Below are 59,779 nucleotides of genomic sequence, written 5' to 3'. Positions count from 1 at the left end.
TGGATCTCATTTGGAAAAACAGCGCCTGGGTCACTTCTGATTTGGAGAAGTTGCGTTATTGGATTTAAATTATTTGTTACAATCATTTTCCAAAACTTGTCAAAACTTTTATTTTAACGTTCGTTTCACATTAAATGAAGAATTGGATCTCGTTTAAATTGGTGATATTTTTACTTATGAAAGAGTAGTTGATTAAGTCAGAAAAAAATCAAATTTTTTTTGGCTTGGATTCCATATTAGATGCCAAAAAATATCAGTAAAATATTAATCTTTATAGAGTTTAAACAAAAAATCAATTTGTGTTAATTTTGGTTTATAGTTTTTTTTGTTCATTAATTTGATTTTGTTATATTGACTTATTTTTTTCTGCTTTTCTACATAAAAAAATTACTAAAATCACAATTGCTATAATAATTAAAGCAGTGACAATCCCAAAAATCAAAAAAATTTTCTTTGTAAACTTACTTTCGCTCTTTGGTGTGGGTTTTTCTGGATAATCAATAGGTTCTGGTTTATATTGCCCGACTGGTTCTGGATCAAATTCATGAGAATTTTCTGGAGGATATCCATGAGGTGCATCTCCATCTATTATTGGTCATTAATCTTAATCAATTTCTTAAAGATAAATAAAAATAATGTTTTCTTCTGAACATTGAATATTATTAAAAGATTTTCGACAATTTAATGTGTATGGATTTTTTGTTATCTTAAAGTGCGTTGCAGGTGGATATAACCATTCATCTTTATTATTAAAAAAATCTTTTACTGTTTTCATATTCATTTTTGCTTTTATTTTAATGATATAATTAGGATTTTCATTATAAATTGAATCTAAACTTGATGACACCAAAGTAAATGTTCTTGTAACATAAAAAAAAATAATATTTTTGCGAATTAATATAGAGGAAATAATATAATTTTCATTGAAAACAGAATGATTTGACTCGATTTGTTATAAAAAAAATTATATCACCATAAATAAAAATTAAAATATTATTTTATCTATATCATATATATTTTTTTTTAATAAATTCGATAAATAAATAATTTTCCATATCATACATAATATAAATATATAAAAAAACAATAGTATCACACTTTTTTATTTCAGACTTTGAGATTCAGGAAATTGATGTTGGTTATAAATTAATGTTTATCTCATTATAAATAGGATGTATCAAGATATGATCAAATTAACTTTTTATCACATATATATGTATTTACTTTATCAAAATATTAATATTTTTATATCAACTATTACCATTCTGGAGATCATATATTGAAAAAGAAAACAAAGATAACAAAAAATGCCAAATATAAAAGTGTCAAATTTATTCACAACCTGATGCCTTCTCAACACCAAAAAGAATTTGTATCATTTATTAAATGGAAAAAAAAAAAAAAAATATTTGATATTAATGGTAAATACGTTTCTCATGAATATTGAATGTTTAATAATTTTTTTTGGAATTAATATAAAATTAATGAAACAGCACTTCATTGGGCAACACGCAAAGGTCATTCTGAAGTTACAAAAGTTCTTCTTTTACAAGAAGGAATTGATATTAATGCTAAAGGTATTTATTTGTATTATTTAAAATTTATTTTTATAATTTAATATTTCAAAATAATATTTGGAAATTATTTAAATTATTTAAAACAGCACTTATTTTATCATCCGAAAAAGGTTATACAGAAATAGTTAAATTACTTCTTGAACAAGAAGGAATTGATATTAATGCTAAAGATATTTATTTGTTTTATTTAAAATTTATTTTAATAATTTGTTATTTCAAAATAATATTTGGAACAGCACTTATTTATGCATCTTCTTATGGTCATACAGAAATAGTTAAATTACTTCTTGAACAAGAAGGAATTGATATTAATGCTAAAGATATTTATTTGTTTTATTTAAAATTTATTTTAATAATTTTATATTTCAAAATAATATTTGGAAATTATTTAAATTATTTAGAACAGCACTTATTTATGCATCTTCAGAAGGTCATACAGAAATAGTTAAATTACTTCTTGAACAAGAAGGAATTGATATTAATGCTAAAGATATTTATTTGTTTTATTTGAAATTTATTTTAATAATTTTGGATTTCAAAATAATATTTGGAAATTATTGAAATTATTTTTTACAGCATTTATTTGGGCATCTTCAGAAGGTCATACAGAAATAGTTAAATTACTTCTTGAGCAAGAAGGAATTGATATTAATGCTAAAGATATTTATTTGTTTTATTTAATATTTATTTTAATAATTTGTTATTTCAAGATAATATTTGGAAATTATTTAAATTATTTTATACAGCACTTATTTGGGCATCTAAAAAAGGACATACAGAAATAGTTAAATTACTTCTTGAACAAGAGAATATTGATATCGATGCTAAAAATATTTCTTTGTTTTATTTAAAGTATTTTTAAATAATATGATATTTCATATAAACATTTGGAATTCCTTTCAAATATATAAAACAGCGCTTATAATAGCATCAGAAAAGAAAAATGCAGAAATTATTCAGTTGTTTGTGAACAAAATTCAACATCATAAATGTGATGACATAATAAAACTCAAAGATTCTCAAGGATAAAAGAGGAAATATTTCAATATTGAAATAAACATTTCCTAAATTCAGTTTGTTTTAATACATTATTATTAACGCATGAAACTTGATTAATATTATTATTATATGAATCAAAATTTGATAAATAGAATATTTTATATCATATTTCATTTCATGATTTTCATATAATTTGATGATAATTTTTGTGAAAAATATTATGAAAAAAAATTATAGAATATCATTCATTTAATAACACTGTAAATTATTGACTGTTCGGAGTATTCTTTACTCTCATCAATATTTATGTCATTTTCATTATTATTTTATTATCTTCAATAGTTTTGGTCTCTATTGAATTAGTTAAATCTGAATTTATTTGTATAAATGATTGTAATCTTCATAATGCTTATGTTTGAACATGTAAAACACATAATAAAGATCCCGTACCACCAAACGAATTACATGTAATGGCACTCAACTTAGAATACTAACTAATTCTAACATAACGAATGACATATGAGACTGATAGCTAATATTCATACAAAACATTATATGTTTAATTCAATAATGGCACCAAAAAATTATCTAATTTAATCATTTCATTATTATAAATTTTGGATTTGGCAACTCAAAAATTTAAAGGCCAATTCATAATTTCGAAATTACATCATTACTTGAAATTATAGTAATCATAATTAAAGGAATTAAAACATATTTCCCTGTGAATATTAACAGATGTATTTGAAATAAGTCGATCATTATACACTCAAAAATTACATAAACTATTGAATTAAAAATCAAAAAAAAAATTCAAAATATCTTAATATATAATATATTCAAACAAATTGAAATAATGTTTTTAAATATTACATATCTAGTATTATATACACATATCATATTTAAACCTTACATTGAGGAAATATTTAACAGGCACCATTAACGTTAAAAAACGTTTTTTGACACACCACATTTTTTCTTTACAGAAATCTCAAATTATCAACATTAATCAAAATGTTTATTCGATATCGAATTACTAGTAATATATTATATCCAACCAAAATAATGTCGATGATAATTTCCAATGTTGTTCTTTATTAATATTAATACTTAATGAATAATTAATTTCGAATTCTTGAAATAAATTTTTATATATCTTTATATATTCTTTACAATGTAAATTATATAAATGTTGTTGTTTAATGGTTGATAATAAAATATTTTTATATTTAGAAAAAATTGATTTATTAAATGTTTTTCCATTATTATATATATTTTATTTTCTGTAGATGCATAATTATCTTCTATGAAATGATCAGATTGGAGAATCTTATGAACACACTTTTATTGCCTAATAACATTTTATCAAATCATTTTTTAAGCCTGAAAATAAACAAATAAATACCAATATGTCATGAATTGAATGCAACACCTAATTTTTGAACAACATCAGGAAAATTAAACTAACGATATATTGCTTGTATATCATATATTTTTAAGGAATTTTTTCATAAATTCTTTTACATTAGTATAAATTCCAATTCAGAATATCCATCAGAAATTTCTTATCCTTTTACGTATTTAAAAGACACAATTTCGGATTTAATTTCATTTATTATCTCCAAATATATCACAAAAAATTAAATAAAATTTCATTACAATTAATCACCAAAAACTGAAATTTGATTTTAATTAAACAAATGATTTTTTGCATTTCTTTTTAACATTAAATTTTTAATCACAACAAAATATAAATATTTTCTAAAAATTAGTTTTTAGATCATATAACTGCAAATATTGTTGCAATCAAAACCATTATGAGTGCGCATGACGTTATATTTCTCATCCTTATTCCAGCACTTCCACTTCCACCACCTCCTTCTTCTTCCTTTGGAAGAAAAGTAAGTATGTCGTCATATTCCAATGAATATTTGATGTTACTTGGGATTCCTGAAACGTCAATGAATTGCTTATCCTTTTTATTAGTTAACAATAATTTTAATTCGAAGTCTTCAACGTTTTCCCAATTTCCTGTAAAGTTAAATCCTAATGTTGCGTTTCTTACATATCCGTTTTCATAATAAAAGTAAACTTCTGTTGAATTATAATATAGTGATTGAGCAAATACATCATATGATAGATAAATTTTTTGAGATTTTGGATGTGTAACTCCTTCTGGGAGTATCATTTCGATGACATGAGGCCAAAATAGACTCGCTGGAATCATTAATGAAATTCCTTCAAGTGTTGACTCATTATCAAGTACAATATTATTTTCATTAAATATAATTGATTTAACAGAATTGGCATCATATATCTTATTAGATGAATGCATTTCTGGTTTTTGTAATACTTCTAAGTTATCCATAATAAGATTATTTGCTGTCAATTCACCATATGGCTATTCAATCTTCTCCGATAAATACGCGTATTTTCTTAAATAGGTCATAAAACGTTGTGATAAAATTTCGCGTTATAAAATTGATTCTGAATATGATTCAGTTTCGGTTTGTTGCAATTCTTCAAATCCTCCGCACTACAACCGAATATCTCTTATCTATATAAAATTTGATAGAACCTCGAACAGGTTACACACGTGTAACAAAAATTTAAAACAACATGAATTTATTGTCAAAACCGCGAGCGATAGGAAATATTTTGAAAAAAATATTTTTTCGGGATTTGCTATAGGTAAGCATATTCCCAAACGCTCATACCAGATATCCCATGGAACGATTCTTCTTCATGAAAAGTCCGATGTGCAACTAATTTTGACATGTTTGCAACACTTCTTTTTCGCCCAAAATGGTTTCTTGTTTGGGACAAAAAACCTTTTGTCATAGGAAGTAGTGGCTCTCGAGGGTTCAAATTGTTGACGCTTTTTTGTGTCATGATTCCAGATTTCAATTTGATCTGGAAAACTGGTGATAACCTCAACTCTCGAATCGAAATTCTGTGCTTTGGGTCAACGCATAACATTCTTTGAAGTTTGGAATTGAATTCAAATGATACACTTGGTATCGATTTGATGACCGTGGAATCAATTTCATGTATCATACCCGAGACTGTGTTGGCAATGAATGGTAATTCGCCTGTACTCATTTCAAAAAACGTTACACCCAATGACCAGATGTCGGTTTTGAAAGGATCTGTCGCTTTGTGCCGTAATACTTCCGGGGCTGTGTATGGAAGCGAACAGGCAACAAATTTTGATGATCTAATTTTTGGGAAATGAATTGATAATCCAAAATCTGCAAGCTTTACTCTGCCATGCTTGTCAACAAGAATGTTCGATGGCTTGATGTCTCTGTGAGCTAATCCATATGAGTGGCAAGCTTCTATTGCCAAAATAATTTCTTGACAATATTGATACAATCGAGGAGCACCAATAGATTTTTCTTTAATAAAGTCACTTAAGCTACCGTGATGACAGTACTCAAGAACGATATAAAGGCATCTTTTTGATGTGAAATAGTCGTAAATTTTGATTATGTTTGGATGATTCATAGTTGTCAGAGCATGTATTTCAGCTTGAAATGAATCTGGGAGAATCGGACTTTCTTCTGCTGAGATATCGATGATTTTAACGGCGAATTCTTCCATGCACTGTATACTCATGATTTTGTATATTGACGCAAAGCCACCATTTCCAATTGGCTGTAGGCTGTCGTATCCATGTTGGTATAATGCTTTTCGAGCTTCGTTAAGTATGTTTTCCTGGTGCTCATCATCCATTCAAGAAATTGAATTCGTCAGATATTTTTCTGAGCTTTTCAATTGTGTTAATTAAGATTTTTCTTCATGGTGACATAAACCGTCAAATATTGAGTTGTATTGAATTCAAATCTGGAGGATCAATTCAAAAAGAAGAATCAAAAATTTCAGCAAATTATTATCAAAAGGATAATATTAATCAATTTGGAACGATTTTTTTTCCGTTTTCTGAAAACACACAATAAGTTTGTTTTAATGTGCTAAATGATAACTTCTAATCATTCCTAATTTCTCATGATAAATGGAAAAATGCTATATTTTTTACTTCCATTTAATCACACAATCAAACCATATGATGATATCTCTGTGTTTTTACATAGATATTTAAAAATTTTGTTTTCTTTTCTTCCAAATTAAAGAATTGCAATTGTATTGTTTACGAATTTAGACTAAAATTGAATTACCAGCGGCATTTTACAACGAAAACGTTCCTTGAGGATTTGAATAGATTAGCGAACCTTCATCTGAATTCCACACAAATGTTTAACAAGCAACGACGAGTTTTTCAGTGCAATACGGACCAAAACGTTGCACAGATTGTTTTTAATCTCTTGAAGCTTGAGAGAATTCACTTGATAAAAGTCGAATTTTAGATTTCATTTTGAAACTATAATGCCTTTATAAAGTATTTATTATTGCTATTCATTATTATCAACGATAATTGAATTTAATGATTCATAATAAAAATCAAATATAACATCGGAGAATTCATCAAAAAGCATTAGATAAAAGAATTTTGAAATCAAATTTGGAAATAAAGAGATAATATTAGTTGCCCATTCAATTGTGTATGTAGTAAATTTTTGACAGTCTGTTTTCAAAATTTTTGAGCGTGTTTTTTGACTTGAAATTAATCGTTGCATCTGTAATCAATTTTTCAATGTCTTTTCGATCAAAAATATTTTCGAGACAGATCATCGTTTTCATCAGATTGGTTATGATATGATTTCTTGCTGAGATGAGATATTGAAATCACGATAAAACAATTTCTCTGATCGATATATCTAAACGAATGACAATATTTAAATTTCAAACACCCCCAATGAAAATGGAAATTCAAAATCAATGACGTTCGAATTGAATGGAATACTTCTCCGTACCGTTTGTTTTCAAATATTAGGGTCAAACCTTTTGAAATAAAATTGACATTTTTTCTTAGCATTCATAAAAAGGACAAACAAATAATTAATCGATAATAAATCATTTATTATCAAGTATCACATGATAAATACATGATACTATTATCATTCATTTCGATATTATGAACGAAAATATGTAAAGATTATCATGAAGAAGAAAAAATTCATTTGCTTTTTTGAATCGAATTCTGAAAGTTTATTGAACTGTCAGTTCGTTCGGTTAAAAATTTTCAATCAATGTGATTCAATTTTTCTATCAAAAAATGTGTAAAGGAAAACGTTTTGTCAAAAAGTGAGATGAGCAGGATCAAGGGGCTGAAGCATTCCCCAATCAAAACAATCAAAATCTATGATACAAACGGATGCATCAAGTGCATGTATCACCTTGATAATCATGGGAAGCTGATTGTTTCTGAGCATCTCATGCATAATAATCCTATTATCGAACCAATTCTGCCAATAAATCAGATTCCAAGGTTTCCAATGCAAATGCAACCTTATAGTATCCCCATTGTTCCAAAACAAACAGTTAATAACAAATCAGAAATTATCAAAGAAAATAAGGAAAACGATTTCTTATTTACTGACTTCAATATCAATTTTGATAATTTATCGACAATCAACGAAAGCGAATTCAACTTTTATAATTTTTGATTCTAAACAATGATTCATGAAATTATACTATGTAGATCTTTTTATCCTTGTGTATATAGCAGAAATTTAACATGAAAGCATGTTAAACGCTTTATATTTTGATTTGAGTTGTCATTACATTTATGGAAATTAATTTCCATCCAATTTAGTTCTGTACCTATTATCTATATTTTCTGTACACTTAATGTTTTATGATAGCATTCATCTAATAATAAAGTTAACATAATTTTAATTAATAATAATTATAATTATTTTAAATTATGATAATAAACTGAAAACTAATGAATGTGTATACATTAATAAGATGTAATCTTTGATACAAATAAATGGGACAGTTTGGTTTTCAGTTTTTTGGTGCTGTACAGATGATTACATTTGAACACCGTTATTGATTCATTCAAAAATTGAATTTTCCGACGGTTGCAGTTCCAATGCAGTCAAAGTTCAGCAAATTGAAGGTTCCGATTCATTGGATTATAGCAATCGTGGCTCTAGTCCTTGCTGTTTTATTTGTTGTGCTTTCGGAGACAATTGGAAATAATGAAGAATATCCAACAGATACATCATCTATTATCTTAATTAAAGATAAGGAAAATTATGAGAAAACACTTTCTGAATTGGTTAATAATTGTACCTCAACTCTGAAAATCATGTCAAGATTATTAAAGTTCCCTGCTGGTAACAATTTCGCAAATGCTATAAACTCTGCAATTAAAAAAGGTGTTAGTGTCCAAATTATTTCAACAAACTTTTCCAACCTTACACCAATTGAAGGAAACTATCAAAAAGAGCTCTATTCCGGCTCAATTTTAACCGATCTAATGATATGCGATAACAAAAATTTCATTATGGCTTCATCTATATATGACACAGACTTTATTGAAAAGAATGATGTCATTGGTATATACGTTAAGGACACAGAACTTATTAATGTCGATGCCAAACGATTCTTCGAAATTATTTGGGAATCACTTAACACGGATGGCATAAAAGAACTTTCCTCACTTCGGATGAGCTATGATTTACTTGCTCGAACCATGAGTACGTCACCATGTCAAATTGGAAAATCGAGTCTTTACTTTTCACAATCACCCTATAGCTATTATCCACTGAATAGAGATCTTACCAGCACCAGGCTTGGCGCGGAAATTAAATTAGCTTCCACGCAAATGCTTATTTCCACATCAACGATTAAACTTAATCCATCGTATGAGTCGACGACAAACATTATAGCGAGGGCCATCAAAGGTGCGCAAGTCAATGTTCTTCTTTCGAATAATTCCGAAATTAATAATTCGTTAATCTCATCTTCTTATATCGCAGGCGTTCCTGGCATAAATGTCAGAGTTAGCAACAAAAATGTGAACCTCCCCGACTACATCGTCATTGACGGTTCGACTGTCATATTCGCATCAACTCCAGTATCAAACGATATATTGACAAGGAACCCAGGCTTGATGCTCACGGCGTACAAAACAACAATCGCAAGCGAACTCATTGACATGTTTAACGAAGAGTGGAATAACTCATTGCCTTTTAAAGACTTTGCCGATATTCCTTTCCCGCCCGATAAGAATTGATTATAAATAAATATTTTCGTTCGTATTTATTGAAAGCGTTTTTTTTTCCGAAATATGAAATTTCGAGGTGTTACAATTTCTGATTTAAGAAATTTGATTAATTTTCGTATTGAAATTCTTACTCAATATATATAGAAAAATATAAGATTTAGGGATTGGTTCAAAACTAAATCGTTTTGATCTGCTTAAATGTATCACAAGATTTTAAAAAATTCGAAACTTTGTTATAAAAAAATTGAGACCGTTAATTAATAAAAAGTTTTATAATGTGCTCATTATTAGAAATAAAATGTGCGTATTGTCCTAGTAGGGTTTATAATGGTTAAAATAATGCTTTATGTCAACACTCTTTACTCAGCCCATTTGCAATTTGTGATCGATTCTTCTGAACTTGTCTTGCAAAATAGACCTGTTCTATGTTGTAACATGTGGACACGATCCATGTCAACATCATCTAAGTCGTATTTAGTCTTCATTTCATTTAAAGCGCTTAATTGGATTTCGACAAATCCATGAGAAGGAAAGTTACCTTGCCTATGAAACAAGCCACCATCGATTGAAGTTATTCCTAAAAGTCTTCCAAAGATGTATTTGTCGACTTTGAAAATATTATGTGTGACCCATTTTACACCAATCAAATTCCACATTTCTGGATCATTTTCAACAATCGTTAAAGCATTGAAGAGCTTGTGTGGGAAACGGCAATTAGAGTTGTTCTTTCTTTGGAAAAATTTTGTTACCATTTCATCAAAAGTATTAATATCTTTAACCCAATATGTGGTCGGGAGGAACCCAAGTTTTTGTGATGAAAAAGTAATGTTTGGATCATTCTTTGCTGCAATAAATGCATCATTTGAACAAGGAAAGTCTCCGTTAAGAGCTGGTGGTAAAACTTTTTGTTGTTGATTCCTTTCTTTACGTTGCTTTTTTGGAGGGGGTGGAATTGCGAAAGGAGTCGGTTGAACAAATTGTAAATATTTCGGATCATAAATTTGATTAGCGTTTTCCAGGATTGAAGTTTCTCCATTTGGAGATATTGCATTCCAATTGTTTGGCAATGGTTGATTTGCTTGTTCAGTCATCCTTTGCTTGTTTGTTCTTTTTTTGTACAAACGTTTTTTGCCGCGTTTTTTCTCAAGCGGTTTTCATTCAAAATTTCAAGAATTTTTTAGTGGGAACATGTTTACAATAAGAAATACTTCTGGAATATTCCTATTTTTTTTGAGAATACAGAAAGTACAGCTACCGTTAATTAACAGCGCATAAAAACGAATTTTTAACATATGAAAGTACTTTATTAAATTGAATCTAAATGATTATTTGCAACATGACTTTTTCTCCTCTGTGTTATTTTTTAAGTCTGGTGAGACTGTTTGGAATTTGTGTTGGTTTTTGTGATAAATATCAGCTGCTAATTCTGCAAACAATTGTTTAATACCTTCACCACTTTTCGCTGAAGTTAAAAAAACTCTGTATTTGCTGTCTGATGCCCATTGTTTAGCTTCTTCAATTGAAATTTCAAAATCATCAGCTAAATCGGCTTTATTTGCAGCAATAAATATTACAGTATCTTCTCCAGCTATATCAATGAATTGCCTAATCTGTTGTTGGAGACTATCAAATGATTCTCGATTTGTGAAAGAAAAAACAATAACAGCTGCTGATGCATTTTGAAAATAAATGGGTGACAATGATTTAAACTTTTCTTGACCAGCTGTGTCCCATAATTGCATGCATATTGTTTCTCCTTCAACTTGTTCCTCATAAACTTGATTTGATGGACCTAGCGTTCCTGGCTCATATGGATTAAAAGTATTAGAAATCAAGCGGGTTAGAATTGATGTTTTTCCTACTGATTCATTTCCTATTATTACTACTTTAAATGTGCTTTTTTGTTCTTCTTGGAATTCCATTCGGGAGTTATTAAGCCGATAAAAATCAATTCAATTTTCTTTGGTTTACCAGGAAACATTTTCTGTTGTAACGTTCGCTTAAGGGTTATCAAAAAGTGACTTTGAAATTTCAAAATAACGACCGTTTGTTACATTTGAAAACAAAGTCAACTTCGAAGTTGAAATTTGGGTTTAATAATAATATTTAACAGTAAAGATTACATCAAAAAGAATTTTAACAATAGCGTAATATTAATAAGGAACGTATGGAGGCCTTCCTGTTACAGCTACTTGAAAAGTAAGCTTGATTCTTGGTGGACTTGACATTTTCCTTACGGGAACAATAGTAAACCAATCACTTATCACTTCTCCTTCTAGATAATTAGAAATTGGGAGGTTAAGAATTCCGATAAGATCTTTTTCAGAAATTGCATCGTTATCATACAATTCAATTTGGACAACATCAGTTTCAGGATCAACAATGGGAAGTTGGAATTTCTCATCCCAAAAAGGATTTGCATTGTTATCAATAACAGATGTAGAATACTCTTTTTTCGATGATGTCATCTTGATTATGCATAGTGGGTCACTTTGCGACACCAAGTCCATGCTAGGCACGTTTTCAGCTTCAATAATGGTGATATAAAAGTTCATTAAATGCCACTTTTAAAACTGTTTGACAAAAAGTGTGAAAATTGAGAATAACGATCAATAAACACTGAAACCTTATTGAGAATAACGATCAATAAATCTGATTTATGTTAAAAATAACAAAATTCCTTCATAAATAGATACTCATTAGCACTTGTTTATGGATAAGTTCTTCGACTTAGTTTATTTCATAAAAAAGGGCAATCAAACTGTTTACACACTTTCCAGCGGTTATTGGTACGATTTTCACTTTTTGAAACGAAACCGATCAGGTAAAATTTAGAAAAAGCGAATATTCACAAAATTCAATACTAAGTATAATGAGTAGTTTATTCGTTCAAGATGAACCAAAAGCAAACAGCAACAACAAGTCAGAAATCTCAAAACGAATGGGAAACACTTACAACGCTCAAAAACATAATCTTTGGTTTGAATATAGATAATTTTGCTCAATCATCAAATTTTATTATCAGCAAGTTTTGTAAAGAATATCCAATATCTTATGATATCATTATAATCCGAATGATATATACATCTCTTCTGATTAATAGTAATAATTTCGATATATATTTGAGATTATTACAAGAAATTGAAAAATATGAAGAAAATAATAAAATCAACATAAAAATAATAAATTTATTTGCTCAATTTTTACTCAAAGAAAACACACAAGAATCATTTTATTTACTTAATTACATGATTAAGTATAATTTACTTGAATCAAAATTCATCAAAAATACATTTAATCCATTTTTTGTTCATATTAATCAAGATAAATCAGATGAATATAAATATTTATTTTATCAAGAAAATATTGCTTATGAAGAACTTTCACAAAATGATTTTGCACTTCATAAGCAATATATTGAAGAAGGACATAATCCAAATGAAATTGCTAAAATAATTCGAAATGATGAAATAGAAAAACTTCAAGAAATATCATCACAAACAAATTTTGATTTTAACCAAATAATTGAACCATCACTTTATGAAAGATGTGATTTTGTTAATCATAAAAATGTTACATTAATTGATTATGCAACATTTTTTTCTGCAATAAAATGTTTTAAATATTTACTTATGAATGGTGCAAATATTAATAATACAGGTAAATATGCAATTGCAGGTGGAAATGAAGAAATTATTCATTTATGTGAACAAAATCATTCATCATTTAAATATGCATATGAAACAGCAATTAAGTATCATCGAAATGATATCTTTAAATATATTTATGAAAATAAAATTGAAGAAATTAATCAATTATACGAATTAGGAGAAAAATGTGTTTCATATTTTAATTATGAAATTTTTACATATTTAGAAAAAGAAGGAATGAAAATTAATGAAAATATCATTAATGAAGCAGCAAAAATTGGAAATATTTTTCTTGTAAAATATTTCCATAAAAATAATAAACTTCCAGGAAATATTTTAGTTTTTGCTTCAGAATCAGGAAATATTGAACTTGTTACATACATTTTAAAGCAAAAAGGAATTGATATTAATGCCAAAGATATTTATTTGTTTTCTTTAATATTTATTTTAATAAATTTATATTTCAAAACAATATTTGGAAATTATTTAAATTAATTAAAACAGCACTTATTTTAGCATCTAAATATGGTCATACAGAAATAGTTAAATTACTTCTTGAACAAGAAGGAATTGATATTAATGCTAAAGATATTTATTTGTTTTATTTAATATTTATTTTAATAATTTGATATTTCAAAATAATATTTGGAAATTATTTAAATTATTTGGAACAGCACTTATTTTGACATCTAGAGATGGTCACACAGAAATGGTTAAATTACTTCTTGAACAAGAAGGAATTGATATTAATGCCAAAGATATTTATTTGTTTTCTTTAATATTTATTTTAATAATTTTTTATTTCAAAATAATATTTGCAAATTATTTAAATTAATTAAAACAGCACTTATTTTAGCATCTGATAAAGGTCATACAGAAATAGTTAAATTACTTCTTGAACAAGAAGGAATTGATATTAATGCTAAAGATATTTATTTGTTTTATTTTGTATTTATTTTAATAATTTTATATTTCAAAATAATATTTGGAACAGCACTTATTTATGTATCTTGGAATGGTCATATAGAAATAGTTAAATTACTTCTTGAACAAGAAGGAATTGATATTAATGCTAAAGATATTTATTTGTTTTATTTAATATTTATTTTAATAATTTTCTATTTCAAAATAATATTTGGAAATTATTTCAAATATTTAATACAGCACTTATGAAAGCATCTAGAAATGGTCGTACAGAAACAGTTAAATTACTTCTTGATCAAAAAAGAATTGATATTAATGCTAAAGATATATATTTGTTTTAATTAAAATTTATTTTAATAATTTTGGATTTCAAAATAATATTTGGAAATTAATTAAATTATTTAATACAGCATTTATTTGGGCATCTTCAGAAGGTCATACAGAAATAGTTAAATTACTTCTTGAACAAGAAGGAATTGATATTAATGCTAAAGATATTTATTTGTTTTATTTTGTATTTATTTTAATAATTTTGGTTTTAAAAATAATATTTGGAACAGCACTTATTTATGCATCTTGGAGTGGTCATACAGAAATAGTTAAATTACTTCTTGAACAAGAAGGAATTGATATTAATGCCAAAGATATTTATTTGTTTTATTTAAAATTTATTTTAATAATTTTTTATTTCAAAATAATATTTGGAAATTATTTAAATTATTTAATACAGCAATTATTAGAGCATCTTCAGAAGGTCATACAGAAATAGTTAAATTACTTCTTGAACAAGAAGGAATTGATATTAATGCTAAAGATATTTATTTGTTTTATTTGAAATTTATTTTAATAATTTGGAAATTCAAAATAATATTTGGAACAGCACTTATTTATGCATCTTGGAATGGTCATACAGAAATAGTTAAATTACTTCTTGAACAAGAAGGAATTGATATTAATGCTAAAGATATTTATTTGTATTATTTAATATTTATTTTAATAATTTTCTATTTCAAAATAATATTTGGAAATTATTTAAATTATTCGTAACAGCACTTATTTATGCATCTTGGAATGGTCATATAGAAATAGTTAAATTACTTCTTGAACAAGAAGGAATTGATATTAATGCTAAAGATATTTATTTGTTTTATTTGAAATTTATTTTAACAATTTGGGAATTCAAAATAATATTTGGAAATTATTTAAATTATTTGGAACAGCACTTATTTTAGCATCCTCAAGTGGTCATACAGAAATAGTTAAATTACTTCTTGAACAAGAAGGAATCGACATACTTTTGGAATAGGGGAAAAAATTTGTAACTTTTTCCAAATTTGTTGCACTGTTTACCAATTTTTCATAAGGGCTGTCCTTAATAATCTTTTTTTTTCCAAAAGTGTTTAGATATATCGAAGTCAGCAAATGTCGCGATTGTTATTCGAATGATACAGTAACTTTACTTTAGGTTGGAACGGTTTGATCGAATTTTGAATAAAAATTACCCTTAAAGAGCTCCAACCTAAAATGCAGTGACAGTATCCCATAATTTACTATTATCACATCTTGCATCATCAAAATTATATAAATTTTATGATTATCATAGGGATAGATGCACTTTTTTACACACCAAATATTTTTTTTAATAAAAAATTTCATGGTTAAAATTATTTATATAAAAAATTATGAAGATGAAATCATTTTAATAAATTATGATATCATAAAACCATTAAAAACAATATATATATATATATATATATATATATATAATTTATATCGGAGTAACAATTTTATTTTATAATTTCACATCTAGTTAACCCGAAAAAACGTTGACATTCATGTTTTTCTATATTTGCGGTTGTTTAAGAGGCAAAAGAAGACAACTTGCATTTGATCTATATTTTTCATCAATTTATATGAATAAAATTAAATGTTTCATCAACAAGCAAACCGCAATCTAATTACATTAATATGTTAATGTATTGATGTAAATTTATAAGTATAGCATTATATATAGCATGCTATATATAAATTTGTGTATATCAAATATAAAGATATATAACATATCTGTGTATAACTTCACCATATTTGAATATGTGGAATAAATGATTATGTCATACATAAAATGTTACATATGATTATGTTATACTATTTGATAATATATATGATTTTTTTTTAAATGTTTATAATGGATCTTTTGATCAAAAGAAGGCCGGGCAACAACTTTTCACCCCATATTTTTATGTTATGCATTTTGTTATATATAATAATATTTCTTCATCTAACGACCTATACATAATAATAATAATAATAATAATAATAATAATAATAATAATAATAATAATAATAATAATAATAATAATAATAATAATAATAATAATAATAATAATAATAATAATACATAATAATAATAATAATACATAATAATAATATATAATAATACATAATACATAATAATAATAATAATAATAATAATAATAATAATAATAATAATAATAATAATAATAATAATACATACATACACATACATATATATATAATAATAATACATAATAATACATACATACATACACACACACATACAATAATAATAATAATAATAATAATAATAATACATAATAATAATAATAAATAATAATAATAATAATACATAATAATAATAATAATAATAATAATATATAATAATAATAATAATAATAATAATAATAATAATAATAATATATAATATATAATAATAATAATAATACATAATAATAATAATAATAATATATAATAATAATATATATATAATAATAATAATAATAATAATAATAATACATACATACATATATAATAATAATAATAATAATAATAATAATAATACATATACATATATACACATATATATACATATAATAATAATAATAATAATAATAATAATAATAATAATAATAATAATAATAATAATAATAATAATAATAATAATAATAATAATAATAATAATAATAATAATAATAATAATAATAAATTAAGGGCATATGATAAATTAATAAAAAATCTATCGTCATTCAATTTTTCACGATAAACAATTCTTTTTTTCTACCTTTTATCCCATATATATATTTATTTTCTTGTTTTACACATTTGATTAATATTATTTTCCATTGATAGATTAAATTATCAAGTAATTTTTACCTTTTCATTACTCTGGTGTGTGTTTGTAATTGGAGTACGTTTATAAATGCCGATAAGACGGTTGTTATGAATTTTTGATGCAAATTTTGGCCCGAAAATGATAAATAAGTTTATCCGGACAATAATTTATAATTTTTTATTGATACATACACAAAAATGTCAATAAAAAATTAAGTAAGTCATAAAGGATCATAATTTTTTATATATATTATTTTTTCGAATTTAATTTCATCTTTATAATTTTTCTAATAATAATATTATTAAAAAAATATATGGGAAAAAGTGCATTTGCCCCAACATTATAATTAAAATGATCAAAAAGAAAGAAGAATATTTAACTTTGAAAAGTATTTTAAAATATATCCTTTCAAATCCTTTATGTTGTAAACACAACCGAAACAGGATAATCAACAAAAAAATTAAATATATAATTTAAATCAAATAAATTTGAATTGCAAACTTTCCTTATTATGTTACGTACATGGTGATATTTTCTGGAAATAAGAATCGTTTAGCTCTGCAAGATTTAGACTTGTTTCAAATATTTTTAAAATTGATTTTTTATTGTTATGCCTTCAAGAATTTGGCTTTGTGGATAATTTTTGATAAATACTGAGAAAAATGATTTTTATATTTTATTTAATTAGAATAATATAAAATTTCTTTAATAATTTATTCTGTATACCGAAGCAAACGAAAAGGGAATTATATTCCTTTCTTTGGAAACTTTTTCTCGATTTCATCCGCAATGAGATAAAATTTTTTGGATATTTCATGGTCAGGTTCACGTACAACAATTGGATAACCCTCATCACCTGACAGCGATATCGTTTGATCGATTGGAATTGATGCAAGAAGTGGAATATTTTGGGATTTTAATATGTTATCGAATTCTGGAGATTTGAAAATTTCTGTTTTTGTTTTGCAAAAACCACACTGAAAACCAGAGAAGTTCTTAACGCAGCCGAGAATTGGGATTTTATATCGTTTGTACAAATCAATTGATTTTCTTAAATCATTTGTTGACATTGTTTGAGGCGTGGAAACAAGCATAGCACAATCAATGTTCATTAGTTGATGCAATTTTATGTGGACATCTCCTGTACCAGGAGGTGTATCGACAATTAAATAATCAAGTTTCCATAAACATGTATTTACAAGATCCTCTAATACATTTGAAATGTATGCTGTCTTATAAATAAGTGGCATGTCGTTTGGAAAACAATTTCCTGTTGAAACAATTTTAACATCAAATGCACTTGCAGGGAAAAAATCTCGTCCTTCATTTAAATAAAGTCTTTGATCTAATGTGCCTGACATAACTGGAATTGAGGGGCCACTTAAATCAGCATCTAAAATACCAACAGAATATCCTTTTCGGGCAAGAGAAATTGAGGTATTTAAAGCAACTGTAGATTTACCAACACCACCTTTACAGCAGCCAACGAGGATTACACGGCCTATTTTCTTTGAAATTTCTTCTTTTGTTTTAAGTGAGAATGTTCTTGTAATGCAGCTCAGCATTGACCAAAAAGTGAAATCAATGAAGTTTAAACATTTTAAAAAGTGGGTATATCGTTTTTAACAAATTCAATTGTATTCAAAGAATAGAATCAGTTTAAAAAATTGTATGAAAATTAGAATTCTAAAAATATTATAAGATCAGACAATTTATATGCAAATTGCACAACAAAATCAAATTCACTTCGTGTTAATGCAAAAGGAAGTTGTTTTGATAATTTAAAAGCAAAAAATTTTTTATGAAAACAAAAAATTTTAATGACCCAATCCAAACAAATATTGATTCCTCATAAGAAGTCCCAAACAATTTTTGTATGATCATATAGAAATGTTAAAAAAATTTCATTAAATCGAATAGATATCTATCTCATAAAACAACAATAAGAAATAAACTGTTTTTAACGTACAAAAAGTGTGGAGTCTTTTTTTACATCTTTAATTGTTGATCTTATAAAATTAAATGGATAAAGAAGAAATCGTTGGACTTTTAGTTGCTGGAGAATCTTCTGTAGGGAAATGTTGCATGCTTTATCGATTTTGTAAAGGAATATTTGCCAAAAAGCGTGTAATTGGTGGTGATTTTATGGTTCATCATGGAAAAATCGATGAAATTAATGTAAAATTACTCATCTGGAGTAGTGATTTTTTTAAGTTTAGAAAAGCTCCAAATTATTTCTTTGAAAAAATTAAAGGAGTTATTATAATTTTCGATCTTATAAATAGGGGTTCCTTTAATCAAATTAAAAAATGGAAGAATTTAATTACAAAATCGATTTCATATCCTATTGATATTGTTCTTGTTGGCAATAAATGTGATTTAGATCATAAAATAACAAGAGAAGAAGCAGATGAAAAAGCTAAAGAATTAGGTATTCCTTACTTTGAAACATCAGCAAAAACAGATGTAAATGTTAAAGAAATGTTCATGAAAATTACTCGTATGATTCTCATAAGAAAAGGAAAAATAAATAATCCATCAACTTTTGGAAATCATATTCATGTTAAACGTGATGATGGAAACAAAAAATGTTCATTTCAATTTCTTAAAACACTACAAAACATTATTTTTAAAATTAGTGAAAATAATGTTATTGATTCAGTTGAATCTATTATGAATATTCATATAATATTTAATAACAAATATCCATATTCATTTAAATTGGTTATTTCTCAGTTAATTTATTCATATTGTGTTTCGCATTCAAATAATTATGAAATTTGCTTTCAATTTATGAATATAATCGAACAAAAATATAAAATTAAAATGTTTGAAGTTTTTTCCAGATATCTTTTAGGATTAGATACCAAAGAAAGTGATTATCTTCTAGCAAAAATGATTGAACAAGAATTAATCGAAACAAATTCTATAAAAAATAAAAAAAGTTTAAATTTTGCACACATGAAAACAATAAAAGAAATTTTAACATCAAAGCTTCCTTTCAAAGAGCAAATAACCCAAAATTATGAAATACTTTCAAAGAATGATTTGGAACTTCATAAGAAATATGTTAAAGAAGGAGTTAATCCAAATGAAATTGCGAGAATAATTCGAAATGATGACATAGAAAAACTTCAAGAAATATCATCACAAAATGATTTTGATTTTAATCAAAAAATTGAACCATCACTTTATGAAAGATGTTCTTTTATTAACAAAGAAGATGTTACATTAATTGATTATGCAGCATTTTTTTCATCAGTTAAATGTTTTAAACATTTATTATTAAACAAATCAGGTATAAATAACACTGGAAAATATGCAATTGCAGGTGGACACTTAGAGATAATTCATATCTGTGAACAAAATCATTCATCATTTGAAGATGCATATGAAATAGCAATTGAATTTCATCGAAATGATATTTTTCATTACTTTTATGCCAACAAAGCTAATAAAATAAAATATTTATCAGAATTAGGAAAGATATGTGTATTATATCATAATTACGAGATTTTATCATTTTTGGAAAAAGAAGGAATGAAAACGAAATATGTTATTAATTATTCAGCAAAAATAGGGAATTTATTCCTTGTAAAGTATTATCTTGAAGGAAATCCAATTCCAAAAGATCTTCTAGTATATTCAACAATATCTAAAAACATTGAGCTTATTAAATACATTCTTAAGCAAAATGAAATTGATGTTAATGCAAAAGGTTTTTGTTTATTGACATTAATGATTATTTTAATATTATGATATTTTAATGAAAAATTTGGAATTTATTTAAATCATTTTTAACACCACTTATGTGGGCATCACAAAATAACTGCATAGAAATCGTTTGCTTACTTATTAAACAAAAAGATATAAATCTTAATGCTCGAGATATTTGCTTTTTTTATGAGGGATTTATTTTAATTATTTAATATTTGTTCTGAAAAAAATATGTTTAGTTGAATTATTCTTTACACCACTAATGATAGCAACTAGAAGTTCAAATAAGGAAATTGTGAAAATTTTAATTAATACAAAAGGAGTGGATATAAATGCGAAAGACAATATTTTCAAATAATTTTTGGTGTTTATTTGTAAAATTGCAATTTCCTATGTGATATTTGAAGTATTATCAAAATATTTTGGACATCTCTTATATATTCATCTTATTGTGGTAATATTGAAATAGTTAAATTACTTCTTGAACAAGAAGGAATTGATATTAATGCTAAAGATGTGTATTCATTTTATTTAGAATTCATTTTAATAATTTGATATTTTAAAATAATATTTGGAAATTATTGAAATTATTGAAAACAGCACTAATGTATGCAATAGAAAATGATCACTTAGATATAGCGAAATTACTTCTTGAACAAAAAGGAATTGAGTTTAATGTAAAAGATATTTGTATAATTTATTTCATATTTATTTAAGTGTTTTAATATTTCAAAATAATATTTGGAAATTATTTAAATTATTTAGAGAAACACTAAACCTTGCAAAGCAAACAATTTTAAATGATTCAAGTATGAAGGAGCACACAACTCCAAATAATATGCTTTTAAAGTTCGCTCTTTTGGGTGTTTTTTGTGGAATTTGTACTTTTCTTTGGTATCACAAAAGAAAATAATTTAACATCAACCCCACCCAGAAGATCACCTTAAAACTGAAAGTATCTTCAAATTGTTATTCAGAAATAGTTAAATTACTTTGCAAACAAAAAGGAATTTTAATATTAAGCATTTTTTTATTTTAATGAACAGAGTTGAGATTCCAACTCTTTGTATGTAGGAAAAACAATATTGAATCATTGTAAAGTATTCAGAAATTCTATGAGCCCTTTCAAAACTCGAAATGAAACTTTACAACAGACTCTCTTTCAAAAAGTTGTTTGTTTAAATTTGACTCATCTCAATGTTTTTTCATTTTTTGTCTTTTCTTGAATTTTGTGAAAAATGAAACATTGTAAATGTGTTAGAACAAAATATTCCTCAAGTAATGACATGTTAATAAATATATTAAGAAAAAAATTGTATGAAATTATATATTAAATCTCAAATTATTAAACATAACATAGAAACAATTAAATTCTGATGAATTTAATATTTAAAGTTTGAAGCTGTTCATTATATAGCCTCATACATTGCAAGAAATTTCCTGACCTTTTTATTTGGCTTTTTTATTTTGCCTCAAAAAAATTCAAATTCAAAATTATGGAAAATGACAATTTTGATTTTTGCTCACAATGAGTAACTCCTTTTCTCGGAATCGAGAAAGGTCAATGTCTCTTCCTGATGCATGTCATTTTAACCAGCAAATCGCATATCTTTCTAAACAGAGACAATATGATCAAGCATATCAAGTATTTCAAAAAATGATAGAAAATCGCATTACTCCAGATGTTGTTACATACAATACAATGATTAATTTGTTTGTCAAAACTCAGCAACTATCAGAAGCTTTTTCATTATTCAAAATAATGAAACAACAAAATATTGATCCAACAATCATTACATACACAAGTTTAATTGATGGCTGTGGCAAATGTGGCGATTTTTCCATGGCCATTTCTCTTTATGACCAAGTCAAAAAAGAAAAAATTGATTTAAATGCTCATTTTTTTAATGCCATTATAAATGCGGCCTTTTTAAATGGTCAAACAGAATTCATTGACAACATTCTTTTTGACATGAAGCAATCGCATGTCCAACCAAATGTTGTTACATTTAATACATTAATATCAGGATATTCTCGTCATAAAAGTTTTCCGAAGATGCTTGACATTGTTAAGCAAATGAAATCCTTAAACATAGATCTTTCACAAACTGCGCAACTCTCATTATTAAATTCGTCATCTTTTCTTGAGAATGAAGAAGATGTCAACATCTACTGTTCTATTTTTGAAGCCGCTAAGTTAACACCAACGGCACAACAAACAACTCAATGCATTGTTGAGCTTGTTAAGCTTAAGCGTCTTTTGATTGCGCATAAACTTCTTTTGAATTTTATCGGCAGCGGTTATGACATCGGCATTGAGTCATTTAAACGTATCGCTGAACTTTCGGGCGAATTTGGGGAATTTGAAATCCTTAAATGGCTTGACGAATATTCCCGTAAGCATTCCATTAACATCAAAAACAATATTACATTAGCTTTGTTTAATGCATATGCACAATTTGGAAATATCGCAAAAGTTAAAGCTTTATATTCTCAGATATCATCTGATTTCTCATTGGTACCTGTCTCACATAAGATAAATGCTATCCAATGTTTATTATCTTGTTCTGATCAAAAATTAGGATTTACAATAACTGACAAAGTAATCTGCGATAATCGCCTTACTTCTTCTGACGTTGATCGCTTATTCCAAATTCTATTTGATAAAGGTTATTATTCCGAGCTCATCAATTTCTATGTTAAATTACGAAGTAAATCTTTAATTCAAATTGGTCACCGCGCATCAGATTTTATTATTCGTTCATCCATTAAGACCAAACTTGACATTGATATCATATCGCATCTTCGTCCATCACCAGATTGTTTGATCTTGTTAATCATAAACTTACCCTTTGAAGCTGCTAGACGTATTCCATGGGCCCAAATGATTGAAAGTTGTCATACTCCACCACCAAGTTCCACCTTATTTGAACTCATGAATGTGTTATTAACGAAAGGATTAGATAACTATGCATGGATCACCTTTCATCACTATGTAAAACTTGGGGTTCCACCTAGTGAGAACAGCATCGAGCTCGCTCTCCGAACACAGCTCAACAAGTGCTACTACGAGAACATGATCTTCATCTTTGATGCTGTTCGCGAATACGATATAAAACCGTCGTCAGAATTTTGGTCGTTATTACTTCTATCGGCTTTGGAGAACGGTAACTTGGCTGAAGCGATTTCGATTAAGATGGAAATCGATGCGAATCGAGTCGAATTGTCGAAAAAGGCATTAACGACTTATAATAGTATAATTGAGTCAATAAAAAATGTGTGTCCACAAATAGAAAGTGGAACATTCGAAAGACAGAAGAAAAGAACAAGATTTAGATCTAACACACCGCCGAAAATTAAAATGGACCAATGGAGCGTGATGGAAGAGATCTCGTATAGAAGCGTGCTAATGGTGTTGGATGGAGATGACGTGTGAACTAATGTAATGTGTATGAATTTATGGTTTTTATGTGAAAATAATTTAATAAAAATTAAAAAATGTTTTTATAATATGAAATTCAATATTTTATTGGTTAAATATAAATGTTTAATAATTTATTTGGCATTTGTTACGTTATGTAAGGAGAAACTAATGAACACTTTACTAACATCTTCAGGTTTTACAGAAAGATAAAATTTATTAAATGGTGAAATAGATGTTTATTAAAGAACATTTGTAATAACTAATGGATATTTTTTCGTGTCCTTGTTCATCAAAAATCATTGGAAAATTTTAAAAATTGAATTATATGTGAACATGAAAATTGTCCTCTTCAAAATCTTTTGCAAAAGGATCTTCTTCAATGATATTTTGGGTAAATTCTATAAGAATTTCATTATCTTTTATTGTTTGTTCAGAGGATTTATTCGTATCTTCAGATTTTCCTTTTTTATTTTTTAGAATATGAATAAAGATAACAATGATGACACCAATTATAATGAGTGAAATAATAATTGCTTTTTTCATCTTTGCTATCTTTTGCTACTAAAAAGAATATAAAAATCGGAATAATATGTAAAATATTTAGTGTAAATATTAACTGTATATTCATAATATATAATAAATGTTTCAATATATGTAAAGATTGAATTTATATTTGCAAAAGAAATTGTATTTGATAAATACGATTTATTAATGATTAATGATTTTGTGAATGATAAAATATATGATAAAATAAAAAAATGTGTGAAACTTAAAAATGAATTATAATTCGAAAATGTATTTGACCTAGTGTATGAATTACTTTGTGAAAATGTATTTGAATTGGAGAATGGATTTGATCTTGTGAATGAATTACTTTGTGAAAATGTGTTTGATTTTGTAAATATGCTTGATTTGGTATATGAATTTGATTTAGTGTATGAATTACTTTGTGAAAATGTGTTTGATTTTGTAAATATGCTTGATTTGGTATATGAATTTGATTTAGTGTATGAATTACTTTGTGAAAATGTGTTTGATTCAGTAAAAATGAGTGTTGGAAATGTAATCTCAGGGCATTCTTCAATTATTATACCTTTTGAAAAATTTAAAGTACCAAATTTTTCACCTTTATATTGTGATGATGTCATAACACATGTTGCAGGAACATAGTCAAAACATTCAAATAACATTTCTGGCTCATTTTCACCTAAGTAATAAATGCATTGAAGTTTACTACATGAACCAAAGGCACTAGATTTAATTGTGGTTATAGATTCTGGAATTATAATACATTGCAATTCACGACAACCAAAAAATGAACTTGAGCCAATTGAAGTTACAGAATTTGGAATTTTAACATTTCTTAAAGAATAACAATATTGAAATGTATAATCTTCTATTGTAGATACTGAATTTGATATATCAACGCTTGATAATCCAGTACAATATTCTAATGGACGTCCATTAGGAAAATTTCCCATCTAACCTTATTTTTCACTTAAAGTTTGTAATAAAAATTTTTCGCTTTGACTATGACGATAAACCAGATTCTCAAATCAATGATAAACATTATGGAAAAATCGAATAAACTCATGAAATGGATACGCAAAAACCAAATTTAGATAAGTTTTGGTTGAAATGTCAATTACACCAGTTAATTTTAGAAAGCAATATTTTTATATGAATTCCAAGCACATTTATATATTAATGAGTTTATTTCAGTTAAAATGAAACATCATTTACTTAAACATTTTCTCATTACTTTGTATTTCGTGTTGAATTGTTATTATTTAAAATGATGCTTTTTATTAAAATGTTTTTTAATGTTAGAGAACAGAAACAGTTTCAATTCAGTTGCAAAGAGATTGCAAAACTGCATTATTCGCAACCTTAACGCGTAAGTCCTCTCTGATATAAAGGATTCCCTCCTTAAGAAGATCCATCAACTCGTTAACGTCTTTTTGGTTGATGTAAACCGTTTTTTCCTTTGAATTGCAGATTCGATTCAATGCTTTACTCGGCGTTTTGATCTTGTCGACTTTGGAGTTTATCTCGTCGACTTCGGCTTGGACAGCTGTATCAAAAGGGATTTCCATTCGGAGCCTCTCGAAAATTGAATCGATTGGACCGCCTTGAAGAGAAATCTGAGATTTGATTTTCTTAAGTTCAGAGGATGTGAACGCTTTCAAGTTAATAAGCTCTTGGACTTGGTTAGAATCAAACTCATTAATTTCGATTTCGCGGTAAAAGTCAGGAATGTTTTCCATGTGAAGTAATGTATCTCCAACATCAGCAATTATTGGAACTGTATCATGGTATATAGAACGACGCGAGAGCCTATCGGCAACTGCTTTGAAGTGGTGCGGACAAAGATCGCGGAATTTATTTAAAGAATTAATGAAAATTATTGGTTTTTTGGTAAAGTTAATTTGCTCAATGGTATCAAAGAAGCGGTCAACAGTTGACATCCTTTTTGCTGAAATTCTTGTGAGGTTATTGTAAAGATTTGATCCTAATAATGATTCGTTATAGGACCTAAAGGAATCAATAATGCCCATACGAATAAGACCGTAAATATCATTTTCAGTTTCAGCAGTTGAAAAATCAAGTGCAATCACAAGAGTTCCATTTGCTCTGTATTTGAGTGTTAAGTTTTTAATGGCAGATGTTTTACCTGTTTGTGCTGGGCCTGAAAGCAGATAGACGTGGCGTGATGGTTGAGTGTTAATGTAAGTTTCTATTTCTGATCCAAGTGAAGATGGCATGATATAAGGAAGAGGTCCAGAATATCGGACAAATGTTTTTCTAAAGAACACAAACCAAATAACAATGGCTAGTACAGAAAGTGAAATCAGTGCGATTACCACTTTCTTTGATTTGCCTGATTGTGCTTGCTGATTTTCTACCATTTGCTTTTTAACGGTCGAAAAATGGCATTCACTTTTGTATACATTACAAAAATAAACGGTCGAATTCAATCAAGAATTTGATAAAATATGTAGAAGTTGTTTTGCTTGTAAGAAACGCTTTCTCACATCATCATTTTCATTACTTAATGCAATTGATTTGAAAGGTATAAGTTTTCCTACATCATGAATGGATGAGAAAGAAATAACTTGTTTTGTTTTCCAAAAAATAATTAATTTTTTTCTATCATTAAAATTTACTTGAATATCTCTTCCATCCATTCTAAACAAAATAGCTGAGTTATCTCTGATCCAATATTTTACATGAGGCATTGGTTCATTTTGATTAAAAGGAGTTTTTGGATTTTCAAACATTGTTTTCTTTGATTTCATAGCAACAGCACATTTTTTAAGAATTTTAATTTTATTTTCTTCTGGACATTTTTTATCGTTTGTTTCATAAACGATTGGGATTTGATTAAGATAAGTTTGATAATATTGAACAAATGTTTCATTTGGATCCATTATCATTCTTGAACAATCATTAAATATAGCACCAATACAACCATTTATCAAAAGATATATAATTCCATATTTATCAGAATGATCACAAAATCTGGAAACAAAATATGTTGGAATAGAAATTATTGAATTTTTTGTTGCAATTTTGTTTTCTCTTTGAATAGAATTATTTGATATATTAGAAAGACTTTTTTTAATTTTCGTTTGTTTTTGTGTTATAAATGGATAATCAAGTAATTCATATGCAGTAGGACGAATTTCTGGTTTAATTTGTAATATGTCAGTAATGAATTTTTTAGCATTATTAGAGATATAAATATCATTTGGAAATGTATATTCACATTTTTTAATATGATTATATGTTTCTTTTATATGTTTCGAATAAAATGGCAATTTGCCTGTTAACATTAAATATGTTGATACACCTATTGCCCATATATCAACTTCATAACTAACACCATTCTTTGATTCAAGAAGTTCTGGGCTTAAATAATTCGGCGTTCCACAAATAGTAAACTTCTTTTCATCATCATATGTTAGTTTTGCACTTAATCCAAAGTCTGCAATTTTTACCTTCATATCTTTATCAAGTAAAAAGTTTTCAAGCTTAAGATCTCGATGAATGATACGATTTGAATGTAAATACATTACTCCTTGAATGATGTCTTTTAAAAAATTTGATGTCTCTGCTTCACTTAATCTATGTTTTGTAGAAAGAATGTTTTTTAAAGATCCATTTTCACAAAGCTCTAAAACAAGATAAGTAAAATGGGAATCTTCAAAAAAATCATATGCTTTCACAATATTTGGATGATCTAATGACATTTGAATTTCAACCTCTGTTTTATGTTTTTGCATTGTCTTTGGCTTTATTAATCGATGTTTTGATGTAATTTTTATTGCATAATCTTTTTTTGTATCAACATTTGTAGCTCTGAAAACTTTGGCAAATCCACCATGACCGAGTTCTTCTTTTCGCATATACATAATAGGAAGTTTATTTGGTATATTTTTAATAATTACTGTAGGAATTTCTGATTCTTCCATAAATTTACTCCTTAACGTACATTATTCAAAAAATCTTTTCACCGAAAAACGTTTATAATTGGGAAATTTCTAATGAAACATACCCAGTAATTGTAAATGAGTAAGAAAGATTTCTGATAAGTTTTTTAAAGATATTTATGCTTTTCCAGGACATTTAATCAGTACATTTTTTTAACAATTTTTAACTATTCCTATCATTAGAAACTATGTTTTCTTCATCCAATGTTCAGTTTCTTAATTTTTTTTTTAATCTGATTGAATCTTGACTAAAATTTTTTTCTATTATAATCTTTAATCCATTTTCAATATCTTTCTGTCTGTGCGCTTTTCCAAGTTGATATCACATTAACGATATAAAATGAAGAATATAATGTTGTGTTCAAAGCATATGCTGGAGATGAAGGTTGAGGAAAATTTAACTTCTCTAACCAACTGTAAGTGTTACAAAAATAAACCTACATTGATTCATATCACAAAACCCAATGTTTTTAAACATCATGATGTCTTTTCCTATGCACAAACACTAGATTCAATATGGTACCCTTATCCAGCAGATTCAACAAATGATGAACTTAATACAGAATTTCGATGATTCTTTGGTTTTATTGAAGTTAGCTGACTATACAAAACGTATGATGGAAAACATTATTTACTGAGTAAAATAATCTTGAAGAGAAAATTGACGTAATAATTATTGAAAGTAGTCTCAAAAGAATATTCTTTCAATTGAAACAACATTAAGAAAGATGCAAAATGATTGGGAAGAAATTAATTTCGATAATGAACCTTATAAAAATATTGGTACCAATAATTATTAAACTATTATAATTAGAATAATTATTATCTATATTATTATCAAAAAAATGATTTGGAGGGAAATTATAAATTAATGTTTATCTAATTATAAATAGGATGTATTAAGATATGACCAAATTAACTTTTTATCATATATATGTATTTACTTTATCAAAATATTAATATTTTTATATCAACTATTACCATTCTGGAGATCATATATTGAAAAAGAAAACAAAGATAACAAAAAATGCCAAATATAAAAGTGTCAAATTTATTCACAACCTGATGCCTTCTCAACACCAAAAAGAATTTGTATCATTTATTAAATGGCAAATCGAACAAAAAATATTTGATATTAATGGTAAATACGTTTCTCATGAATATTGAATGTTTAATAATTTTTTTTGGAATTAATATACAATTAATGAAACAGCACTTCATTGGGCAACACGCAAAGGTCATTCTGAAGTTACAAAAGTTCTTCTTGAACAAGAAGGAATTGATATTAATGCTAAAGATATTTATTTGTTTTATTTAAAATTTATTTTAATAATTTGATATTTCAAAATAATATTTGGAAATTATTTAAATTATTTGATACAGCACTTATATATGCATCTGATGAAGGTCATACAGAAATAGTTCAGTTACTTCTTGAACAAAAAGGAATTGATATTAATGCTAAAGATATTTATTTGTTTCATATAAAATTTATATTTCAAAATAATATTTGGAAATTATTTAAATTATTTTTTACAGCACTTATGTTAGCATCTGGAAATGGTCATACAGAAATAGTTAAATTACTTCTTGAACAAGAAGGAATTGATATTAATGCTAAAATTATTTATTTTTTTTATTTAAAATTTATTTTAATAATTTTTTATTTCAAAATAATATTTGGAAATTATTTAAATTATTTTATACAGCACTTATGATTGCATCTTCAGAAGGTCATACAGAAATAGTTAAATTACTTCTTGAACAAGAAGGAATTGATATTAATGCTAAAAATATTTATTTGTATTGTTTGATATTTATTTTAATAATTTATTATTTCAAGATAATATTTGGAAATTATTTAAAATATTTAATACAGCACTTATGAAAGCATCTAGAAATGGTCGTACAGAAACAGTTAAATTACTTCTTGAACAAAAAGGAATTGATATTAATGCTATAAATATTTATTTGTTTTATTTAATATTTATTTTAATAATTTTATATTTCAAAATAATATTTGGAAATTATTTAAATTATTTCAAACAGCACTTATTGAAGCATCTAGATATGATCATACAGAAATAGTTAAATTGCTTCTTGAACAAGAAGGAATTGATATTAATGCTAAATTTATTTATTTTTTTTATTTAAAATTTATTTTAATAATTTTTTATTTCAAAATAATATTTGGAAATTATTTAAATTAATTAAAACAGCACTTATTTTAGCATCTAAATATGGTCATACAGAAATAGTTAAATTACTTCTTGAGCAAGAAGGAATTGATATTAATGCTAAAAATGAAATTTATTTTAATAATTTATTATTTCAAGATAATATTTGGAAATCATTTAAATTATTTGGAACAGCACTTATTTTAGCATCTTCAGAAGGTCATACAGAAATAGTTAAATTACTTCTTGAACAAGAGAATATTGATATCGATGCTAAAAATATTTCTTTGTTTTATTTAAAGTATTTTTAAATAATATGATATTTCATATAAACATTTGGAATTCCTTTCAAATATATAAAACAGCGCTTATAATAGCATCAGAAAATAAAAATGCAGATATTATTCAGTTGTTTGTGAACAAAATTCAACATCATAAATGTGATGACATAATAAAACTCAAAGATTCTCAAGGATAAAAGAGGAAATATTTAAATATTGAAATAAACATTTCCTAAATTCAGTTTGTTTTAATACATTATTATTAACGCATGAAATTTGATTAATATTATTATTATATGAATCAAAATTTGATAAATAGAATATTTTATATCATATTTCATTTCATGATTTTCATATAATTTGATGATAATTTTTGTGAAAAATATTATGAAAAAAAATTATAGAATATCATTCATTTAATAACACTAAAAATTATTTACTCTTAAAGTTTAATGGAATTCTATTGAGTGCATTTGTTCTTGAGTCGAAGTACATCGTTACGACTGCGTCCTGTAACTCGAATGTCCTTAAAATCCTCAAACACAGAAAAATTATAAATGTCAACTTGTTATTTAAGTCGGACACTGACAACGCGTAATCCTTATGCGCAATGATCATCTCGCACCATCGTATTTTCAGACTTTGAATTTCCAATTCTTCGATTTTATTTAAGGAAATTTCATATTTTTAATAATTTCGCAACATATCAATATACAAGGCGATGCACGAATTTTTAACATTAAAATATTATAATTAAATGAAACATTGAAAAAATAAAATGATGAAATTTCTCGTGATTTATAACAAATTAATCAATTACTTACAATAGAAATATCAAAATCATTAATCGTCGCTGGTTGTGCACTAATTTGGAATTTCATTGTCGCAGGTCGTGTAAAGTTCAATTTAATGATAAAATAATTTCGTGAAGCTGTAACAATGTCATTCGTACTCATAACATTTAATGTATTTATTAATGAATATTGTCGTTGTGAATTAATTAATTTAATAGTGAAATGATTAATATCAATTTGAAGCATATGAAATGTGCAATCATTACATGTTGATATAATTAAGATATTCTTGTTGAAATGATATGAAATTGTTCTCTCTGAAATACATTGAAATCATGTTAAACAATAACTTATATCAAAAATATTTTTACTTGTATTATTCTTTAATATTAAAGTAACTAATGATGGAATATTAATTAAAATATTATTTAATGTCGTTCAATGAAACATTGGCTTCGATATTATTTCATTTTGTAATGTCGGTGTAAATAATGAAAAAATAAAATTAATTGTCGAAAAGTTACTTTTCATTGGTTGTGGATTCTTAAAGATTTGATTTGGAATTGTACAAAAACTTTTACTAAATTGTTGATATAAAATTAAATTTTCTGGATATTATAATACTTGTTGAGTCATATTCGTTGAGATGTATAATGATGAAATGTATTATTCGCTAAAACTGATTATTTCACATTTTGTTTATATCCAAATATTAAGTCATTCCATTTAGGGAAATTTAAACTTACTTAAAAAATCACTTCCTAATGATATACAATGTTCCTATATGAAATCATAAGCATTTTTACTCCATTGAGGTAATGTTACATAATTAATTTTAGTTCCATTTGATTTAAATTTATTTCAGATAATTTGAATGATTTAAATATCGTGGAAAATCATAAAAATTTGTTGATGTTATAGCATCCCATAAATGAGGATTTGATGAAAAGATTCGAATTGATTGATAAATTTTATTATCTTGCATTTTAACATTAATACTTGTAAATGGTTCGAATCGTATTAAATAATATGATACAAAATATCAATTAGAATAATATATGAATTTGTTTTCTTCATCAATTTCTGAGAATAATTACATGAAATGTTCAAATAGATATTCATTTATTGCTTAAATATGTTTAATTAATTATCGCTAAACATTCGGATCATTTAAATCAATCGTTTCATTTGGATAATCTTTTAATACCATTGGAAAAACCGGATGTTGTGTTAAATCATTAAAACTTATTCCTGGAAATAAATTATTATTAAATATTTATGATTTGACATTTCCCCATTTTTAGGTAATTTTCTCTTGTTTTAACATTGATGAATTTGATGTTTGTAAATATTTCAAATTTGGTAATTTTAATTTTTTATCTATTTTAAAAACTGTTTCCTGAATATTTTGATTTCGAAATATTATTAATTTTTTTATCATAAAACACATGGAATATGATGTTGATTTCTTTGTAATCCCATATATTATAAATCTTTGAGTTTATTTTCAATTAATCGATGTTGAATATTATTATTTATATTATCTGGTGTGAAAAAAAACTTGATTATTATGAAGATAAAATGTACATTGAATTAAATTATTTAATTTAACATGTTATGATGGTGAAGAAAATGAATATGTATATGTAACTTCTTTAGAATCATCAATATTTATTCATTTTCATTATTATTTGATTATCTTCAATAGTTGTGGGCTCTATTGAATTAGTTGAATCTGAATTTATTTGTATAAATGATTGTAATCTTTATAATGCTCCTGTTTGATCATGTAAATCACACAATAAAAATGCCATTTGATGTTGATCAAATTGTTTATTCGATAGTAATATATTATGTCTCCAATCTAGATATAATGTCAATGATAATTTCCAATGTTGTTCTTTATTAATATTAATACTTAATGAATAATTAATTTCGAATTCTTGTAATAAATCTTTATATCTCTTTTGTATATATTATTGATTATGTAAATTATATAAATGTTGTTGTTTAATTGATTTGGAGAAGTTGCGTTATTGGATTTAAATTATTTGTTGCAATCATTTTCCAAAACTTGTCAAAACTTTTATTTTAACGTTCGTTTCATTTTACAAGAAGAATTGGATCTCGTTTAAATTGGTTATATTTTTACTTATGAAAGAGTAGTTGATTAAGTCAGAAAAAAATCAATTTTTTTTTTGGCTTGGATTCCATATTAGATGCCAAAAAAATCAGTAAAATATTAATCTTTATAGAGTTTAAACAAAAAATCAATTTGTGCTAATTTTGGTTTATAGTTTTTTTGTTCATTAATTTGATTTTATTATATATTGACTTATTTTTTTCTGCTTTTCTACATAAAAAAATTACTAAAATCACAATTGCTATAATAATTACAGCAGTGACAATCCCAAAAATCAAAAAAAATTTCTTTGTAAACTTACTTTCGCTCTTTGGTGTGGGTTTTTCTGGATAATCAATAGGTTCTGGTTTATATTGCCCGACTGGTTCTGGATCAAATTCAGGATAATTTTCTGGAGGATATCCATGAGGTGCATCTCCATTTATTATTGGTTCATAATCTTTATCAATTTCTTAAAGATAAATAAAAATAATGTTTTCTTCTGAACATTAAATATTATTAACTTTCGACAATTTAATGTGTATGGATTAAGGTTAGTAAAAGTTGATCATTGATGACAAACGTGGGATTATAATTATTGAATTACAGAAAATCAGCTAATTTTTTTATTTTTTTTTATTTATTTATTTACCATATGAAATATATGTTAAACCATCTGAAACATATCCTTTATCTGAATATAATCATCCAATAATGTCTCATTATGATCTTGATAACTATGTTTGGTTTTTATACAAAATTACGATGTGCAATTTTTTTAGTAGTAAAACAATAATTTCTGAAAAGGCTTTTTTATTAGAAAATATGAGATTTTTCTAAAAAGATAAGATTTTCATAATGTTCATAACATGCAAAAATATTCATGAAAAACTATAATGATTAATAAATGGAATGTAATTTCATAGTTATATATTGAAGCATTTTAACAACATCTAAATTATCATTTCGAGATGCAGCTGTGAATGTTGTATAACTGCTATATGAGGTGCTGTCCAAAATAATTTATATAATTTCTAAATATTATTTTGAAATATAAAATTATTAAAATAAATATAAAATAAAACAAATAAATATCTTTAGCATTAATATCAATATTCTCTTGTTCAAGAAGTAATTTAACTATTTCTGTATAGCCATTTTCAGATGCATACATAAGTGCTGTTTGAAATAATTTAAATAATTTCCAAATATTATTTTGAAATAATAAATTATTAAAATAAATATCAAATAAAATAAATAAACACCAAATAAAAGAAATAAATATCTTTAGCATTAATATCAATTCCTTTTTGTTCAAGAAGTAATTTAACTATTTCTGTATGATTGTTTTTAGACGCATATATAAGTGCTGTTACAAATAAATTATTAAAATATATTTCTTTCCTCAAATTGATTAACTATTATTTGAAATGTACATGTTTCATTTAAGAATTCTTCAAATGTGTACAAAAAAATATAAAAGAACATATAGGAAGAAATGCATTTTTATGAGTAAATATACCGAAAACTTGAGGAAGTGAAATTAAATTTGGTAAAAAAATTAAGCAAATGAGAAGCGCAAAATAATATGGAAATGCTTAGTTATGGATATTAATCAAAATAAAGAATAAAAAAAAAAAAATTGATTTATTTGAAAATTGTTTACAAAAAAATACATTTATATTTTTCATATAATAAGGGTGTCTGTAAAAAGTGTACTTTGTAGATCATCATATTGAGGGTCTTGCCCTAAATTATTTTCACAATAATTTAGATTGATTGGTCGAGAAGGACGTCTAAGTGAACGTCCTATAATTGTTGGATCCATTGCAAATAAGGAATCATTTGATTTATATATTGGAGCATCAAAGAGATTAGAATTGGACTGTGGCATATCAAGAATAATAAAAATCGCGATTTTAAAAGCACTGAAATTTCCAATGACATTGAATTAAAATCTTCGACACCACTTTTTATATGATAAGTTGTCCGGCCAAAATTAAACCGTTATTCCGACCGTTAATAAACCAAAAAATAAAATTGACAATTTACTTACAACATTTTACCTTTTTCCGCATATCTTCATTTCCCCATAGTCTGTTTATCTGATTGCGACTTTTTTATTTTGATTAGGGAATACATTCCAAAACTCCATTGGATCATTTGATGTAATTGTAACAATGTTTCTATTATCATGTGAACAAGCTGAATATACTATCCTTTCATTATGGTGGTGAATTCTTGCTAACAAATGTAAATTTGATGCATCCCATAAAGACATTGAATTTTGCTCATAACCTTCAGTGGACAAAATTTGATTATAATTTCTATTCCAAAACAAATTACAGATTTGTGATCCGGCGTTTTTTCTTTTAATTAAGCTTCCATTATTGATATCCCACAAATGAATTTCCATATCAGAAACTCCGCCACCAGTAACTATTTCATTATATATAACCGGTGACCAAGAGATGGCTCTGACTGCCGAGTTATGTCTTTTATATGAAATTATTGGATTTTGCAAATTTCGTAAATCCCAAATATTTGTGGAATTATCGTTTCCTCCACTTGCAAACAGGTTGGGAAAAAGAGAATTGAATAAGACAGTACAACATGCATCTGAATGCGAATTAATTGTTATTTGATTTTGCGACCTTTGATCAATCAATGATATTTTCCCAGACTCGTGACCACATATGATGCAATTTCCATTGGAATGAATTGAATAAATCGGTGTTTCGTCCAGCTGATATGTTAAAATTTCTTTGTTTTCAATGTAATTAAAAAAGTGAAGTTCACCATAATTTGATCCAATGGCTAAGATATGGCTATTGGTAATGAAATTTAGTGAATTTGAATTCAAAATTTCGTATGAAGATAAAATGGAATTGTCTTTAGGTGTTAATAACAACAGTGAGTCTTCATTGAGAAACCCAATGATGTCATTTGATGACCAATCAAGTGGGTGATTATAAAAATTAGTGGACATGGAATATATATCAATCAAATGATATGGCCGTGGATGGGTTCTTTGGGAAAAGGGATTTGAGTATTGTGAATGTTTTAAAGGAGAAAGTCGAATTGGTGAGTAACACTTTTCAAAATCTTTTAAATCACGATTACTAAATTTTAGATCATTTTGAGGAGAATAAAATCGACTTTCAACATTACGTATTGGAGAAAATCTGTCTTTTGTTGCTTTTGGGGATGTAGGGACTTGATTGAGGTGAGAAATATATTCCATTAATCTTAACGTACAGTCATTGAAATTTTGTACTTCAACGATAAAAATTTTCAGGACAGAACGATGCTTTTGGATTTAATTTTCTATCGGCTAAAAGGCTTTTTATTGATTACCTAAAAAGTTTTCATATTTTAAATCAATTTTTCTTTCTTCTGAAAAATAGCAGCATGCCAAATATGGGATTGACATTTCGAGTGTTTTATCTAAGTCTTCTTTGAAAGAAGGTGCATTTCCAACAGGAAACAAACAATCTTCAAATATTTTGTTTTTTAATATTTTTTCAAGATCTTCCATTTTAAATGAAGGAGCGATTTCCTTAAGTTTCTTGTTGGCTTTATTCGAAAACTCTATTAAATTTTCACACTCAACTAAGTTTTGATTTTTCTTTAAAATTTCAACAAAAACTTTTGCATTTAACAAAACAGAAATTTTCATATTCACATTATCAATTAAAGAACAATTCACTGCATAATGAATTGCTTTCACTAAATCAATAACATTTTTATCGTCTGCTTTTTCCAAACATTTAAAAACGCATTTTGCAGAAAAAAGAGAAATATTCGAAACTTGATAAAGGATACACACGAAAATTCTAATTGCGACTTTCATTGTATTATCACTTAGTAAAGTAGCGCGTGTAACAATATCAATTAACACATCAGCATAAGTTCCTTTATGTATTACCCACAAACTATCGAAAGTTTCACAAGGCAAATTTAACATCATACAAATAAAATTATTCGAAACAAATTGCGACAATACTAACAACGAAATTATTGATTTGTTATTAGTAGACATCACATCAATAATATGTAAAACAGTTTCAAGAATTTTAATTCCACATGTTTCAATTAATTTATTATTTTCATTTTGTAGAATCAAGAAATGTAATGTCAAAGGAAGATAATATGTATTTAACTCATCTGAAACATCCGAATGATTAACATCAATTAATAATGGTTCAAATAAAATTTTATAACTCTCAAAATCATTGGAAGAATTGGCTAACGTGGAATTAACAGATAAAAGAAGTAAAAGTGAAAGTTCAATAAGTCGAAGACGACGATGGATATTAAACGTTCGATTTTTTGTTTTGGGATAAAATGCAAAACACATCAAGTGAAATGTGGAAGTAGCAAATTCTTCTACTGGAAATGATTGTAATTCAATATCACATAAACGAAGGAGAATAAGACTTTCGACAATGATCTGTCTGAGCCAATCATATTTACTATCATCTTTTTGGACTGAACACCAAGAGGATTCTTTTTGGCTTATGGTGGCATGCTGAATATGGAGCGCCTTGGAAAGAGTATTGGATAAAGCAACTCCTAAATTTCCACAATCATCATAATCTTGAGAAAGAATTTTTTGGTAATTATCTTGGGAAATTTGTAACAAGCAGTTTTGGATAAAGAAGCATGATGTTTGTATTGGCAAAAAATAATTTTTTGAATTTCGATCTAAGTTTGTTCTATGAATATAATCATTTAAATAAAAAACTGATAAATGAAGCATGGTTTTAATGTTACTAGGTTCAAGTGAATATATTTTGGGGAAAATAGAACGAAGTGATGTTTCTGTTCCATATGCTATTTGTGAAAGTAAAATACTTTTCCAGTACTCGCTATCTTCAGGAATTTTTTCATCCATTAAAATTTTAATGCTTTTATCATATAGAAATGGTAGAGAGTCCGTATTCCCCATTAATTTGTTTACAGGAAGATAAGGTAAAACCGATAGACATTAATAAAAAACCAGCGTTTCTGAGCAAATAGAAATTTCTATGAAAAAGTTGTTTTTGAGTAGAAAATGATCGGTTTAGTCTAATCTCTTTTGAATGCAATGAATGAATTTAAGGCCTTTTACAACCAAATATTTAATATTATTTAATATTTTGATTGTTTTTGAAAGGTAGTATTGGTCTTGTATTGGAATACGCATACAAATGATTTTTAATAAATGAAAACATTAAGAATTAACCATTGATTTTTCGCATATTGTTTCTTAAAAAAAACATTAATTTTGTTGATTTTTTTTTTATCACTAATAATTATTTATAAAAATTAGATCAATCTTTTAATAATGAAACCATTCACAAAAGTATAAATTCAAACATTACCTAATTTTATTTGAGAAAAATGTTTTACTTCGGTGCTGGAGGTCTGATTCTTTTCAGGAATTGAGGGTCATCGAAGTTAAAGAACTCCCTTGGGAACTGAGGACCTCCTTGAATCATAGGCTCAACTTTTTTGAGTTGACTATATTGATTTTTTAACAAAGGAATTGATACCGCATCAATAAAATTAACATTAATTTTGAATTGTTTTAATTTTGCAATTAGGAAAGCAGTTACTTGATATGTTAAGTATCCTTCGATAGCAACTTCTTTCCTATGTTTAATACAAAGTACTTTAATCACAACTGATAAATGATTTTGAAGTAGTTTTATTGTATCAACACATATTGGTGGTGTACCAGGTTGAATACTGTTATGCTTTAAAAAGTTAACAAGAGACATATTCCCTTCAAATTGTGGAACTTTATTTTGTAAATTAGTTCTTGAATTAAATAATAAAACATATGATTCATCACCTGTTTTTGGTATATAACCAAGAACATTTGCAACTTTATTCTTACTTTCATGTATTAATTGTATTGCAAATGGATAAAATGCCGATTGATTCTTAAAAAATAAATGTTCGATATTTGATTTCATTGTTTTTTCTGACATTTTTAACAAATCATAAATTAAATTTAATTGATCATTTAACATTCGATTTGAATCAACATAATTTTCAGTTGTTGAATCTGTTTCAATTATTGACATAAATTCATTTGATGAATTTTGTAGTTTTTCTTCTTTTGGAGGAATAGTTTTTGGTTGTGTCTGTGGGTTAGGTTGTGATATTGAAATATCAATAAAACCATTATTTTGTTGTTGGTTAAAGTTATTATAATTATTTTCAATTGGCTGATTAAATTGTTGGTTATTATTATTTGAAAGAAGATCAAACAAAGTTCCTGAATTTTGCAGTGAATTTTGAGGCAAAAAACCGTAACCGTTATTTGGTGCACCCTGATACATCATTTGATTGATGTCGGAATTAATTTGCTGATTATTATTCGATGAAAACATATCAAATCCTTGTTGTTGCTGTTGTTGTGCCTGGAATGGATCAGACAATTGTTGCTGTTGCTGAAATGGATCTGGTATTTGCTGCTGCTGTCGCTGAAATGGATCAGGTAATTGTTGCTGAGGATATAATCTATGCTGATAAGTCGCAAACGGATCTTGCATTGCAAAGCTATTGTCAAGTATCGAAGGCTGATAACTTGTATTATTAGCTAGACCAAAGTTTGTAGCACTAGAAGAGGCCTTTAAGCAAGGCTTTGGGCTGAAAGTTATTTCTATGTCATCATCTTCATTACTAACAGTCAAAGGACCGCCATAAGATTTATGGACTTTCCTTTCCCTATGTCTCTTAGGCTGAGGTATATCTTCGCTAATGCACCATTTCTTATCTGCATAGTGAGGGAACAAAGAATACATTTTCCCCAACAATTGTCTTGCAGTAGGTCTTTTTTCAGGGTTAACTTCGAAACAATATTCAACGAGCTCTTTTAACTTTGGATCAATGTTTTGATTATCGGGCCAGAAATATTTCTTATTTAATATCTGCAAATTATTACCTTCGTTAAATGCGTCTTTAAATGTACAAAGTTTATACAGAACACACCCGAGAGCCCAAACATCTGATTTTGTCGAAATTTTTTGTGATCGATATAAATCGCACATTTCTGGAGATCGATAAAGTTGTGTTGTGTTCTTCTCAATATCATTCTGTGCCATGTTCATCTCTTCAGGATGTGCATCGAGGTCATAAATATGTGTTGTAGCGGATCCGAAATCGCAAAGTTTCCATACACCATTTGAAAGAAGTACATTTTCTGGCTTAAGATCTCGATGAATTATTGGCGGCGATTGACTGTGCATGAAATCCACAGCAGCGCAAACAGACTGAAATATTTCGATAATTTTTTGTGTTGTAAATCCTTGTCCATAACAACGATTCATTTCGTGAATTAATGATTGTGGACAATATTCCATTAAAATTAATGCTGTTCCATTTGATTCATTTGATGTAACGCCATAAACGTTCACGACATTTGGATGTTTACAACATATCTGATGAATCTTAAACTCGTTCATAATTTGGTTGAAATGTTCTGCATCTGGGGCTTGTAATGACTTTAACGCGTACACTTTATGTGACGAGTCTGTTGCCTTAAAAATAAATCCATATCCTCCATCTGCTATTTTTTCGTTAACATATATCTGTATGCCATTTATTGTTATGTGCTTCCCAATAAGACTTAAAGAGTTCTCTGAACTCTTCTTCTTCTTTAACGTATGCATTGTTAATTATACTTTGTCAAACGAAAGAAATTGAATGGATTGCCGATGATGTTAACGTTCGCCGGTAACGTGCTACCCTTTGAAAACGTTTACAGAATGCAAACGTCAAAAGCTCTCGAAGAAGGAGGTTGGACGCCAGCCTTACGATCAATGGCAGTAGAGATCATGGACGAGTTGTTGTGTAAGCCTTCTTCTACTGGAATTTCAACAATTTCTCATGATAAAAACTCATTCACGAAAATTAGAGAATCAATTTATAAAAGTAAATATAATAAGGTGGAGGAATGGAAAGCAGATATTGACGCCGTCGTTGGTGCTGCTCGTGAAATGAATGAAAATAATCCTTCAATTATATTTTTATGTGATGAAATATCATCATGGTTTGAAAAGAGATATAGTATTATATATGAAATGAGTTACTTCCATTTTAGAGATATTGTTACAAATATTATTTCTGACATGCAATAAATTTAAATTATTTTTTTCCTTTTTTGATAAATTATTATGTATCTTAAGGACACTCTATTTTTCAATATTATAGCTAAAAATTAATGCATTTTAATTGTTTTCATTATTTTATTGACATGTGATGTGAAATATGCTTTGTTCGGTATGAAATTGACAGAGCTTTGTTTAGTTCTGAAATGAAAAAAGGAAGAAAATATCATCGCGATGATTACACAAAGAAACCAATTACAGAAACATTTGGAAATCAGGATTTTATACGATTTTATAGAAAATTGCTCATTTCACAAAATTTAACAAGAACTGAATTTGAAGATATGCTTCATTTCCAATCAACATTTCGTCCACAATTTTTCAGGATCTCTCCTAAAGTAGAAGAATATCCTGTTCTTATTGATGAATTAAAAAAGAATATAGAATTATTAAATGAAGAACAAATTGATGCATCAATTTTAGAATACATTGATCCTTCTCTTGGTACGTTTGCACGCGTTTTTGTTCCTCAACGTGTTTTTCAAAAGAATCCACAAATCGAGCCATACCGAGATTGGCTTGTTAAGAATCAAGAAAACAACACAGTTTTACGAGCAGAATTCACTGAATTTCTTCCATGTCTATTTCTTCCTATCCAGCCAACAGACAATGTTCTTATTATCAACCAAAAAGAAGGTGTTTCAACGCAATTCATTCTTGATCAAATTTCATCTGGAGTTATTGTTTCCAATATAACAGACATTAAAAAGCAACGTAATAAAATCAATGGTGACACCTCTAAACTTGTTACCATATCATATCCACCAGAAAAGATTCCCGAATTTCCATCAAAGTTTGATAAAATACTTTGCAACCCTCCAAATACTAGGGATGGAGCACTTCATAACAGCCCTGGCCAAGAGTCCTCATGGAAAATCGATAACTCGATTCCGATGCATCAAATTCAGAAGAAGACGTTAATTCGATCGTTACAACTTTTGAATGTCGGCGGTTATTGTGTTTACACAACCGATTCGTTCAGTCCATATGAAAATGAAGCAGTTATAAACACTGTTCTTAAGTCATTAGATGGAGCTGTCGAAATTGTTGATTGTACAGAAGTGTATCCTGAAATTGATAGGAAGCAAGGTCTTACAAAATGGAAAACAGATGTATTTGACGATGACCCTAATCAAGAAACAGAAGCATCAATCTCTCCAGCAGAATTAGTAGATGGGATTAATAATTGTATGAGATTTTATCCACAACAAATTTATGATAATGGAATTTTTATAGCAGTTTTAAAGAAAAATAATGACTTTGCATATGATCCACTCAATGAAGAAGTTGATGTAAAGGATCAATATACTGTAACAGATGTATCAATAATAGATAATTATATTAATTTCTTTGGTTTAAATGAAGAAATCAGAACTATGAACTTCCTCTCACAAGAGACCTTGAACATAGCTAATGTTTTCTATATTAGTGATAATTTACTTCAATTTTTAAATGGTCTTGATATATCCAAGTTAAAAATATGTTTCATCGGACAAAAGGCTTTTTCATACGCAGTGAAGTATCCGGAAGAAGCGCCAATCCCTTCTGTGGAGACAATTCCCGCTGCGATGCGAAACCCATCAAAAAGAGTTTTGACGCTATCGTTAAACGGCTTCAAGGCTATCGTTGCGTCACAGAACAGAATCGAAATCCAACATTTATCAGAAGGGATCATTAGGGATATGTCTAATATGCAAACTGGAGGCATTTATATTGAGATTGAGGGATATGGAATAATTACCGGCGCATTATGGAAGGCACCTTATATTAGGCTGTTAAATAAGAAAAATATAACTGAAAAAGAAGTACGAATTGTTGAAGCTGCTTTATCAAGTAAATAATAATAATATTAATTTCGTATTATGAATCAAAGTAATTATTTGAAATGTTATTCTCTAAAATATATTTTTGGATGAAAAATATTTAATATAATTTCATATTTGGAATATTGTAAAGTAAAATTTTTTGTTGTGCAAATTCAAATTAATTTTTTATTATATAATTTATTAAAAAGTTTTAAATATAAACAAAAAATAATAAGGTATAAAATTGTTTATATATTTTAAGCAAACGGGTCCTATTCTAATTTTCTTCTGAATTTTATATATTTTATTCATAATTAAATAACATATGATGTATTTCATTATATATATCTTTTTTAATTCTATAACCAATTCTAAATAGAGATATTTATATTTATATTTTAATTTTTTTGTATTAAAAATGATCGGTACAATTAGGTTTCAGTTTCGAAATCGAATAAACTATTCAAAAATATATATTTAGATATTCTTTATTTATATGCTGGGAGTCCCAGTCTGGGACCCAAAGCAATCACAAATTAACGTTAGATTGGAAGATCATAAAAAACAAGTCAATTTACTTCGAGCCTTTTGTGTGAAATGATTTAATATTTATTTCAATAAAGCATAATTTTTTATCAACTATGGTAAATAAATAATTAAATATTAAAATATATATGCATATATATTATATATTCATAAAGATATTTTTATTTTATGTCAAGTTTATAACTGGGTAAAGCTGAGGTGATCCTTTAACGTATAATTATAGTGAAAAAGTCAACCCTGTCTCAGAAATCAGAAAAAAATTTCCTGATTGGCTACAGGTCTCATTATTTTAGATATCAAATAAATAAACATATTTATAGAAATGCCATAAAAAAAACTAATTTTCTAGAAGACAGAATTTTGATATCTATTATCATTATCGAAATAATTGCAAAATAATATTCTGACTTTTCAATTTTAACTAGAAAGTCAATAATTGATTCATAAAAATCCGATTATTTTTAATATGCAAAATAATATATAATGAAATATATAAAACACCTATTGTCATATGTGTAAACCAATTTTATATGCAGATATATTTATTTTATTTATAAGTGTCAAATCTTTAAATATAAGTTTTTGTCTTATAAAAATATAATTATATTATCTACTGTTATTATTAATCTCTGATATATATTTTTTAAAAATTTAAATAATGAGAACAACGAGATAATTTTATTTTATTTGGTGTCAAACGACCGTTTAGAGAATAGGACCCGTTCTATTTTAAGATTTGTGATTATTTGCGGATAACAACAATTTAAGTATTTTGTCATTTTCATTTTCATTTGCTATACTAAGGGCTGTTTGAAATATCTAAAAAAAATTCCAAATGTTTATATTGAATATTGGATGTTTGAAATTAATATTATCTTGTGCATTAATATCGATTCCTTCTTGATTAAGTAGCAATTTCAGTATTTTTTTATGACCATATTTGGATGCTATTATTAATGCAGTTTCAACTATATTAAACGAATTCCGAATACATATAATTAATATCAAATTATTCAAATTAATATTGTTTTTAGCATTTATATCAATTCCTTTATATGCAAGAAGTATTTGAGTCATTTTTATATAATTCTTAGCACTTGCATACATAAGTGCATTTTTAAATAATTTAAATGATTGCCAATTATTAGATATAAACCCAAAATTTAAATTTTAAATATTATCTTTAATATTAACATTAATTCCTTTTTGCTCAAGAAGAATCTTAACAATTTCTATTTTATTATATCTGACTGCTAAAAGAAATGCAGTTTCAAATAATTTAAATTATTTCCATACATACAATTGAAACATCAAAATATCAAAATAAATTATAAATAAAACATTTGAATGGTTTGAGCATTTATATCAACGTTTTGAATTCGAAGCAAGATTTTAATTATATCATTTTGACCATTTACAGATGACCAAATAAGCTTTGTCCAAAATAATATAAACATTTCCCAAATTTTATATTGAAATTAAAAATTATTAAAACTAATTTTCTATAAAACATATAAATATCTTTAGCATTAATATCTAATCCAATGTTCTTTTGTGCAACCAACAATTCCACAATTTCAATTTGATCTTTAACAATTGCATAATCAAGTGCTGTTCTAAATAATATAAATAATTTTCAAATATTATTTGAATATATTAAAATATAAAAATAAATTTTATATCAAATAAATATATATCTTTTGCTTTAATATCAATTCCTTTTTGTTCTAAAAGAATTTTAACAATTTCTACATGACCATTTAAAGATGCATATATAAGTGCTGTTTGAACTATTTTAAATAAATTCCAAAAATCACATTGAAATATTGACTTTAGAATTGATATCAATTCTTTTTTGTTTGATAAGTAAATCCACAATTTCTTTAAATCCTCCTTGGCAAGCGTAAACAAAAGAAATATTAAATGTTTTTAATTAACTATAAATTTTCAAAAACAATAATATCACGAAATAAATATTGAATAAAACAAACAAATATTTATATCATTAATAATTTCTTTGTAATTAAGAAGTAATTTAACTATTCCTGTGTGACCATTTTTAGATGCAAGCACAAATGCTGTTCTAAATAATTTAAATAATTTCCAAATATTATTTTGAAATAGAAAATTATTAAAATAAATATTAAATAAAACAAATAAATATTTATAGCATTAATATCAATTCCTTTTTGTTCAAGAAGTAATTTAACTATTTCTGTATGTCCTTTTTTAGATGCCCAAATAAGTGCTGTATAAAATAAATTAAATAATTTCCAAATATTATTTTGAAATAGAAAATTATTAAAATAAATATTAAATAAAACAAATAAATATTTTTAGCATTAATATCAATTCCTTCTTGTTCAAGAAGTAATTTGACTATTTCTGTATGACCATTTGAAGATGCTAAAATAAGTGCTGTTTTAAATAATTTAAATAATTTCCAAATATTATTTTGAAATATAAATTTTATATGAAACAAATAAATATCTTTAGCATTAATATCAATTCCTTTTTGTTCAAGAAGTAACTGAACTATTTCTGTATGACCTTTATCAGATGCTAAAATAAGTGCTGTTTCAATTAATTCAAATATTTCCCAAATATTATTTTGAAAACCAAAATTATTAAAATAATTATCAAATAAAACAAATAAATATCTTTAGCATTAATATCAATTCCTTCTTGTTCAAGAAGTAACTTAACTATTTCTGTATGACCTTTTTTTGATGCATACATAAGTGCTGTTTGAAATGATTTAAATAATTTCCAAATATTATTTTGAAATAGAAAATTATTAAAATAAATATTAAATAAAACAAATAAATATCTTTAGCATTAATATCAATTCCTTCTTGTTCAAGAAGTAACTTAACTATTTCTGTATGACCTTTTTCCAATGATATTATAAGTGCTGTTTGAAATAATTTAAATAATTTCCAAATATTATTTTGAAATAGAAAATTATAAAAATAAAATTTATCTTTAGTATTAATATCAATTCCTTCTTTGTCAAGTAGCAATTCAACAATTTCTGTATAACCTTTTTTTGATGCATACATAAGTGTTGTTTGAAATGATTTAAATAATTTCCAAATATTATTTTGAAATAGAAAATTATTAAAATAAATATTAAATAAAACAAATAAATATTTTTAGCATTAATATCAATTCCTTCTTGTTCAAGAAGTAATTTAACTATTCCTATATTACCATTTATAGATGCACAAATAAGTGCTGTATTAAAAAATTTTGATAATTGTTAAATATTATTTTGAAATATAAAATTATTAAAATAAATATTAAATAAAACAAATAAATATCTTTAGCATTAATATCAATTCCTTTTTGTTCAAGAAGTAATTTAACCATTTCTGTGTGACCATCTCTAGATGTCAAAATAAGTGCTGTACTAAATATTTTAAATAATTTCCAAATCTTGTTTTGAAAAATAAAATTATTAAAATGAATTTTATATGAAACAAATAAATATCTTTAGCATTAATATCAATTCCTTCTTGTTCAAGAAGTAAATAATTATTTTTACTATACATTTTTGTCCCTTTTTTATTAATAAGTAACTTAACTATATCAATTTGGCCGGATTCCGATGCGATTATAAGTGGTGTGTTTAATATTATGAAGAATCATTAAATATTTAAAATAAATACATACATTATTGTTAATGTCAATTCCTTCTTTTTCTAGTAATAAGTTTATTATTTCTACATAACCTTTTTCACATGAGATGGTTAAAGCTTTATTAAATAATTTAAATCAATTCCATACTGAATAAAATAACATTTTATTATACAAATAAATTTGGTTTTTTACAAGATCAATTCCTTCGTGTTCAAGTAGTAACTTTACTATTTTTGTATGGCCATGTTTAGCTGCTAAAACAAGTGAAGTTTGAAATAATTTCAAGAATTTTCAAATATTATTTTATTACTTTAAATAATCAAAACATATTTTAAATAAAACACAAAAATATTTTCGGCATTAATATCAACACCTTTTTGACTAAGAAGAATTTTTACTACATCTACATAACCTTTTTTAGATGCACTTAAAAGTTTTGATTCATAAAATATTTAAAAATTCCATATTTTATTTTGAATAATTAAATCATATTGAATAATTTTGAATGAAATAAATAAATATTAATATCATTAAAATCAATACATCCGTTATTAATTAGGTATTGAATAAGTTCTTCATTCCCTAAAAAAGATGTGATATCGAAAAAATTTATTTTAATAGGAACTTTCCCATGAAAATATTGAACAATAAGTAAGTTACCCGTATTGATTGCTTCAATGATAAGTGAATTATTAATTTTCATTCCTTCGTTTACCAAAAATGAAAGAATTTCATAATTACTATATGAGATACACTTAATTCCTAAAGAAGTCAAATTCGCGTTTACAATTATTTTGTTTTCATAAATATATTTAAATATATCATTTCGATGAAATTCAATTGCTGCTTCATATGCATCTTCAAATGATGAATGATTTTGTTCACATAAATGAATGATTTCTTCATTTCCACCTGCAATTGCATATTTACCTGTATTTTTTACATTTGCACCATTTATAAGTAAGTATTTGAAACATTTAATTGCAGAAAAAAATGCTGCATAATCAATTAATGTAACATTTTTTTTATTAACAAATGAACATCTTTCATAAAGTGATGGTTCAATTATTTGATTAAAATCAAAATCATTTTGTGATGACATTTCTTGAAGTTTTTCGATTTCATCATTTCGAATTATTTTTGCAATTTCATTCTGATTAACTCCTTCTTTAATTAATTTCTTATGAAGTGCAAAATCATTCTTTGAAAGTTCTTCATAAGAATATTTTTCATTTTTTCTTGTGGATTTGCTTATAATATTTGGAAAATGATGTAAAAAATATTTTGTTTTTATTTTTTGACAAATTTTGAAATCAATAAATTGATTGTCAATCATTTTTTCAAGAAGATAATATGATTCTTGAGTATTAAGAAATACAAGAATTTGTGTAAAGATATCAATAACGCTTATATGTCGTCTTGCTTCAATTTCATATTCCATAAATTCAATTTCTTTTAATAATTCAAAGCAGATTTTATCAGAACCTTTGACAACAAAATATGAATATATTAACCTACAAATAATAATATTAAATGAATACGAAAACTCGTCTGTATAGTGTTTTAACAAAAATTCGATTGATTGTCTGATTCGATCTTCTTCTGAATTATAAATAATTTGTTGAACATTTTGTGATATTTGAAGGTTTTCTTGGTATTTTCCAGTGATTTGACTTTGACCGCCTCCCATAGAAAGAAGAAAAAATGCAAAAACCTTAAATGCTCAGAAATTTTTTCAAACCAGGCAAATTTTGAAATTATTTTGACAGAATTCTATTGTAAGTGGAAAATATACTCCACTTTTCTGGAACGATCATATTATATTGAAAAAGTGGAAATGTCAAAATATATATAAATACATCTTACATCACATGTCGCCAAATATGAACAAAAGCTCAAATACTTCACCAAAAAGAAATATAAGTTCAGCAAGCCCTAAAAGACAAAAGACTCAAATTAATTTTGATAGTGAAAATTCAAGTGATATAGATCTTGATATAGATATTGAAATAATTCCAGTGGCAAAAGAAAAGAGCGAATCCGAAAGTGATGAAGAGAATACAACTGTGTCTGTTATCAATGAACCTCAAGAAATTGATAATGTTGAAGAAACAAAAATTCATCATGATGAACTTACGATATTATATAACCTTTTATTACCACCTGAGCAAGTAAATGAAACGCAAGAAGAATGGAGTATTAATTCATTTGTCAAAGAATTAGAAAACAATGAAACAAATTTTTCAAAAGCATAAAATGTTGAAGCTAAATCCAAAAAATTCTACAAACCCTGACGAATGTTATTAGGTAAATGTTTATATATTAAGTTATTTTATTGAAAATTTCAAAATCATTAATCACTCATTTAATGCTTACAATTTGTTTGCAAAAGAACTTAATTTTAATACCAAAGGAAATATCATATGATACAATTTTATTGTTTTAATTTTCATAACTCTTCCTAGATATATATGTAAACAATAACATTATCTCAAACAACAAAAAGTAAACCACCAAAAGAGACTTATCTTGTTGTTCTGTATTCAGCGATATTTCGAACACCAATGGTTTGTTTTCTTCATTTGCTTCATTCAATTCTTCATAAAAATCTGTAAAATGATTAATTTTTCTTTTGACGCTAAGTGCTTCTTTTGCAATTGTTTCATTAAATGATTTTAAAATGTTCTGTGTCGCATTTGAAGCGTACTTGATGGTTCGTTCAACACTTTTTGAATACTCAACCGTTTTTATCGTTCTCCGTTGCCACTTTTCCGAAAAGGGGTGCACCGATTTGCGAACAAACTCACTCAAATCTTTGTATGATGCAACATCAATACAAACATCGCTAACTTCATCAATAGAATCAAATACTTCTGTTAAAGTTGCTTCTTTTCCAAGACCATATGTTGAGTAATTTAATAACTTTTGAAATTTTGGATTTCGAAATTTCAAATTTGTGTTTGGCTTAAAATTCCCATATTTATCTATTTCTACAATTGGTTGAAATCGTTGAGTTGTCGTGTTTCTGTTCGCTTTAAATTGAATTCCATATAGCTCTAATCTCATTGCTTGTTGATTGGATTGAGATGTAACACCAAGGAAACTTTTGCTAATATCTGTCGAAAGTGAAACATTAAGAACCTTTTTGAGTTTCCCGGCATTAGAAGCATCAACTTTAACAAGCATGTTTTTATCTGAAAATGTAAGTTCAATAAAAATATGCCTTTTGTGGTGAAAAACGATAGATTTGTCAGGAGCTGTTGGAAGTGTTTCAAATGATAAATCACCATCGTTTTCTAAAACAAATAAATCGATGGAATTTATTCTGTCTTTTTTTGTGACCTTACCAATGAGGGAAACTCCTCTAAATTTTGTTGGACCTCCACCTAAATTTCCAGAAGATCCATATGAATCAATCAACCAAATACCAAAACCTCCATCAATTCCTTCTGTTATACATAATTCAAACTGGACGGACCAATTCCCTGTTGGAAGGACTACATTTGTCCATGCACCTCCTCTATGAAATTGTAAAGGAGGAGATAATAAAATATATGTTGCATTTACTTTTGCTGCTCCTGTAAATTCCCAAACACCGATATTTCTTTGCCCATCATTTTTAAATGGTGATAATAGATCAGCTGAGCTATAACAAATTGAGAATGAGAAAAAAGTAAAAATCATAAATCAGTTGGGTTCCAAACAAACAATGTCAAATCCGATAAGAAATTACAACAAAAAAATGATTTTGATTTTCAACCAAAAAAGAAGTTAATTTAACTTCTCATGATGTGGTATTGAGTTTAAACTTTAAAATGGGTTGCTTGCTTCTTTAATAAAGTAATTCAATTTTACTCAATTAAATTTATCACAAAAAAATTCATGTGATTCTTGAATAAGTATTACGTTTTTGGCTGAAAATTCGAACAAGTTAAATCATAACGTTTTTCTTATGAATTTAATCCAATTTAATTTCATTAGATCATGAAATATTGGATGCAGTCACAAAAATGTTTTTTAGCTAACAATTTCCTTGTTTGGGAAATAACATTCGTGTTAAGGACAAAAGTTACGAATGCATGTTGAATATTTATAATTGTTTAAAATCTAATAGCCATAAAATCAGTGGTTTATTTTAGTCGAAAAGATCATCGAATCCACCTGCCAATTCAACAACTTCTTCTTCTTCCTTCTTTTCTTCTTCTTTCTTTTCTTCTGTTGCAGATGCAGCAGCAGGAGCGGCGGCGCCACCACCAACAACTGCAAGTTTAGATGAACCTTCCTTGATTAATTCTTCAATGTTCTTTCCATTTAATTTTTCAAGAAGTGCATCAATTGCTTTGGCATCAACTTGAATTCCAACGCTTTCAAGGATTGCTGTGATCTTTTCTTTTGAAGGAGAAGCATCGCCACCAGCTTGAGCGAGAAGATATGCTGCAATATACTTCATGGAGCTAAAAGGTCGACCATAACCGCTCGACCGTTTACTCTGAATTAAACCATTTAATAAACGGTCACTGCTGTAAATATTTGTAACTTTTTACAACAGAAGTGTTTTTTAATATAATGAATATTCAAAGTTATATTTATTTGAATTTTAATCGCGTTTTTATGTTAAAACTCTAGGTTTTCGATTCGCGTCCTAAAATAAATTATATTTACATGGGCAATATAATGTTAGTCATAAGAGAAAATGAGATATGATCATCTTTTTTTTTTGTAAGCTTTATTTCGTTTTCAGAGCATTTATCTATGAAAAAGTGAAACAATCATTTTTTGAAAATTTAAGACTTAAATCAATGCGTTAAATTAATCTAAAAGTAGCTATATAATCTTTTTTTACAGAAGAATTTTCAAAAATATCAAATATATGATAAGTTTTTTATGTGAGGAAAAATTTGACGAAATGTATTAATATGAAGATTTTCATGAATAATTAATAAAATATAATTTTGTTTCAATAGATAAATAGAAAATTTTTATTAGTACAAAATGGTATTGGAACAAATTTAATATCTTATTAATTCATCGAGTTGACACAAGGTCAAACACCAACCTTAAGTAAATCCACTATTTCTTTGTAACCATAAGTCGTAGCACGCATAAGTGCTGTATTAAATGACTTGATTAATTTCCAAAAAATATTTAGACATATCAAATTATTCAAATAAATTTTAAATTAAATTCATAAATGTCCTTAATTTCGGTTTTAATTCCACTATGTGCGAGAAGTGATTTAACTGTTTCTGTATGACCCTTCCAAGATGCAAGTATAAGTGCTGTTTTAAAAAAATATAATAATTCCCAAATATTATATGAAAATAAGAAATTATTAAAATAAATATTAAATAATTTTCATAAATATTTTGAATATTGACATCAATTCCTTTTTGTTTAAGAAGCAATTTAACTATTTCCACGCTCCCATTAGAAGAAGCAAATATAAGTGATGTCCAAAATAATACGAATGATTGCCAAAAGTATATTTAGAATATATGATTTGAAAAATAAATTTTAAATATAGCAAATAAATATTTTTAGCGTTGATATCAATTCCTTCTTGTTTAAGAAGTAATCTAACAATTTTTATATGACCAATTTCATTTGTATGCATTAATGCATTATTAAATATTTTAACTAAATTTTAAGTATTATTCCGAAACATAAAATTTTTAATAAAAATTTTAAATACAGAAAATAGATATTTTTTGCATTAATATCAATTCCTTCTTGTTCAAGAAGTAATTTAACTATTTCTGTACGACCATACATAGATGCAAGCACAAATGCTGTCTTAAATAATTTAAATAATTTCCAAATATTATTTTGAATTTCCAAATTATTAAAATGAATTTTATATGAAACAAATAAATATCTTTAGCATTAATATCAATTCCTTTTTGTTCAAGAAGTAATTTAACTATTTCTAGATGACCATTTTCAGATGCACATATAAGTGCTGTCCAAAATAATTTAAATAATTTCCAAATATTATTTTGAAATATAAATTTTATATGAAACAAATAAATATCTTTAGCATTAATATCAATTCCTTCTTGTTCAAGAAGTAACTGAACTATTTCTGTATGACCTTTATCAGATGCTAAAATAAGTGCTGTTTGAAATAATTTAAATAATTTCCAAATATTATTTTGGAATTTCAAATTATTAAAATAAATAATATCTTTGGCATTTATATCAATTCCTTCTTGTTCAAGAAGTAATTTAACTATTTCTGTATGACCATCTCTAGATGTCAAAATAAGTGCTGTCCAAAATAATTTAAATAATTTCCAATTATTATTTTGAAATATAAAATTATTAAAATAAATATTAAATAAAACAAATAAATATTTTTAGCATTAATATCAATTCCTTTTTGTTCAAGAAGTAATTTAACTATTTCTGTATGACCATATTCAGATGCCAAAATAAGTGCTGTTTGAAATAATTTAAATAATTTCCAAATATTATTTTGGAATTTCAAATTATTAAAATAAATAATATCTTTGGCATTTATATCAATTCCTTCTTGTTCAAGAAGTACTATTGCAAATTCTATAAGATCTTTTTTGAATGCAAAAATGAGTGCTGTTTTAAATAATTAGGATATTTTGTAAATATTTTTAAGTAATATCAAATTATCATAATAAATTTCAAATAAAATTACAAAATATTTTTAATATTAATATAATTTTGTTCAAGTAAAAATTTTAATATTTCAATATTAACATATCCTTCATAAGAAAATAATATAAATTTAGAAATCTTTTTTGAAGAATATTTAAAAATATTATTTTCATAAAGATATTTGAAGATATCATTTCGATGAAATTCAATTGCTGCTTCATATGCATCTTCAAATGATGAACCATTTTGTTCACATAAATGAATAATTTCAAGATTTCCACCTGCAATTGCATATTTACCTGTATTTTTTAAATTTGCCCCATTCATAAGTAAGTATTTAAAACATTTATCTGATCCAAAAAATGCTGCATAATCAATTAATGTAACATTTTCATGATTAATAAATGAACATTTTTCAAAAGATGATGATTCAATTGTTTGATTAAAATCAAAATTTGTTTGTGATGTTATTTCTTGAAGTTTTTCTATTTCGTCGTTTCTAATTGTGATTGCAATTTCATTTGGATTAACTCCTTCTTTTATAAATTTCTTATACTTTTTACCAGCATTTTTCTTAAAATATTTGTGATTTACTATATAATAGGCGTATGGACGTTTACATGTATCCAATGAAATCAATTTTAATTCATCCATTTTCACTAAAAGAAAATTTGATTCGTTTGAATCCACTCGAAATAGATATTTCATGAATGAGTTCAAAATATTATATTCATTGTCTTCGATTTTTTGGATTAAAGAAAGATATATTTTGTAATCATTAATTCGAGAAATAATTGCAGAATATATTAATCTGCTAAATATTAGATTGAAATAAGGCAAAAAAAAATCATTACTAAGTTTTATTATTTGCTCAACTGTTTGACTGATATTTTCTTTATTTAAAGAAAAAATAATTTCTTCTAATGTTGAAATTGTTTTGGAACACTTTTTTAACAGTGAATGGCTTGATTCAAGTTTGGATTTCACATGATTTTCATTATTTTTCATCAACATAGAAAACAATAAACTGAACCCCGCGACCAATTTCAAATGTTTACATCATTTTCATAAGTTTACGAAAAATTTAGAGACATGTTGTGCGAAAACAAACGGTTTTGTGAAAACGATAGTTGGATTGATTTTAACGGTTTCTCAAAAAATATTACAAAAAAGTTTACAAGCCAGAATAAATAGTTTCGGAAATTTTATACTAACAATTGTAAAAAAATTCTTGTTTTTTAATAATTATATGGTAAAAATTGGTATTATTGGGTGGCTGCTTGAAATTCAATTGATCTATTTTTCAATCATAGCCCAATACTTAATGTCCCAGACCACCAAATTTTTTTCACTTAATATGGTTAAACATATTAGCACAAGATTTTGTGAAATTACATTCAGGAAATAGATGCATAGCATTTTTTTGAATTTGTATATTTCCTTTAAAAGTGACATTTAACGGTCACATATTAAGGAAATGGCCGAACAGCAAATACGCCTTCCAGAGGATCAAATGAATCAATATATCAAGTTCCGACAAGAGGAGGAGAGGTGCATAGAAAATATAAACAGAGCTACAGTACAACTTGATACAGAATTAAGAAATAGAAGATCAAAATACATCACCCGTCAAGAAATTGCAAAACTTCCGAAAGATGTTCCTGTATATTCGTCTGTTGGAAAAGCTTTTTTGCTTGATTCTGTTCCAACCACACTAGAAAAGTTGAGATCTGACTTAGGAAAATGCGATGAAAAGATTTTACTCATAAAGAAAACAGGCATTTATATTCTTGGCCAACAAGATGATGTTCGCAACCAAATTGATGAACTTTTGGCCCCATACATCAAAAAGTAAACATTCCATTAACACATTATTTAATTATTTGTAAATCTTGGAATGATTACAATAAGGTACTAAAAATAATTCCTATTATTTGAAGAAGGAAATTTCCAACGTTGAACGTTTCTGTTTTGTCCATAAATTGGTAAAACAATTTATGCGTTTTTTCATGTTTTTTAATACATACATCGTATTTTTTTCTGAAGATATTCAAACCTATAAAATATAAAGAGAATTATAATTATTTATAATTATTCTTTTGATAATTTGATTCATGTTTAATTATTTTCAATGTTTTGTTTCCCTTTTGGAAGGTCTTGTAATTATGCTCTTAGAGAAAAATAATTGATTAATTTGTACCAAATTCTTGAAATTTTTTCTCTAACGATGTTGACCGTTTATTTGATCAAAAAAATTTAAATTTTTTGATCACGTTATTGTACTAATAAGCTTAGTTATAACACACATAAAAGCCTGTATGAGTTCCAAAATATTGGGAACTCGCCAACTAATTTCAAAAACATAAGTGATTTAGCAAAAACACCACCATGATCTTCCTCCTTGATCCACTGGCTGTACAGATTGATTCTCTTCGTCTTCTTTAGTTTCAGCAACACTTGCATACATTCCAGCAAGTTTCCTAAACATTTCATCAACACCTTCACATGTTCTTGCGCTTGTTTCACAGTATTCGGCACCTAATCTCTTAGCTAATTCGATTCCTTCTTCAGATTTCACTTTTCGTTTATCGGGCGGAATGTCTTTCTTGTTTCCACAAATGCATATTATTGCATCATGAGATTGTGCAACAATCGAATCGTACCAGTATTGGACGTTTTCGAGAGATTTATGATCATCAAATGAAAATGTAATAATAGCAACATCAACACCACGGTAATAACTAACAGTAACAGAACGGAACGATTCTTGGCCAGCTGTATCCCAGATGCTAATTTTGACTTTGTTATTTTGATGAATAATTGTTCGAGATAATGAATGATCAGAGATTGTTGGAACAGTATTGGTAAATTTATTGTCTACGAAGCGGTTCGCAAGAGATGTTTTACCAACGTTGATATCACCGATAATAATGAATTTGGAATTGAATTGATTTTCTTCACTAATCTTTGACAATTGTTCTTGCTCTTCTTCTCTGGTTCTTTCCATTTTTCTTTCGTTTTCTTTGATTTTAGATTCCTCTTTATTATCAATTCCATTTCCTGGTTCCGGTTTATTAGCCATTCTCTTCTTGAAAAGAGGATTATTACTGAGGTCCATTCCACCCATTGGTGGCGCTATACGAGAAGGCTGTCCAGGTTGCTGTAATGGAGGTCCAGATATTTTTCGTGCTTGTTTTTCTTTGGACTCAAGCTCTTCTAAGTGCTCCCTTCGCTTTATACGTGCCAAAGAAACGCTGCCAACCCTTCTTCTTGTTTTCTTTAAATTCTCCAATATGTGATCTGGGAAAACAGTTGGTTCTCCAGAAAAAACATCATCAAAGTCATTTTTTGCTTTCGTGTTATTTTCGTTTAGCGATGAATTGCTGGGGCGAACTTTGCTCATCTGTAAAATGGTTTTAAAATGCTCAAAAATTGAATTAATTCATTTGAAATTGATTTCGTTCAAAAAGATATTTTGAGTGCGTAGAAATTTTTTGTGATCATTTTATATTCAATTCCATGGGTTAAAAGACAATTCAAAAAAATGCCAAAAAACATTTTCAAAAACAATTTTAACTTTTCATTGTTGAGTATTCCGTAAATTTTAACCAATGCACATTTGCTATAAATTTATTTCACACAAAAATTCCAAAATTGATCACCATAATAGTTTGAAAAGTACCAAAAAATGCATCACTGCTAATGTGAAGTGTCTAGCCGATAGGGAAAAGGTAAATTTGACAAGAAATTGAATTATAAAAGATTGTTTTCTATTCAATTTTTGAGCCGCTTGACACTGATAATGTGAGGTGAAATGCCATCTGTCTGCAATGGAAAATTCACACCACCGTATTGGAGAAAGTTCATTTGGGCGGTATATAAAGCACAATAAAAGTATGGGGCAGGTTTGTTGCTATTAATGGATTAACGCCACATCATTAGTGAAATAGATATCCTAAGTAAAGTTCATCACCCTCATGCAATGTGAAAGCTAGAGGTTGTGGAAACAAAACGGGTTTTTGCGTTATTTCAGAACTTGATCGAGAAGATTTTCATAGTTTCAAAAATTTGAAATCTACAATTCCAGAGGAAAAAAGTTTTACCAATGCTAAAACTACCTTCAGAAGTCATAGAATCCTATCTTTCATTGTTTTTGGCATTGTTAACAATCTCTATCTATGATATTATTGAATAGTAGTTAATCATTTGCCAAATTTCGAATGATTAAGAACCTGAATCAATTGCTTTTAATATATATAATACAATTATTAACATTACAAAGTTTGTTCAAATTCCAAATGAAGTCTTTATTTTAACTATTCCAACTTTAATTGATGAAATTAATTCTGATAAATTCTATTATATGGATGATGTTTCTTTATTAATGGAATTTTCATTCAGAGATGCTGGAAGTGTTGATTCAACCATTCTCTGCGTTTTGTATGTTCAAAGAAACAAGAAAAATAAATATTTTTGGTGCACAACAGTTCTTGCAGAAATTCGCATAATCTAATGTACAGTCAACTTTGATTTGTTTATTTTATGTAACTAAAAAAAAGACATTAATT

The 59,779-nt window shown here is 26.3% G+C and overlaps 15 protein-coding genes across 15 annotated transcripts; 5 read left to right on the top strand and 10 right to left on the bottom strand.

Annotated features, from left to right (window-relative positions):
• Positions 1 to 4,356: 4,356 nt before the first annotated feature.
• GO595_001088 (uncharacterized protein) lies at positions 4,357 to 4,764 on the bottom strand (the record flags this gene model as incomplete). The annotated part of the gene is made up of 1 exon (XM_067913613.1): positions 4,357 to 4,764. The coding sequence occupies one exon, from the start codon at positions 4,762 to 4,764 to the stop codon at positions 4,357 to 4,359; it is 408 nt and encodes a 135-aa protein (XP_067778706.1).
• Positions 4,765 to 5,261: 497 nt separating this feature from the next.
• GO595_001087 (CAMK family protein kinase) lies at positions 5,262 to 6,311 on the bottom strand (the record flags this gene model as incomplete). The annotated part of the gene is made up of 1 exon (XM_067913601.1): positions 5,262 to 6,311. The coding sequence occupies one exon, from the start codon at positions 6,309 to 6,311 to the stop codon at positions 5,262 to 5,264; it is 1,050 nt and encodes a 349-aa protein (XP_067778705.1).
• A 2,482-nt stretch (positions 6,312 to 8,793) lies between these two features.
• GO595_001086 (uncharacterized protein) lies at positions 8,794 to 9,723 on the top strand (the record flags this gene model as incomplete). The annotated part of the gene is made up of 1 exon (XM_067913590.1): positions 8,794 to 9,723. The coding sequence occupies one exon, from the start codon at positions 8,794 to 8,796 to the stop codon at positions 9,721 to 9,723; it is 930 nt and encodes a 309-aa protein (XP_067778704.1).
• A 350-nt stretch (positions 9,724 to 10,073) lies between these two features.
• Positions 10,074 to 10,805, bottom strand: GO595_001085 (uncharacterized protein; the record flags this gene model as incomplete). Its single annotated transcript, XM_067913579.1, has 1 exon — positions 10,074 to 10,805. One exon carries the CDS (start codon positions 10,803 to 10,805, stop codon positions 10,074 to 10,076), a length of 732 nt encoding a protein of 243 aa, XP_067778703.1.
• A 234-nt stretch (positions 10,806 to 11,039) lies between these two features.
• Positions 11,040 to 11,636, bottom strand: GO595_001084 (small GTP-binding protein; the record flags this gene model as incomplete). Its single annotated transcript, XM_067913568.1, has 1 exon — positions 11,040 to 11,636. One exon carries the CDS (start codon positions 11,634 to 11,636, stop codon positions 11,040 to 11,042), a length of 597 nt encoding a protein of 198 aa, XP_067778702.1.
• Positions 11,637 to 11,867: 231 nt separating this feature from the next.
• Positions 11,868 to 12,224, bottom strand: GO595_001083 (C2 domain containing protein; the record flags this gene model as incomplete). The annotated part of the gene is made up of 1 exon (XM_067913557.1): positions 11,868 to 12,224. One exon carries the CDS (start codon positions 12,222 to 12,224, stop codon positions 11,868 to 11,870), a length of 357 nt encoding a protein of 118 aa, XP_067778701.1.
• A 5,940-nt stretch (positions 12,225 to 18,164) lies between these two features.
• GO595_001082 (ATP-binding protein) lies at positions 18,165 to 18,983 on the bottom strand (the record flags this gene model as incomplete). The annotated part of the gene is made up of 1 exon (XM_067913546.1): positions 18,165 to 18,983. One exon carries the CDS (start codon positions 18,981 to 18,983, stop codon positions 18,165 to 18,167), a length of 819 nt encoding a protein of 272 aa, XP_067778700.1.
• A 3,680-nt stretch (positions 18,984 to 22,663) lies between these two features.
• Positions 22,664 to 24,571, top strand: GO595_001081 (putative pentatricopeptide repeat-containing protein; the record flags this gene model as incomplete). The annotated part of the gene is made up of 1 exon (XM_067913535.1): positions 22,664 to 24,571. One exon carries the CDS (start codon positions 22,664 to 22,666, stop codon positions 24,569 to 24,571), a length of 1,908 nt encoding a protein of 635 aa, XP_067778699.1.
• A 1,838-nt stretch (positions 24,572 to 26,409) lies between these two features.
• GO595_001080 (uncharacterized protein) lies at positions 26,410 to 27,468 on the bottom strand (the record flags this gene model as incomplete). Its single annotated transcript, XM_067913524.1, has 1 exon — positions 26,410 to 27,468. The coding sequence occupies one exon, from the start codon at positions 27,466 to 27,468 to the stop codon at positions 26,410 to 26,412; it is 1,059 nt and encodes a 352-aa protein (XP_067778698.1).
• A 12,348-nt stretch (positions 27,469 to 39,816) lies between these two features.
• GO595_001079 (CAMK family protein kinase) lies at positions 39,817 to 42,090 on the bottom strand (the record flags this gene model as incomplete). Its single annotated transcript, XM_067913513.1, has 1 exon — positions 39,817 to 42,090. One exon carries the CDS (start codon positions 42,088 to 42,090, stop codon positions 39,817 to 39,819), a length of 2,274 nt encoding a protein of 757 aa, XP_067778697.1.
• A 96-nt stretch (positions 42,091 to 42,186) lies between these two features.
• On the top strand, positions 42,187 to 42,558 carry GO595_001078 (uncharacterized protein; the record flags this gene model as incomplete). Its single annotated transcript, XM_067913502.1, has 1 exon — positions 42,187 to 42,558. The coding sequence occupies one exon, from the start codon at positions 42,187 to 42,189 to the stop codon at positions 42,556 to 42,558; it is 372 nt and encodes a 123-aa protein (XP_067778696.1).
• Positions 42,559 to 42,872: 314 nt separating this feature from the next.
• Positions 42,873 to 44,429, top strand: GO595_001077 (NOL1/NOP2/sun family protein; the record flags this gene model as incomplete). The annotated part of the gene is made up of 1 exon (XM_067913490.1): positions 42,873 to 44,429. The coding sequence occupies one exon, from the start codon at positions 42,873 to 42,875 to the stop codon at positions 44,427 to 44,429; it is 1,557 nt and encodes a 518-aa protein (XP_067778695.1).
• Positions 44,430 to 52,716: 8,287 nt separating this feature from the next.
• GO595_001076 (60S acidic ribosomal protein P2) lies at positions 52,717 to 53,031 on the bottom strand (the record flags this gene model as incomplete). The annotated part of the gene is made up of 1 exon (XM_067913479.1): positions 52,717 to 53,031. The coding sequence occupies one exon, from the start codon at positions 53,029 to 53,031 to the stop codon at positions 52,717 to 52,719; it is 315 nt and encodes a 104-aa protein (XP_067778694.1).
• A 3,657-nt stretch (positions 53,032 to 56,688) lies between these two features.
• GO595_001075 (Prefoldin subunit 1) lies at positions 56,689 to 57,066 on the top strand (the record flags this gene model as incomplete). Its single annotated transcript, XM_067913468.1, has 1 exon — positions 56,689 to 57,066. The coding sequence occupies one exon, from the start codon at positions 56,689 to 56,691 to the stop codon at positions 57,064 to 57,066; it is 378 nt and encodes a 125-aa protein (XP_067778693.1).
• Positions 57,067 to 57,582: 516 nt separating this feature from the next.
• GO595_001074 (GTPase Ryh1) lies at positions 57,583 to 58,614 on the bottom strand (the record flags this gene model as incomplete). The annotated part of the gene is made up of 1 exon (XM_067913457.1): positions 57,583 to 58,614. The coding sequence occupies one exon, from the start codon at positions 58,612 to 58,614 to the stop codon at positions 57,583 to 57,585; it is 1,032 nt and encodes a 343-aa protein (XP_067778692.1).
• Between the last annotated feature and the right edge of the window lie 1,165 nt (positions 58,615 to 59,779).

Source organism: Histomonas meleagridis, assembly GCF_020186115.1.
Source record: "Histomonas meleagridis strain 2922-C6/04-10x chromosome Unknown contig_12, whole genome shotgun sequence".
NCBI classification, from domain to species: Eukaryota; Parabasalia; order Tritrichomonadida; family Dientamoebidae; genus Histomonas; species Histomonas meleagridis.
Note: the sequence above shows the minus strand (reverse complement) of the source record. Positions and strands in the feature narration are given on the sequence as shown.